At 38.4% G+C, this 69,574-nt stretch overlaps 1 protein-coding gene across 3 annotated transcripts; it reads right to left on the bottom strand.

Annotated features, from left to right (window-relative positions):
• Nucleotides 1-14,439: 14,439 nt before the first annotated feature.
• On the bottom strand, nt 14,440-65,959 carry DPY19L1 (dpy-19 like C-mannosyltransferase 1). 3 transcript variants are annotated; one of them, XM_075056994.1, is made up of 24 exons: nt 65,456-65,959; nt 64,414-64,482; nt 59,933-60,094; nt 59,262-59,286; nt 57,880-57,967; nt 57,102-57,239; nt 52,809-52,929; nt 51,057-51,150; nt 45,801-45,858; nt 42,116-42,207; nt 39,956-40,055; nt 38,605-38,682; nt 36,536-36,622; nt 34,938-34,997; nt 31,448-31,528; nt 30,573-30,674; nt 29,754-29,825; nt 28,245-28,294; nt 27,111-27,135; nt 25,920-26,039; nt 19,450-19,624; nt 18,534-18,633; nt 17,049-17,174; nt 14,440-16,021 (listed from the first exon to the last, which is right to left on the bottom strand). In XM_075056994.1, the coding sequence occupies exons 1-24, from the start codon at nt 65,748-65,750 to the stop codon at nt 15,865-15,867; spliced, it is 2,475 nt and encodes an 824-aa protein (XP_074913095.1). In that variant the 5' UTR covers nt 65,751-65,959; the 3' UTR covers nt 14,440-15,864. The 3 variants fall into 3 exon arrangements, with proteins under 3 accessions (XP_074913095.1, XP_074913075.1, XP_074913085.1); XM_075056974.1 differs by lacking the exon at nt 59,933-60,094; XM_075056984.1 differs by lacking the exons at nt 14,440-16,021; nt 59,933-60,094 and having other exon boundaries at nt 17,102-17,416.
• Nucleotides 65,960-69,574: the final 3,615 nt, after the last annotated feature.

Raw genomic sequence — 69,574 nt, 5'->3', positions numbered from 1 at the left:
TGTTTCCAAGAGGACAACGTTGCTTCTCACTGGCTGCATTTTTTGAAGTGAGGCAGACACTGCCCCTCCGTGCATCCAGTCAGTCTCCACCACCAACAGAGCTCTAATTCAGAGGGGTACTTCAAAATACAACTTTATCCCACCAGTTACCCTTTCTACAAAATCTCATGCTACCATCTCTCAAACCCCATCTTCCTGCATTCCCTGGGACATTTGCTTCAAGAGGATAAGGTTTAAGAGCAGGCATGCAGGGAAGCTACCTTAACATGGTGATACGCGATTAACTGAGCTGTCTATAACACCATCAATACCAAATCCATGTTTAAGTGGGTGACTATTTGAATGGAGACAGGCTGAGTGCTGAGATGCCAGTTCAGCCCATCAGTTCCAGGTACAGGATGCCAAGCCACCTGCGCCAGGGGAGGCTCTGCTTCTCCTGTGCCCGGCCAGCCCCACAGCCACCGCACACCCCGCGGCCACGGCAAAACAGCCCCCAGAAAGCGAGGGAAACCCTAACCTGAGACCATGAGCATAAAAGCAAGGGCAGGGAGACTCCAGGCACCTCACTAAGCGTCTCCATGCAGGGCTGAAGGAAAAGGGTGCCAACCAGATATCTACAGAAAATCCTGTCAACCATCTCTGCCAGCCACAGCAGGTTTTTTTTTGCTTTGCCACATAGACTGTGATTTACGCGGGATGCTCTAATTTTCCCCCTCACCTTTCCTTGGGGCAGTGATGGACTTTCCCTGGAGTTTGTTGAGCTCACTGAGTAGCTCACACAGTCACCTGCATTAATGAGAAGCATACAGAAAGGGCCATCATCCAGGTTGGGGCACCTTAACCCACAGAGAAAGAGGGTCAGTCCCACCATCCCGACCTCAGCTGGAAGTGAGTCCCAGGCAACATGAGCAGAAGCATGGCTATAAGAAATGGATTCCTTTACTCAACTTTAAATATCAGATACCTTTCCGAAGCAATTTATGACCTTCTAAAAATGTCATTTTTATTCATTCAAGCAATTTGCAATACTAAATTTTAAATATTATTCAGAGGAATCCTTTGTCCTTTTCAAAATGCTGTTACATTCATCCAGGCACACACATTTTTTATTTATATGCCTCTTTTTAATTCTCTTTTACTGTAGTACTGAAAGCAAAGTGCATAACCTTTGACTACACTGAATTCCTCTTTAGTTGCACCACATCAAGATTCCACACCACATTGAGCTTGCTGTGGGGCTCCCAGACTGTTTCTATACCTTCTTTGAAATATACTTGTCTGGAGGTAAGAGTCAGGGCTGTGCTTCCCAGCCCCCTCACAATTCAAATACAAGCCCCATGGCCCTGCAATGTCCCCAGCCTTTCTCTAGGCTGCAGAAAGTCACAGCACAGCTTGGTTGTGCCTGGGCATCTGTCTGCTCTCCAGTGCACTGACAGTGCAATATTAAGGATGCAAATATGCCTGTGCAGATGCACACAAGGTGTTTTTTTATCTGATCGGGTAAGATGCCAAGACCACCCCAAGTCGGAGGCATATCTGCCTAAAAATTCAGGACCAGCACTGCTGCAGCTACTTTGCTTTTGTCATCTGAGCTGTTGAGATAAAAGCTTTGCACCTTTGCTTTTACGCCAGCTACAATCTTTAAATCCCTGACTGCAGAGTCAATATGTTCTCAACCCTTTAACCACCCCATCCTCATTTGTACACAGGCAGCAACATCATGCCAAGGACCATCACAGTGCTGCAGGTTTCAGGATCACCCTTGAAACACCCCCTTGTCCCTAGCTGTAAGCCAGCACTTGAGAAAAGCGGGGGTTTAACATCGGCCTAAATCCAAAGAAAAACGAAGTAGACTATTTCCAGAATGGTAAAATTCCCTTATTTTTGCATTTCCATTTAAAGTGAGAATTCTCTTCTGGGTTATGTATTAGCATCTCATCTAGTTATGCAGCATACAATGGACAGTATGTTGACATAGGAACTTTTACACTGAGAAGAGCTTAGATTCTGTAGTTACCTGAGGAAAAAACATACAGAGAATATGAAAAGGCAAGAAAAGTTGAGGATAATTTTCTAAAGCTCCAGCATGCACAATTTACAGAGATAACAGCATATCAAACATTGAACTGAAAGGAAACCCCAGCCATTTAAGACCGTGACTGACTACCCTTTGACTGAAGCTGACAATGCGCATTCAGCCAGTTCAGCCAAATTCCTCATTGCACTGAGCTTAATTCCCAATTGAACAGCAGATACTACACGGTGCTGCCAGACAGCAAATTGATCTCAGTTAGCACCTACACACTCTTTCAGCCAGGCCACTATAATTCAGGATTTCTAGGTGCCAAGTGTCCCAGATGTGCAAGACTCCAGCAACTCCTTCAGGTCCCTGTGTGATCCTCCAGCAAAACAGGAGGGTACTGGATCTGGCCCAGTCAATATGGGCTGCTACTGGGTACTGAGTATGTCCAACGCGTCAGTCATTATTTTTTCAGCACTTCAATGCCTGGGGCAACAATTGTTAAAGCCTACAGCTCTGGGCCAGGGGAGGTTTAGATGGGGTATTAGAAAAAAATTTCTACACTGAAAGGGTTATCAAGCATTGGAACAGGCTGCCCAGGGAAGTGGTGGAGTCACCATCACTGGAGGTATTTAAAAGACATGTAGACATGCTTAGGGACATGGTTTAGGGGTGGACTTGGCAGTGTTAAGTTTATGGTTCGACTTGATGATCTTAAGAGTCTTTTCCAACCTAAATGATTCTATGATTCTAAAACACTTTTGTCCCAGGATAGATAGAGCTGGCCAGTGCCAGGGAGGACAGTCAGTATCCAATACCTGTCCTGGGTGATATGGGTGGCACCTACCTACAGCAGTGCAAAGCCTGCTTGCTTTGGTTGATCAATACAACAAAATATGAGAATCAAAAGACTTATTCTCATACTTCCTGGAAATTTTATCCTGAAGTCTCTCTAAATCTGTGGTTGTTCAAGCTGCAAAAGAGCAAGCTCTAGAAGAGAACTTTGCTCCTCTTGTATTTGGCACAGTTCAATCACTTTGCTTTTCTTCCTGGATTTTCAGAGCTATGTGGGTGTGTCCTGGTTTCAGCCAGCGTAGAGCTAATGTTCTTCCTAGTAGCTGGTGCAGTGCTGTGTTTTGGATTTAGAATGAGAATAATGTTGATAACACACTGATGTTTTAGTTGTTGCTGAGCAGTTTTTATATGAAGTCAAGGACTTTTCAGCTTCTGATACTGCCCTGCCAACGGAGGCTGGGGGTGCACAAGAAGCTGGGAGGGGACACAGCCAGGACAGCTGACCCAAACTGGCTGAAGGGGTATTCCATACCATATGACATCATGCCCAGTATATAAACTGGGGGGAGTTGGCCAGGGGACACTGCAGCTCAGGGATTGGCTGGGCATTGGTCAGCCAGTGGTGAGCAGCTGTATTGTGCATCACTTGTTTTGCATATTCTATTATTATTATTATTATTTTCCCTTCCTTTTCAGTCCTATTAAACTGTCTTTATCTCAACCCATGAGTTTTGGGGTGGTGGTGGTATTGTTTTGGTGTCACCCCCCCACCCAATTCTCTCCCCATCCCACTGTGGGGGAGGCAGTGCATGAGCAGCTGCGTGGTGCTTAATTGCCAGCTGGGGTTAAACCACAACACAGTGTTAACTGTTGGCAACACACGAGATGGGATGACTTTGTTCTCTCTCTTTTGAGCCATTTCTGCAGTCTGAGGTTTTCCTTCACTTATCACAGAATTGTTTTCTTCTTTTCATATCTGAGGAAGAATGTGGGGGGAGGCTAAATAAAAGTAACAAAACCTTTACCTTACACAGGGTACCTACCTCAGACACAGCTATAGTTTCACCCTACAATACAAGCTCATGTCATACACTTCCCTCCCCCTATGCGTGCACATGCAAAGCTGGTGACTGCTCAGGTGATGACCTATGTTTATCATGTACCTTATTTATCATGTTTATCATGCGCTTCCCCTTCCCCTCTTAATCAAAAAAAATCTGAATATAAGCTTGAACAGTTGCCATGAAACAGTCATCATTTTTTAAATGATGGAAAAAAAATTATGCGGCTTTAATATGGAATTTCTCTCTCTGCAACAGGAGACCCTCAAGTGCTGGACCGGGGGGAAGGTATTCAGCCACGGTCAGTTCTCTACCCAGGTCACATTCAGAACCTCGCACTGCTTAGTGCAAGATGCTCACCTTTGACATCAAAACCAGACCTCACTTTTCACAACAAACAAGTCTAACACTTGAGGCATTAGGGTGTGACTTTGTAATGTACAGCAAGTTTATTAGAGGGCTTGTTAAGGGTTTCCAGCATGCACATTTCCCTCACCTTCAGCTCTCAGCTGTTGGCTGCATGTGTCCACTCCCATGCTTATGTTGCACAAGCAGTTTAAGTTAGCTTTAATTTCAGCAACACAGTAAAGTATTATCTCGACCAGTTCCTACATCCAGTTCCCCATCTGGCTGCGCAAACACTCAGCTAACCAAAGGAGAGGGTGCTGGAGGGGGAGAGCCAGTAGACCACGCTTTCTGGCAGCAACAGCAGTTTGCGGAGCTGCTTGTGGACCCCTGATGTTGGCTTTGCACCCAGAAAGCAGGCAGCCTTTCAAATTGTCAAAGCTTTCCAAAATAATTGCCTGGTAAAATGCACTCTGAGGACAAAGCATGTGAGGCTACTGTGGATGGGAAATCTGAGCCAGCATTATGTCTAGCAGTGACCTGCTATGTGGATACACACGTGGCCTTCTGACTGCACAGCACACGAGTGCGGTTGTATGCGCATCCAGACACCAGAAAACCCACAAATGTGTAAAAGTTAATCCCTCCAAAACAAGCACAAGCCAAAATTAAAATTGTGTGTGACAGTTAAATTGCTCTTTCTTCCTGCATGTAGACACAACACGATATAGAACAGAATTACTACCACAAAGTCTATTTGTTTTACATAGTACACGGAATAGACTACCCTGATTAATTCTTTTTCATTAATTTACCTTATCCCAAGTGTTCAGTGTATGGCCACACACCACCTTACTGCAGGCTTTTCAGATGTGCTGCCTTAGATTTTTATTTCGTACCTGTCATTGCACATTTGCATTAGATGCATCAATGAAATTATCATCTCCCCAATGCCCTTGTGAGAAAGCCCATCCTTCCAGCCCTACAGGCACAGAAGAGGAGTTCCACATCATCTGGTCTAAAGTTTATTTTCAAATCAAACCTCTTAATGGCTTCATGGGCAGCTGCAAGTGCCCAGCACTCTTTACAGCAGATTCCACTTGCGTCGGTGAAGGGGCCCAAGACTGGAGAAGCCTTGTTCACCCCTTAGTTTAGTTGCACTTATTTAACCTATCAGCAGATAATAAAGGAGGTAAGATATGGTTCAACCACATCTTATGAAATAACCTGCTATGTTACAGAAGCACATGTCACTGTCTCCCCCAGAACTGTGGGACTCTCCAGGTCAAACAGACACACAAATGCAGACACATCCCCACCCTTCACATCCTCGCTGTCCCCAGCCCAGTCCCCTTGAACCTGTGCACTGCATGAGACCCACAGAAATCCCTTGGCTCCACGACTCGCCTTTCAATCCTGCATTGATGTCTGTGGCTTGGGACATGGCTGCAAATCCCACAGCCCCATAGCAGCCCCCTCCCAGTGTCTCCTACCCCCTTGCCCCTCACCCTCAGCCAGCACAGGGGAGGGCCACCCACTGCAGGACCTGGGGCTGGACCTACCTACAGTCCCCTCTGGCTTTCTGCTGTGCCTTTGGAGAGAGGACTGCAGTCCCCACACACCAGATGATGACTTACCAGCATTTCCACACCCTTTCAAGTAACATTCAAATAATATCACTGTCTCAGACCTTCCTGCAGCAGGTGCTTAGCCCACCTGTGCTGACTCAGCACTGCTCAACAGGGGATGGATGTGGTCTGCAAGGGCTTGGTGGGTGCCATGAAAGGGGCAGGGAGATGCATCCACTCCTTGAGCACAGCCTGTGGATGTAAGGCAGGTGAAGGGCTTTGTTCTGGAGGGGGTGGGTGGGGGTAATATCTCAAATTTAGGCTGATGCAACCATTATGCCTTATGGATATCTTGTAGGCATCTTGATACCTTCCAATGAAAGGTCTCTGTCTTCCTCCTATGTCCAGAGCTGTGGGAAAAAGCTCTGAAATATAAGCACTTGCCAGAGGAAAAAACCCAGTAGCCCTGTGAACAGTGAAGCCTGTTCTCCTTAGCTTCTTCTCCCCTTTCCTTTACCACAACCACCCCCTTTTCCCTATATCCTCACTACACCTGCACAGGTGAGACAATAGCATTTTGGTTGGGGCAGAGCTACTTGGGCATCTAGGTTCTGCTGGTTTTGCACTGGGGGAGGTAATGCTGATCTCTCTCGCCTTCCTCCTCCTGTCCACCAGTTTTCACTGATGCCTGGAAAAAGTTATTATTGAGAGCTCTACCTCCCCATCAAATTTCATTGAACTTAGGCAGAAGCGTAAAAGTTCTTCCGTAGAGACTGACAGAGAGGGGCCCTTCTGAAGGTCCAGCATCACTGACACCCAACCAGTCTAGGGTGACCCAGCCACTGAAAAAAGCTGGTGCTGACTGTCTGTGTCTTCCTCCACAATGCCTTTTCTCCTTGGTTGTTCCAAGGTTTCCTGTAGATGTATGAGGAATGAGATTATGTACTCAGCTGACATACACAACTTATTTTGCCAGGTGAGTTTCATCTGGACCAATTCCTGATCTGGTTTACTGCACTGACTGCATGAAAGTTCATGCTAGCATGCAAGCTGGCTGGGGGAGAATGACTTCTTCAGTGGCACTCTAGTTTACGCTGGTCTGATCTGCCACATACATGGAATTACAGCTTTAGCCAGACCAAATCCTTCCACCATTTTAAAATCACTGAGCTGGGAAAGCCTTTAGAAGAAGATTGTATTTAACATTCTCATACCTGTATTTTTCATTAGCCATTCTCTCGGAGTTAAATTAACTTTCTTTTTCTTCAAATGTTCACCATTCATTTTATTTTGAATTTGATTTCTTTTTTATACACTCATTGAAAAAGAATAATTTATTAATGTTTTTCTCTAAGTGAATGGGATCGCCACGTTGCCTCTCAGTCTTTCAATCTTTCTCAGTCAGAGAATAGTTCTAGGAGGTGGTATTACAGCTTGTCTGGATTGTGGGGTTTAGGCTTCAGTAATCCTGAGGAAGTAGAAAATCTCCCATCTCTGCCTCAGGCAAAGTTTTTTTTTATGCTCCTCTAAATTCTTCCAACATCAAACACACACGGCTAGTAAATGGACAACAAAGTTTCATCCAGTGATGAGACTGAATCCAACCGCTCACGAAACAAAGCCCGAGGAAAATGGGCTCCTGGGTGCTGGAAAAGTGGACTAAAGCCAAGGGCAACCTCCCCAAAGTCACTGGAATGGCACTCAAATCGCATCTTACCTGGCAGTGACACCTGCTATAGATGAAATCTGACCGAACGCTGGCATGTCAGCTATGCCCACAGCACAGTATGTGACCTTCCCAGCTTTGAGTGTGTGTTTTGGATAGACCTTACTGGTTGCTCGCTGCCACCCATCTTTTTCTCACAGCTGTCAATCAGTCACAATGAAGTTCATTTACAGGGTCTGCTTCCAAGAATATAGATAATGTTCAGAAAGATTTGCTGCACATCTGCCACTGACTGTGCAGAAATAAATAATAAATACAGAGAATTCAATATGCTGAGCCAGTAAGAGTTTGGCTCCTTTGCCTTTTACCTTAAAACAATCTCTCTGCTCACTTACTCTCTGCTATCAGCAAAGATGGCAATAGCGAAGAGCAGTCTGCAGTCATGCTGTACCATAAGGAAGAAAATATGAAAGGGTATCAGGAGACCAGACACTGATGAAAAGCGCCTGTACCGTTCACCCTCAGCTGTATTTCCAAGTTGTGTGCTTCCCTCATCTTTGGTGCTTAGCGAGCGTCATGTGACTCATCAAAAACAGAGCAGCATGATTCTGTAACACTGTCAGAAAACATCTCCTGGCTTTTTGGTCACTTTATCAGAGGAAATTGCTTTGATTTGTGAAGCTTTCAGTAAAACTTGCATGTATATTTTCTGTATTTTTTTGTCACAAATTTGCAGGAGCAAGTTCCAGAAGGAAATGTAGGCAGTTGCAGACTGGCAGCAGCATCCAAAAGTACATCACTGTTGTTATTTATTTGTGAAATGTAAATAGGGGAGCACAGAGCAGGTAACTTTCCATTGTAGTTGCTTGCTCTGCACAGATGGCATTTAAATCCCTTCAGTCACACAGAGCAGAGTGTTACCTATAACACAAAGGCATTGGACGGAGCATGATGGTAATAAGGGACTGAAAAAAGGGGGGAAATACAGTGAGGCAAGGGGGAACACCTATGCCTCACCACACTGACAGCAAAGACAACAGCACTCATGTGCTGCCTAGGAAGGTCTAAATGATGTGAAACAATTTAGAAAGCACACCAGTACAAAGATAAAAGAAACAGTTAAGCTGGCAAACAACAATGCCATGAAATAACATCTCCAACCACAAATAACTCAATTTTTGTGTTTTTAAACACCACAGACATGTCATCTTATGTTTCAAAAACTCTGAGAGCAGGAGGGGTGACTGCATAGGTAACGTGTTCATTAAGCACAGCTCTTCACAAAAGCTTTCCAACTGAACTACTTCCATAGCAGAACAACATCCTCCCTTTTCTTCTTCAGTGATTGTCTCAATGTGCTTTAACATCAGTGTTAGAAAGAGAAAAAAAAAAAAAAGGAGCCTCAGAGCAGAGGATTGTATAATTCTTCATGTGGCAGCAAAAAAACAATTAGCAAGCTCTAGTCCTACATTCAAAGCAGAAGAGCAGCTTGAAAAAGCGCTCACTGAGGATTAGACAATCTTTTTAAAACAAAAAATTTCTTTCTTGAAACAATTCTAAGACTTACTGTAACTACTGTTATACAGATAGCCTGGAGAGTAAGTTACTAGTAAGATATCAGTTTCTATCCATTTCTTTTAAACAAGATCTGGGGGTTAAAGTTTTGCTTTAAGTAGCCAATTCTGAGTGACCAAATCGACCAGTATTTCTTCCTGGAAGTTGGGCCACGACTGCACAGCCTAGAATGAAGGCACACAAAATCATTCACAACTTTTGAAAAGCCATTCCTTCGCCTTCACCTCTTTTGTACTAAAGTTTGTTCATTTTGTTCCCAGTGATTAACAATCCCAATAATCCCTCATTTTTCTGCTGCAACCTTGAGAAGCATCCTAATTCTAGATAGTTTTCTATAAAATTGGTAATAAATAAGAGTATATTCAATGCAGCAGCTATAGCAGGAAGTTCTTTGATGTCCAGTGTGCCTCCTCTGTGCTCTTCTACTTGGTTCCATATAGTAGACAGATTAAATTACACTCCTTTCGAAGGATTACACCATGACACAGTATATGACATATCTCCAAAGTGCTCTGAAGTTGCAGTCAGAGCACGGGAAACTTGGCCAAACCACCATGACCTAACACAGATGTTATTCTGATTCATAGCAGTTTGAATTAATTCTTCAGTAAAACACACTTCTAGATTTGCTGATTAGGTTAGTAGCAACACACTTACTCTTCATTAAAAATAAATCCAGCTCCTACTAGATCACTAGTTCTAGACCACACAGAAGATAACATGGTCTGATCACAGCTGCGATACATCCACTTCGGTTCCTATCGCTACAGCACCGCATGGCATGCCCTTGGTAGTACACTGCGGTGAGTACCTGTGTCACAGAAATGAGTTGCAATCTGCTACATATGGAATTTGTAGCCAAGAAAGTTATTTTCAGACCATATAAACAAACACAAATGACAAGTGTGGGTTTGGTTTTTTTTCCTCCAGCTGTGCTTGTTACCCTTTCTGTGAGGTCTGGATGACAATGTATACTCCAGGTTTAACCTTGTAATAAGCCCAGGCTCTTTTTAACTCATTAATAAATGAATTGCAGAGCAATGGAGAATGATGACAGACTACCCTAGCAGAGGAACACCAGCCAACACAGACAGCTTCCATCACCTAGTTTGTTGGCATAAGCCAAGCATTTTGACAAGGTTTAGAAAAAACAAGTCACATTTGGAAAATACAAACACCTTCCTAGTTTCAGCTATGCAATTTACCTTAATTCTATTCTGTTCAGTTTTATCCCATTTCCCAGCATCAAAGTGAAACAGAGTAAGATGAAATAGAACACAGGGGAAAAACAACCAAAAAAACCAACAAAAAACCCCAAACCAAAAAACCCAGAAAAAACATTGCAAATACAGTCTGTCTTTATGGAAACCATGTTTCTGTTCAGCAGTCCTGCTGCACCTTGACATTGCAAAATATTTATGCTTTTCAATTTATTTCAACTGGAACTTTATTGCTTCACTACTTCCTCATGTGCAAGGACAACCTTACAAAACAAACCATCAGTGCTGACAGGTTTCCTTCTAAATTCAATTATCAATTCAGTTGCCCATTGAGTGTTCAAAGGAAGGCAATACATGCCACAGGCTCCTAATTCAAAGGCATCTTTACAATCCCTTTTTATTTCAGGTAAAAACCCTAACAGATGAAACAAACCTGCAACTATTCAAGTAAATAGCCAAGACCTCATTAGTTTAAAAATTACTTACAGATTCTGACAGCACCACTTGCTGAGTAACACTTGATTGATTTTAAGCATTGAGGGTAGTAAACTCTAAGATTAAAGTGCTGAATGAAGTCATGGAATACAACTTACTTTTGATCATCTTGTTACCATTTCTTCCTTCTCAAAATATTTATTCCTTTAAAATTATGTAATAACACAAAAATGGCCAAAAAGTATCAAATCAAAGATGCTATGTGCAGCAGCCTGTAGCGTGATAATTGCAGCTAAATCCAGCAAGGACCTAGAGCAAAGAAAACTATGGTTAAGGAAAACATCTACGCCTAGCGCTGTTACATAATTTGTGCTTTGAGTTGAATGGCCTTTGAAATACTTCAGGAACATGAAAATTTCTACTCTACCCGGCTACTAAGCTTGATTCTAACTTCAGCCTATTTTTATGAGCAGTGGAAGGTAAACTTCTCCAAATACAGATGCGTTGTATTTTCATAATCAAAATCAAAGAAAAGCAAGGCAGCAATTCAAGCACCATCATAAAGCTAATTCAGGAAAAAAATAGGAGGCATCCTACTCTCGGGTATTTTCAGCCTTTGCTACCTCTCTTTAGTTAAGAAAAAAACCCGTTGGATTTTTAGAAATAGTTAAACTATAAAAGCCAGTACTTCCAAAGAGGCTAGCATATGTTGCAGAACTCGGGCAGATACCTACAGCAAAACACCAATGGCTTGCAAATAATGTTTGCTAACTGCATCCTAAGACACTCTAGGGACTTGTAGTCAGAGAAGCTGAGCATCCAGTTGCTCAGTAACATGAAGATGATAACTGCTCAGGGGTGTAAACATAGCAATTAGTAATGAAACTAAGAATTTGGTGCACTGGCTTTGAAAATAAGCGTGGTCAAGCCTGAAGAATGAACTCGAGTGACTTGTTTCCTTTCAGATGAACATCAGAGATTTTTCCTTTAGAAGTTGTCCTGTTGCAGGCTCAGGATTACCTTTAAATGAGATGCAGTAAGCTTTTTCATATTCTTCAGGCTAAAAGCTAGATCTTGTCCTTCCTGCCATACAGGCAAAACAAGTGCTGCTTGCACTCGAGATTCAATTTAGATATTGATAATCTTGACAGGGTGGAAGACTGGCCACAGAGATCCTGCCTGAGTCCTCAGCCAGATATGAAACCAGTATTATTCATTCACTCCGGGTGTTCTATCCGTATCTCATGATCTATTGGCAATAAATGTTCTATACATGCTGTAATAGGAAGTAATGAAGTTGTCAAACTACTACATGATGAACCCACTCAAGCAACTGACAATTTCAGACATTATATAAATTTAGTCAATAATAGACAATTACAGCACAAGATCAGAAACAAGCCAATTTGCTGAGGATAGAGATTCTGCCTAACCCTGTAAATCCTGCTACTCTTCTGCTCCAACCCAACAGATCAGCTTAAAGCTCTGCTACGGACAGTGTATCATAATGTTTGACTTTGACTTTGTACTGAAATAGAAGTGCTTATGTAATATAGATACAGCTGAGAATTTGTTTATCACAGTACTGATAAGTTCACTGCCCAAGCAATTCCTGCACAGCTGACCAGTGTTCAGATTTAGAAGTTCTGCATGCCATTAGGCCCCCAGTCTTAATTTCACAAAAAGTGTAACTATTCCTTAACATCTAAACTCTTATTAGTTTTCAAATAATAAAGTCTTCCTTTCACACCACATCTGCCATCCTACTCTTTCCTCTTAGTATAACAATAAAGCTTACATAGAAAAGCACTACTATCAGTTAGGATTTGGATTCCTTTGTCCAGCTGCTCAAACAACTCAGAAGCACCTTATTCTTTTGGGTTTAAAAATATGTTGTTTTACTGCAGTCCTTCACATTATGTAACCTAGGTGAAACAACAGCATTTATAGAAACTAGACAACAATGCAATTTGAAAACACAGGTCCCAAGCCCTCATTAGCATTTTATAACTGCTTTCAACAATGCCGATTTCCAACAACCCTGTGTTTGTATTCTTCCTTCCATACTTGCTTTTGCTGAAGGAATTTTCTTTACTTCACTTGGAGCGAGTCCTGTGTTGTGGAACTCAATGTCTTAATCATAAAAATCCAAGAAATACATACTGATTTAGTTTCACTGTTTAAGCTGAATTACAAAAAAGGCAAATGCAAAGGCATTTTTTTAAAATGGTAGATGAGAATGAAGAAGTGCAAGGCAGTAGTGAACAGGACTTAGTATCTTTGTTTCACAAAGGTGCCTCATTTGGTCTCCATGCTAAATATTACAGTTTGCACAACTACCAAAAGTTTGATACCAAATTGTAATTGTGCCCATTGTACTGAAGAAATTTACTGCACTCAAAGCCAGCAATATTTCAGATTCCAACAAACAAATCTATACAATCCAATATTACTAGAATGTAATAGAAACTGTTTTCAGATACTTAAGTATCCCAGTCCTGTGCCAAAATTACATCAAGGCCAGTGCATATTTAAAAATTAACTTACTTGAGTTACAGATTTATTGATTAGGATCTTGCAAAGGGAAAAACAACTTTAGTGAGAGCTAAGAAATCTCAAACTTCCATTTTCTGGTTCAAGTTGCAGTGACAAGCATAATGTTAACAAGGTGCTCCTATGTGTAAAATGTTGTATTATTTAAACTCAAATTTTTTCCTTTGAAATCGAAAGCAAATTACTGAGATGACAAGAAATTCCTAACATGATATACCCAATTCAAGAATTCCCACGTTTCTTCCCCACAATCATATATTGCATTTTTTTTTTACTTCATTTTTCCATTACTGGATTGTATCATCTCAACATTAGATGACAATTCGGGGGGTTTTAAGACCAGTTCAAAGAGAGGGACACTATAATATCACTCAACATAAGATGAAAATTTACAGTCTCTGGCCGTGTACTCAGCCACAACAGCCTCCTCATCAAATGAGGAACATTTTTAAAGTACATCTTTGAACCTTAAGTTTAAAATGTTTCTTCATTCTACCAGTATTTGGACTTCACTCTTGACTACCTGAGTTGAGAAACTCAGAACAGAAAGAGAGTAATTTTGAACTGCCTTCCAAGTTCACTTTGCTTGTAAATAGTTATTTGACCTTTTCTCACTGTCTTTTCACATATTCCTGCACTGATATTCCAAATAAAAAGAAGGCCGGAAAGAGGTGTGTGAGTTTGTTTTAATTACCTGAAGCACTTCCGTGCATTGTTTAGTTGAGGGTTCAGCTTCAATCATATCTGCTGTGGCAACTGTATTAAACTTCAGTTTAATAGACATTAGAGCAGAAATACAACATCCATCAGAAACATAAGCACAATTTCCATCTTTTTCTTTTTTATTTAACCACATAAGTACATGTCAACAGTTGGCATAAACTTCATAAAAATACAGTACCTTTTTGTGCTGTAACACTAGTCACAATGTTTATATAAAGATTTTTTTCCTGCTGCTTTGAATTCAATTAACATTTTAAAAAGTGACTTCCCAAAAGCCCTTTTTGTGATATCCGTATAGAAATTTTTCCAAAATCTATTCTGTAAAAGTTAAAAAGCTAATGCATTTTCAGCCATTCTCCCTCACCCTCTCAATAAAACAGATTTTAAAAAAAGAAGTCTTAGAATACTGATCAGTTGTTACACTACTACTTTATCATAGGTTTCCATTTATTTGATACTGTTATAGGTGTGATGGATGCTATTCCCACAGCACCTAATATTGCTAGATGCTATTAGGGCTAAAAAGACCAGTCATATCAATAGACTGATGGCTGAACAAAAAAAAAAAAACCAAACCCAAAACCAACCAAAACAAAACAAAAACCAACAACAACAAAAACCACACACAAAAAAAACAACAAGCCAAAACAAAACCAAAACATGAATGATACACAGATAAGCACTAGACTTTAGAAGTCTTATACTGTAGAATCACAACTGACTGTGATACTTCCCAATGGCAATAAACATATAAAAATTCTATCAAGTCAGTTAAACAACTAAAGGGTGTCCTCGGAAAGTGAATTCTCTAAATTCTTTATTACCTATATTGACGTGACACTAAGATGACAGAAAAACTACAGAACCAGTCTAATATTGTCAGAGCAATTATACCCAAACAATTGACTATACCCATATCACAATTATGGTTAAATCTCATTTTTCTTTAATGCTGCTGATAAAATCCAGGCAGGATCTAATACATGAGGAAAAAAAATAGGGCATAAATTTTGCAAGTAATTTCTTATCAAGTTAGGCGCTGAAGGTCTAGTTAAGGCAGTGAAGGATTTATTTACTATCTTTCTAAGGCTATGACAGATTTTTCCTGAATAAAGCATTTTCCCTTAAAAACTTCAAATATATTATGCCAGCTTATTCTGAATGCATAAGAATGCTAAAAATCCTTGGACATTGAGAAGCTAAACTATTGCTCACTGCAAATATTACCCTTATTAGTCTTTTTTAATATCAGTAAGATTCCAAGAACATGCACCTAAATAATGAAGTTTCAAGTCTGCCTACAAACTTTTCCATTTCAAGAGCAAGCTTAAAAGCATGTGTTAAAGTGATCCAAAATGACGAATGTTCTTAATCCTCTCAAAGAAAAAGAATTTATTTCTTTCAGACGACTAGTGAAACTACATGACTCTTAAGAGAATTTCTAGTATCACCTTGTCCAGAAGGAAGATGGGTAATGAAAGTGACATGAGAAATGTGACGCCAGATGCTATAGCACCATTCCTTTTGTTCCTAGCTGCTAGCACCAAAGCTTTAAACAAACTTGCTTTGCTAAGACATTCTGACAGTCCCATTTCACAATATTATTGGTTTTGAGAATGGAGTTACTTTCCATAGCTACTTTTAACTCTTTCTGATTCAGTGTTAAACAAAATGTGCAAACATATAATCATTTGCATAGCAAATCTCAAGGGACTGACCCCAAAATAGAAATCCAAACTGTTAGGTTTAAGATATTTCTATAATCAGAATTCACTTAAAATGGTAAAAAATAAAATACACATTTTTCCATCTTAAGTCTAGTAGAAAAGGTATTTCTGATTTAGAATTCTTCTAGTTACTAGTTTAAAAAGTTGAAAGACTGATGGTTCTTTGCACTGAGATGTTACTCCTTTACAACCTTCAAGACTCTGTAATTGCTATTTTCAAATACTGTGATGAAATATGGCCTGGAATCCTTGCTCATAAGGGTACATAATGGAATTTTGCCGCTATTAGCAGGATCTTCGACATCCCAAATTTCAGGCATACTGCAACCAGGCCTGGAAAACATATGAATATGAAAAGAGAAATGAAGAAATGCCATCAAAAAACATACAGCTTGCTGCTCACTTTTTTAACCCCCCACCATGAATACTTGATTGTGCTATCTATATTTTTTTTAAGTTTTTCTTCATACTAGAAATTCTTATTAGATTACAAAATCAATACATATAGTAGTAATTGGAGAATGTGTAAAATTTGTCTGCTTTTGTGGTTACATTATTAGAAAGAATTAATTTGGAGGAGGAGGCATATAAAACAACTCAAATTATACAATATACATTACCAGGGACCCTTAAAACTTCCTATAAAATGGAGGGTGATGTTCACACTCGTAACATTTTGAAAGAAAACTCAGGAAATAAAACACCTTTTAAGAAAAAAAAAGTAGTAACTCCTTGCTTTTTTACTAAAGGCACAGAACCAAGTTATCTTTTGAAGTTAGAATTACTGAGAATTTCCTAATTTTGTCAAAGATAAGAGCAAAGAAATAAAACAGATTCATTTCACTTTATTCTAAATGCAAAGAAAATAAACAATCCAAACTAATTGTGTTCTAAAGGCCAAAAATTGGAGAGACAGGAAAAAACAAAAAAAAACAAAACAAAAAAGCCACAGCTTAAATGCGACAAAATTTTCAGTGACCAGCAATGGACATAATATTTTGGTGTTCTACCTACCTTTTACTCTGCATTTTTTATTCATACTAGGCTTTCATTATACACACACATCTGTTCTTGCCATCACAGAATAATGACTTGTTTCCTTCGTGAATCAATTCTGTATTTTACAATGAAGTTTAAAAATACATACAACACAGCTTTTCATGTGCACACAAAGACCACAAGGCTGCTAATGTGGGTAAAGTTAACTATACTTATTAGTATCTGGAAACACTGGACAAAAATGTATTTTGGATACTTAATAAATCACAGATCAGCATTTCAAAACTAGTACTTGATATGAATCTTAGACTACATATTTGAGCAGCATATCATTCTTGTGAGAAAGAGAGAGATTACTCACTTTTTTCTGCTTACACACAATGACTCTTCCAGAATGTAGTAATTAACTCCTAGTTTTATCAATTCTCTTTTTACTTCTTTTGCAGGTTTTCGACTGTACATGGAATACACTACTTTAGTTCTGGCCCTTCAAAAACAGAAATGTAAGAGTTAGCTAGCAACATAGAATGAAAACGTAAGCTTTAACTTTATACTAGACAGGAAGGCTTTTTATTTCACAGGACAACTAGGCTAAACAAATTTTAAATTAATAGTGCCATTTGCTTTAATGTGATTATTTCTTCACAAATATAATGACTCCAAGAAAAATGCATACAGCCCTTTGATTTTCTGTAGCAGGAGACAACTTTGTCACAAGATCCATGGTCACTGTGAACAGAAAATGTAAAGATGTCAAAGCAATGTATTCACCATATAATAGTCAAGGCTAGAAACAACCTTGCTTGGACTGGAGGCAATCAGAAGAAATCATCTGCCAAGTCTTTCTGCAAAAGGTCATACTCATTGCCCTTGTTCAGACTTTTTAAAATGCAAAGTGCAAGACCTGATGGCTGCCTATCTTGAATCAAGCAAAATCATCCCCTGTAAACCATGATCCTGTTTATATTACCCAGTATTATCCTCCTTTGATTGTGCAAAGTATGATGTTGTTGATTCCCATTCATTTTCTGATACTGTATCACCTCTAGCTTATTTTCCCCAAACATGCCCTGTCCTATATTTTTGTAGTTCTATTAGAATAGAATATTTGAGTTGGAAGGGACCTATAGTGATCATCTAGTCCAACTGCCTGACCAATTCAGGGCTGACCACAACTTAAAGCCAGTTAATGCCAGACACAGAACTAAGCACATAAGGCATGTAAAATGAATCCCCTCTTTATCATCTTTATCCCTCTCTATCTTGTTGTTTTCTTGGTTTTTTTTTAACCAGTTTTACCAAATTACAAAAAAATTATGCTATGATATTAAAATCAAAAAAAGAAATTCATGACCTTTTCAGATAAATCAATTTCAATTTAGAAAAAATTCCTGATTTTGAAAATGACAAAGTACAAAACTCAGTAATTCCATTACAAAATAATTAGATATATTATCATGAAAAAAATGACAACCAATCACGGAAAGCTAATAGGAATAACTAAAGTGGCTATCTTGAGAAAAAAATCAAGTCTGTCTACAATGTCAGGAGTAACTAAAATGAAGAAAGGATATAATAGTACACATTAATTCGAATTCCATAGTTATACTCTGATTTTTTTTTAATGTAAGTTTGAAGCCATATCTATCCTACAGTACATCCTTTCTGAGGAATACAAATCCTAAAGAAATACTGCATGTGTTTTCAATGTGACTGAAGTAACAAATCAAGTTCTATGGGGTTTTAACAAAATTTACAATGTAACACGATGCCATTCCTATTTTGTATTACCAGCATTAAGAGAATCAGTAGCAAATAAAAATAAATCCTCAACTTCAAAATTTACCTTAATCCTGCATCTTCATAGTGAGGATGATTTACAATAGGACGAAGTGTAGACAATTTAACACTTGCCATTGTAGGCATCGCTCCTGCAAAAACTGCATCTGAAATACAGAACGAAAGGCATGTTTGAAATGAAGAATCAAGCAGTAAAAGCAAAGAAGCAATTGTCAAATATCTAAACAGTAATCCTGTAGAAAAACATAAAAAAGGGTAGGGTGCTCTTTTTGAAAAGGCCTTACATGGCACCAACAGGAGATGCGTTTATTTTTTTTTAAACCTTGAACTTAATAAAAGCCATTAGATAACTAAACATCTAAGAACAGAGATGGAATACATCTTATTTTTTCTTGAATGGGTAGAATAACATATTCATTATGACAAGTTTTTGTCACTTCTTACACCATTGTTAAATGGCCAATAAAATCTCAGTCCACTTCAGCTCGAAAGCATTTTCCTACTAAAAAGGTAACTACTTTCCAGCTAATTTTCCGGCACCCTTACTCTTTTCAGTAAAAGGACAAGTGCAACCACAACACACATACTTTGAATTCTTGTCTAGCAAAATGATGATCATGGACCCACATACAGGACCAGTGTCATTTAAGTAAAAACCTATTTAAATTGGACTTTGCAAAAACACTTTCATTGTAGAAATATTACACTAGGGGCTAGAACTTCCAGACTGGTAGCCTGGAGTCTAGCAAAGCAAGCTTTCGGTGGTTTTTTGTTGTTGTTTTTTTTTCATTTGAGATAACTTCTATACGGACAAGCATATGCGATTAAACCATGGCTTTAGGATAGTCCCAAGGCAAAGCCACAGATAGTTAAGTAGCAATCCCTCTGCACTCATTCATACCAAGTTCTATAGTTACATCTCACAGTAAATGGGGAATGTCATACATTATTGAACAGTTTACCTTGTCTGGTATTGACTTTTATCCACTCTAAGAGTTCCTCCTGTGGCAAATTGCTAAATTCTCCCATGATGTTCCACTGAGTTTGAAGGTTTGCTGAACCCTCTATTGCCATCAATGCTAAAATAGCAAAGACCAATGTTTTGGGCTGGATTTTACAGAAGAGCCATCCAAACAACTGAAATGCAAGAATAGATTAATTTCTAGACAACAATTCTATAAAGTTGTACGCAGCACAATTAATTTTTTATTTCTCTATAAGGAACCAAACATATATTACAATATGAAACATCTCTGCTATTGCTTCTCCACTAAACTTCAGTGAGACCTCATGAGAAGTATTCAAAATTGACATTAATGCAGCTTTTAAAGTTGTAGTTCAAATGTCAAATTCTGCAAGTAAAGATGATTCAATAATCCTAACTGCACTTTTACAGTATTTTATCTATTTATATCAAGAGTTTCTAGCTATAGTATATGGATTAGAGATTGTACTGCAAACTTCCAAAAACATATCAGAAAAGCAGACTTTGGGGATATAAGGTTAATGTTGCTTTATATCCTACTCTTCCCTTTCTTGAACTGAAAAAGATGGCCCTTAGCATTTTTGCCTAAAAATAGTTTGCTGGATGGTCTAAGCAAATACTCATCAATAAGTGAAATGGGTAGTTAAGAAAAAAGTAGTACCAAATTTGCTATGTTGAAGTTTAGTTTGAGCAAGAATACTTTATCTCATCCATATCTGACCTAAACCATAAATAAAACAAAGAATTACTTTTTTTTCCCCAAGCTTTTGTTAATTAGAAGGTTTCACATTTCAAAAATATCAAACCTGCACTAAATAATTAAAAAAATGGGTAAAGATACTCTGAATGAACTGTATTTAAAACATGAAACGATAAAGTTTCACAGTAAAACCTCCCACTAGGCTGACTACACCAATTAGATAGTGTATGTTATCTTTGTTATAAAATAACTGTTAACTACTTTAGATTATTAAACCCCTCAAGACACGTCTCCAAAAATACAGTGCACTCTACTCTCATCCTCAAAGACTTGCTAAACACTCTAGCAAGAACAGCAATACCATCCAGGGAAATTTAATATATGCCTGACCACTGTGAAGGTCTAGAAGGATAAAGGGAAACGAATTCATTTACTACTCTACATGAGCAAACCTCCTTTTTACCAATTGTTGCAAAAATCTCACTTCAAGAACATGTTAGAACTTTAGAATTCTTTATTGATTTCCATGGCTTTTCAAATCCAAGAAAATCACATTCCTATCATACTTTTATAAAACCTCATTAATGTTCAAAGTATCTAAATTTACCACTATTTTGTTTACATGAAGACCCTAGAATGGTTGAACATCTATGCAACGCAAAAGAAGCATTTCTTTTATGGGATGCTGTTCCTCATGTGGTTTTTATATTGATTTAAGGTTTTTTATTTGGTTTTGCCAAATTAATACATTAAGTCTTTCTCCAGCTATTTTTCTTTGCTTTCAAAATTTCCACTCAGGACAGTGTAATTCCTTTGAACAGAAAGAGGAAATAAATGTGTGGATGTAAATAGTTATCATTTTTATTGTCCATCAGGTGCCACAAGCTGCAACACTGAGGTAACAGAAAGTACACAGATTCATACAATGGGCTGAAAGAATACAACATACAAAATTGCTTTTCCATTTGCAGAATAATTCCAGTATGTCTTTTGCCTATTTTTTCATTTTTCGTTTGTGTTATAAATGTCCATCTCAGGCTGACTGTTCACTAATAAAGGGTATATTTTGAAAGGCAGCTGATTAACACATTATCTAGCTATAGCCTCAAAATAAATCAGTTATACTAAAAAAAACACTGCAGGTAAACTTCCATGGTCTGCTACAGGAAAGGATAGTGTTGACCTCAATTACAATAAGATAACTGCATATGTTAAATTTGCTTAAATTTTTCTGGCATCTGTAAAAACAAATTGTTGCTTATTAACTTACCCTTTATGCAAACACCTAAAACTTTACATAATGATAAAGGTACCGAGTGTTAATCAATTGTTTGGTCACAAGTCCCATTTCCCTTTCTCATCTCCCTCCATCGCAGCAATTCTTCTGAATCAGTATTGTATACACAGTCAGATTTTTCAACCTCAAAATACTAATTCTGCTCAGCAGCCAGTATGACAGAAGAAGCTCACTAAAAACCACTTGATATTTTCCTGACCCTACCAAAAAATAAGCAGTTTTCTTATCCCCTTGCTTGCTTAAGTCAGAGCAGTGTTAGAAGTGGTCTGATCCACAGCAGCTTAACAGCCTTATGAGCCAGTGTTCTTCTCTCATGCTGAAGCCAGTCATGTATTACCTGGAAGATTACGAGCTGCTCCCTACTAAAGAAAGAGTACATCAGTCAGACCAGAAAAAATTCTGCTTGTCTTTTACAGGTATCAATCAGCACCAACCTAGGGAACATGCTGAACAGGCAAAAGAACCTTCGCTGATAATGAGACAAGGGAATTAATTTTATTTTTACTTACATTGTTCACCTAAAGTTGGGTGCTCTTGAACACAGGTATGTACTTCTCTCTCCTAAGGCCCAAGCCAGGGCCAGGATAATCACAGGCCTTATTATATGGGGCAGCTGGTCATTTATCATCTTCTGCACAGAAGAACTGTCCAAACTGCAGGAATCTAAATCCTTACCTTCCCTAGCATTCAAGACCTACTTCTCTCAAGCCAGCTATGCCTCCATGAAGCTGCAAAGGAGGAAGAAAAGGTCACTGGACCCAAGCCATCTGGTCCAACTAGGGCAGCTTCCAGAAGAGGTTCTCATCTGCATTTGTAGCTTCTTGAGACGCCTACTCTCACTCTACAACCATAGGAAACAGCAGAACAACCAAAGGGCCAAAACGCAGTTGGATACAGAAGAAAATATTGATAAAATACTCTGAACCTGTCCTTCTTCCAATATTTACACAGTGATAACGTGTAGCACCCTCTAAGATCTAAACCACATTGATCACCAAAAGCACCAGTTTTCATTAACTGGCCTGATGACCTTAGTTGCAGTACTACAACAAAAAACCACAATGAGCCAGGATGACTTACTGTAGTGCCATTACTCAGGTGCTTTAAAAAAAGAAATAAAAAGATCACCAGCTGAAAGCTTTTACTGATTTGCCATGTAGAGGCTAACTTACTATACAGAAAAAAGTAGATGAGGCTATGTATTAATAGAAACCATTCCTAGCAGCTCATTTTTCAGTCATTACCAGTTGCAAGGTACTTTTTCTTATCTTTCAGAGATTATTTCTCTCCATACAGCAAAAAAAAAGCAGTTCAGATTTTTTTGGTTTTCAATTCTCAGAAGGCTGAGAAGCCTTTTCCTGTGGCACAAAATACAGAAATACTTTCAGTTCTAAACTTCACCCACTGAAAAATTCTATAAAAATTTTTCAATAACAGGGTAGAAAACCCCATCAATTTTCTTCTAGGAACACACAGTTAAAACAAGAACTAAGAACAAATTAACTTTGGACACAACTCCTTTATATTGTAATTGTTCTCTAGCAGTCGTGTGTCAGAAGGAAATAAGACTTTTTTTTTTTGCTTTTTGCTTTTCTGACTTGTGAAAAGCAATTTCATTTCAAATTACTCAGAAACACCTCGTTAAAGTTCATTTACAAAAATTTAACCGCAGTGTAACTGCTACTACTTAAACAGCCAGATCATCTAAGAGGACACCAATACCCCAACAACAACTAACTAAAAGCTGGGAAATATCATAACAGCTGTGAACCTTACAGAATAGCAAACGTGTACAGGAAATTCTTAAGTCCCAATACTCAGTTACAAGGTGGATAAATAAAGTTACTTTTTGAATAGTTTTTGACACTTTTTTAGCATTTTATATGTTCACTGTAGAGATTCATTTGATGTTGGCAAACACTCAGCACTTCTACCTATGCCAAGTAACAAATCAGCCATCAAGAAAGTGAAGAGCACAATATTTAAGCAGACTGATACTGTGTAGCCTGTCCAGCATTATAAAGAACTGTCCTTCCATGAAAGAACATCCAGGGAAGCAATCCTATTTTCTGGGAAACAATCATTTGTTCAGCTGCCTTAACAAGGAACAGCTTTCTCCTCTTTGCATAATTCTGTCTCACCTTCCAGTTGTATGACACAAGTGTTAGATGTTCCACAAACAGTAACTGCCTTCACCATACAACCCTAATTCACCTTTAGGACAGGCTTCAGCCACAGATATTGTGGGAAAAACAACATTTACTGGGCATTATAGCCTGTATCATACTGCATATGCTCAAGACAGCCAATGTTGTACACACACCATCAGTTCTGGCACTCCAGATTTTGAGTACTGAACTTTGTAATGTTACTCTTGTATTCTTTCTATCTTCAGCAAACCTAATGACTCAGGTTTCTTACTAAAATCCTAATTTTCTTTCCCAGCCATTGCTAGTTTCCCCACTCTGTCAAATATTTTTTTCTTTTCCTTCTTCTGTATTATGTCCGCAACAGTTCTTACTACTGGATTCTTTCTCCCACTCATCCTCATAGTGGTGTCCTCCATATAGACATTTTCATGAGTTCCCCATCTTATCTTCCCAAATTGTTTTCTTGTTAGTAAGTCCAGCTCACTATTAGTCATAATCTTTCACTCTTTCAATAGGGGATACTTACTTTATGTGATGCAAATAACACTTTCTACAAAATCACAGCATGGTTGAGGTTGGAAGGGACCTCTGAAGGTCATCTGGTCCAGCCCCCCTGCTCAAGCATGGCCACCTAGAGCCAGTTGCCCAGGACCATGTCCAGATGGCTTTTGAATATGTCCAAGAATGGAGGCTCCACAACCTCCCTGGGCAACCTGTGCCATGGTCTGGTCACTCTCACAGTGAAAAAGTGTTTCCTGATGCTCAGAGGGAACCTCCTGTGTTTCAGCATGTGCACACTGCCTCTGGTCCTGTCACTGGCCAACACTGAAAAGAGCCTAGCTCTGTCCTCTTTGCACCCTCCTTCAGGTATTTGCACACATTGATAAGATGCCCCTGAGCTTTCTCTTCTCCAGGCTGCACAGTCCCAGCTCTCTCAGCCTTTCCTCATAGGAGAGATGCTCTAGTCCTTTAATCACCCTCATGACCTTTTGCTGGACTCTCTCCAGTATGTCCGTGCCTCTAGTACTGGGGAGCCCAGAACCAGTCCCAGTGCTGCAGCTCTGGCCTCACCAGTGCTGAAGAGGGGAAGGATCACCTCCCTCAACCTGCTGGCAACACTCCTTGTAACGCAGCCCAGGATACCATTGGCCTTCTTCACAGCAAGGTTATGTTGCTGGCTCACGTTCAACTTGGTGTCCACCAGAACTCCAGGTCCTTTTCTGCAAAGCAGCTTTCCAGCTGGGCAGCCCCCACCATGTACTGGTGCCTGCAGCTGTTCCTCCCCAGGTGCTTCCCTTTGTTGAACTGCATGAGGTTCCTGTCAGCCCATTTCTCCAGCCTGTCGAGGACCCTCTGGATGGCAGCACACCCACCCATCTGGTGTACCAGCCACTCCTCCCAGTTTTGTACCATCAGCAAACTTGCTCAGGGTACAGTCCGCCCCATCATCCAGACCATTAACAAAGGACATTGAATGGGACTGGACCCAGTATTGACCCCTGGGGTACATCTCTAGTTACTGGCCTTCAATCAGACTTTGTATACCACTGATCACCCCTCTCTGGGCCCAGCCATTCAGCCAGTTTTCAATCTACCTTCCTGTCTGCTTCCCAGACAAAGGACTGCTTACCCTACTTTTGCTGCAACTACAAAGCTCCTAAAACAGCTACTTAGATACAGATTCAACCAAGTTCACTTATCAAAACCACAGCTACTGAAACATGGAAAGCAAATTCTAAGATCTTTTATATCTGGAGAAAATCTAGAAACAGTTTGTGTTATCAATGGTTTCAAGCTAGGAAAGTTAAATCTGAGTTAGGCATATGACTTGATTCTTGAGGCTGAAGTTTTCAACATGCAGGACTTCAAAACTATACTTCTGGAAAGAATTAATACACAAAAAATATGCAAGGCAATAAGCCCTAAAGAGCTGTGAAAACACAGTGTAGACAAAGTCAAACACTGTTTGGATAAAATTAATAGTCAATAAAAAACTTGCAATGGCACAGAAATGTGTAAATAACTAAAATCCAATGTATGCCTCCCTGTGCTCGAGCTCAATACACAGCATATTAACTCATATAATAATACAATTGGACAAGTTGCCTAAAACAAGATATTGGCTTTATTTGGGAAGAGGGGAGAATGGAACCATATTTTTTGACAGGCAATATAATCTGGTTTATTTTTAATGGTACACTCAGATTCAGCAATTATGCACAGAGAAATTTGCTTTAGGACAAATATCTGGGTAATACTGTAAGTACTGAGATAGCTACAGGATTAAAAAAACACCTTACCTGCTTTGAACACACCAAGGAAGCCATAACACATAGATGTGGTGTCAAAAACAGTTTTAGTCTCATGATTAAAATTGCTAGGACACTGTATGCCAACAGCTGCAATGCATGGTATACCAGCTGAAAAAACCAAACCAAAACAAACCATACAGAAGCATAATATTTGCATACTTTTCATTTATGTCTTAAACATACAACTTCATTTTCAGTATAGCTTAAGTGACAAACTTGTCTGAAAAAGAGTCCAAGTCAAAGTAAAGATCTTCACATTTCAGATAGTGATAAGGACTTTGTTAACTTTTTTCTAAAGTCTATGTAGTATGCTAAGGTATGGAACAACAGGGAGGATAAAGATTAACAATAAAACCAAAAGGAGCTGGAGAAATTGCTAGCTATGCAAAAGATCCTTGCTGTTTAATACCTAAATGCCTAAGTATGAAATGAAAGAAGCAAGTAAAATCATCCTTGATACTCACACAACCACAGGCAGCTTGCTTTAGTATTCTCAAAAAAGGTTAAAAAACAGAGATGTCACTCACCACTCCTAACACTGAATTTATGTTACTTGAAGTGCTGCGATAAATCAGAGGCATTTTTGCAGTCAGTGCTTTTATCTATATGATCGATTTTCATATTTTGAATGGCATGAGATTTCTCTCAGAGCACAAACCACAAATAAACTGCTGTTAAGAAACTTTTGCACTGTCCTTGCTGACTTAATTGCAAATAAAGAAACCACATAAGAAAGCTGCCATTCAATTATATTTGTTGAATCATTTTATTAAAAAAACCACATGTAGAATTATTTTAATTATGGCATATTTCAAATCAGAATTTTAACACTATCTGTCACATGAAACCCCAGTAAAGGAATCAATCTCCTTCTCAGTTTATATGGGGAAAATGGAAGGTCCAACCCAATTTCAGTGTCTTTCTACACTGCTGCAGGAAAAGCCCAAAAGACCCCTCTCTTGCACTGCCACCCCACCATTAGCTAGTGTATTTTTTTGTTCCAACATTCCAGAGTTATTCTGGTGATGTACTGGACCCAATTTAAGATGAGGAAATAAAACATGAAAATACTTACCTTCAAATAAACCACATATCAGGATCATACCGTTGCAACCTGTATTTCAATACTGAGTATTCACATTAACTTATGAATAAAATTGTGCAGGAAAAGAATCTTACCTCACCATGATTAAAATGTTCCTCTCTGAATAAAAAACAGAAAATCATGTTATTTGTTTATGTACTACAGAAGCACTGGTTTTACTCTGAACTCATCTAAAGTGGCTTTAGACAACTGAACTAATCCAGTAGGCATGAGTCAGCACCCACACAGATTTTTTTTTTCCCCTCTGTAACAAGCTTTGTAGTACATTGCAAATCAGTAACTATCCTCCTCAATCCCTACCATCTATTTTGAAATCTGAAAATTAGTTTTAGCAGTTTTTTAATTACTTCCATGAGTTATTTCATATACAGAACAGCTTATTTAGAGAATGAAACTTCAGCAACAAAAGAGAGGCAGAACACTGGTAACAAAAGAGAGTCCGTAATTTACTCAGGTATTACATAGATTGATTTTGGATTCTCACAAGGAAATACAAATGTGAAAAGAGTCAAAATTGTGTATACTTTTTCTCCAAAAACATCTGTGAAGACAGGATGCTGAATCCTGCTCACATCTGTTGAAATTTTGTTAATGGCCATTGGACTACGGAAAGTAGAGATCACTGAAATGATTAGTGATAAATTAAAAAAAAAAAAAGAAGCAAAAAAGATGTCAGGGAAATGACAACATTCAATTGGACAAATTGACTGCTCTTGAGCACAGCATCAACAAGTGATGCTAAATGGCTGTGACAGTTAAGAGCATGTATTACAGATATTTAGAAAATAAAAATCAATACAGTTGGGATCCCTTCCTAAAGATGAAACTTGGGTATCTTTATAACCTGGGGGGAAAAAAAAAAAAAAAACGGGGAGAAAAGAATTGCACTCACTATTTATAGGAGAAAAGCAAATAAGCACAAAAACAAATACTGGTTTAGGAACAGAGCAGAAAAATAAATTATTAAATAGAAAATTTGGGGGTAAGAGGGTTAAGATGTCTAAAACTAAGTTCAGCAGCTAAACTTAGTTTTAGACATCCTATAAAAATACCACATATAGCACAGCCAAGCCATTCAGTTACTGAACTATACATAATTAACCCTTCAAAAAGGGCCAACATAATGTAGAACTGATTTAACATATAGCAAATCGAATAAACTTCCAGCAGAAAATTCAGTTTTACATTAAAAAGAAGACAATGTTTACCTTTCATATTGGCCCGCCTGTGATAAGGCCCACATAAGATACTTAATTGTCTGAAGAAAACAAGAGCCAACAAAAAGTATGAACAAACTTTCAAAAGCATTCTAAAGCATTTTCAACATTTGCTAAATTAAATTACACCTGGGTAATCTCATTTTGAGATAATGCTAAGATAAACACCTGCAGTGTTTTAGCTAAAAATTCTTTTTGAGGATGTTTAATTAGCCAGGCAGTTAACAGTTATCCCATCTGTTCCTGTGTAAACTGTAAGTTGTTTTTACACAAATTATACATAATCAAATTTACAAAGAACAGTTACAAACTTCAGTTATAGTACTCATCAGCTAAGTGACAGAAATTTTTTTGGCACTTAACATCAAAGGAAGTTTTACCACTGACTCAGGACTAGACCTTTGCAAATATCTATGTAAAGAAAATACAGAATTTTAAACAAATATTTTTGAAAACATATATTTTATCTAATTGTATTAGGTTTACGTGGCAAGGTTTTGGTAGCACAGGGGCTGCCAGGGTGGCTTCTGTGAGAAGAGACCAGGGTCTGCCCCTATGTCAGACAGAGCCAGTTCCAGCCAGCTTCAAAATAGATCTACCACTGGCCAAAGCTGAGCCCATCAGTGACGCTGGTAGTGTGTCATAACATGTTTATAACATGTTTAAGTACACATAAAAAACACCGTGCAGCAGCTTTAAGAGAGAGCAGTGAGAAAAATGGGAGAGAAACAACCCTGCAGACACCCAGGTCAGTGAAGAAGGAAGGGGAGGAGGTGCTCCAGGCACCGGAGCAGAGATTCCCCTATAGCTTGTGGAGAACACCATGGTGATGTAGGTTTTCACCCTACAGCCCTTGGAGGACCACAGTGGAACAGATATGCACCCTGCAGCCTGTGGAGGACCCCACGCCAGAGCAAGCACACATGACCTGAAGGAAGCTGCAACCCATGGAGAGCCCACACAGAAGCAGGCTCCTGGCAGGAACTGCAGCTCATGGAGAGAGGAGCCCACACTGGAGCAGGTTTTCTGGCAGGATTTGTGACCCCATGGGGGACCCACACTGGAGCAGTCCATTCCTGAAGGACTGCAGCCCATGGAAAGGACCCATGCTGGAGCAGTTTGTGAAGAACTGCAGCTTGTAGGAGGGACCCACTGAGCCTGGAAAGAAGGGGGTGGGGATGAAGGGAAGGTGTCTGTAGTTTTGTTTATGTTTCTCACAGTCCTACTCTTATTTTTTAACTGACAATAAATTAATCTTCCCCAATTCAAGTCTGTTTTGCTCATGACAGTGAATCAGCGAGTGATCTCCCTGTCTTTATCTTGACCCATGAGATTTTCAACTCTTTTTCCCCCTGTCCTGCTGAGGGCAGTGAGCACCTGGCAGCCAGCCAAGGTTAACCCATCACACTAACCCCTTCCCATCTCAAAATAAATAGTGATCCCTTCCAAAAACCTTAAGTAAATTCATGGTAAAGGTGATTCACTACGTCAATCACTTACCCTTTTGATGATTACCCCCAAAACCACCAGAACAACTGGTAATAGCAGAGTCTTTGTGTATCTTACTGGAGTCTACAATGGAAATAAACTGCATTAATTGCTTTCCATTCACCTATAATTACTTCAGTGGTCATTTTAAAGAAAACAATATAAAGAGTTCTTCCCTGAGTAAAATGTAAATTTAAACATTCAGCAACAAAGCCAGCTTAAAGAAACTCAAACTTAAAACTCCACCCAGCAATCACACTAGAGGTCATAATACTAGGGTCATTAGTAAACTATTCCCAGTTGTTTGGCAGGCCACTCAAAGACTAAAAGTCGACTGTATCTCATCTGAATTTGAGTACTATGGGTTGAGTAACCTAAAAACGTTCTAAATTCGTATCTAGATACAGATGAACTAAAAAAGTCTACTAATGCCATATTAAGAAGCTCTGATGCTCTTCTGAATCTACCACACAACACCTTTGCAACTCTCAGTACTTTTTCCATATACTTAAAACCAGTTACTAACAGCCACATAAAATCTTAAGTTTGCAGAACTGTAACCTTCCATTTATCCCTGAGCAAGCATTTCTCTCCTTCAAGCAAGCACATTTCTTAGATCCAAAAATCAAAACACTGCTTTGGTTTTAGTTCATTTAAAAGCAATAAAACCAGCTAAATTTAGCTTCAGTTCATTAATGTCTTTAACTTCAGGAGTAAGCACTTGAACTTATGATGGCAGTAGGAGGTTATGACTCTCAGATGTTTTAAGTTATAAATTAAGATAAAACAGAAAGTTCCCTCTTCCATAATCATCTGTTTTGATCAAATTACCTCTTTTTCCATGAAGTCAAACTCTGCAGCACAGGTATACATTAATGTATCAAAATCCTTGTAGCCAATAAATTTAGACTTTAATATATTTCCTATATGGGCCTGGTAGGATATACAGGGGGGAAAAAAAAAAAGCTGTAGTAAGCAAAAAATTGCCCTGTTTTCCACAACAAAGTAGTTTAAATGTATATGAGATATTTTTAATTAGAACAGAAGTTTATACCATTTACAATATTGTTATAAGAGCACCAAAAATCTCTTTACAGTATATTAAATGACATCTTTCAGTGTAACACAGATTGGCCTGTGTTAAATAAAAAGCAGAAAGCAGCAGAAACAGTGTGTTACCATTGCAACTGCATTCAACAAGAGTATGGTTTTGCATAGTCATATTTTAATATACGAGCTTCCCATCTTTTGCCCCTTGATGCGCATCTACAGATACATTTTTAACAGTAGAATCTGACAACAAAGGGGCTGAAGTGAAGCGAGGAGTCCTAGTTACAAGCAGCATTTCAGAACTGTCTCAAAAATTAGCTTCAGAGGAAAGTGAACTAAGAAATTGAGTAAATAATGAAAAGATGTAGGTAGAAGATATCCAAAATTAAAAAAGCTCTATAAATCCACATTTTAAAACAAACACACAGGGAATTTACTAACTTAATAGTAAAAACATTTGTCTTTTCACAAACTTCCGTAGTAACACCTCAAAGTGATAACACATAACGACTGAGAAAGCAAACATGCAATCCCTCTCCCATTTCTGCAAAATAAATCTTGGAATTTCAGGAAAGTGTATCAGTAAGATGCCAAAAACAAAACATGAAGAATTTAAAATTTTTTGAAAGACCAGATATTCAGATAAGAGAACTTACATCATCAGCTATTCCAAATGCTAAAGAAGTTAGGTATTTCAAGGTGACTGTCCCAAATAACCAGGCACATCCTTCGATGACCTTAAAAAAAAATATATTCAGAATGAAATAAGCATGTGTCAACAAACTTTTAAAGAAATCTTTTCTTTTTTAAAAGGCTTATTAGATTTAGCTACTAGTTACAAACTCTCCTATGTTATCACCAGTAAGCACAGTAATTTCTAACCAATTACACTTCCCAAATTTCAGTACACTGGGGTGTTTTAAGTTTTTTTGTATTTTCTATTACAGTTGAAATAATTTTGTGCAACTGCTTTATATTACAGCCATACCACAGCACATGACATTGTAGCAGAGGAGGTACCAAAGTTAACTTTAAACAGGGGCAGCCTAGCTGTCAATTCCATCTGTTTTGCATACACCAGTGTGTTGTGGTTATTTCACACCAATAGCCTCTCCATATTATCAGGTTGTACCACTCTAGTAATTCAAATCTTTGGAGGAATTTGCTGATTTATAGTACCTTCTCACGATAATCTCAAGTTAGAACTTGAAGGAAATATAAAGACAGTATGTACAACTACTACTTTCAGTTACACATGTTTATCCCTGTACCAGAAAGATTAAACGCTTTGCAATCTAGCTTAATCTATCTAATTCTTTATAAAACTGCATCAACTGAATAGGACAACCTGGCTTGGTATCTTGTATCTGGGACCAGCAGCAGATGCTTTCAGAGAGAATATACCAACAACATACAAACTGATCTTTACCCTAATGTAACCACGGATTTTATGTGATGACAGGTTGCATTCAGTCACCCCATTTAATGACTGCAAATGAACCTAAATACCTAGGAGGTACCTAATCCTTTTCTGAATGCCTCTATCTTTTTTTTGCTTCCACAGTATCTTTCTTCTCTCTTATAAGCTTATTGCTGCTAGCATAAGGGGCACTATATAAACTATAATTACATCCTACTTTTATTCACTGGCTTTATCATATTTACCTTTATTTTACAAGATGTAGAATTCTAACCTATTTTATAATCTCAGCTATTTCGTGATTCTACATTAATAATTATCTTCATACTCTCGCTACTTAAATTTGATGGTAGTACATTTTAGGGGAAGGCTTTTTTTTTTTTTCGTTTTCTTTAAGAAAGACACATTGACTGAGACTGCATGCGATATTTAGGATACTAAGTATGCATTCACAAAATAAAAAAATATTTTCTGCTTTCTCTGCAGTTCCTTCTCCATGACTTCAATAATGTATTTTCCTTTCTGATGCCAGCTCAGTAATGAACTGATGTGTTCAGAGAATTTGTAAGAATACAAAGATCTCTGCTGAGTGGCAAGGACTTATTTAGGATCAATTACTTTATATACATACTTAGGGTGGTGGTGGTGATCTTTTGAAAACTTACCATTTAATACCACCCTTTGTTTCTTACCTTCTAATATGTGAGAGACTGAAAGAGTTAATGTCTCAAACATTGTGGTGGGGCAAGTTCTGCTTAAAGACAAACCCTGCACAGCAAGAAACCAAGCTGAAAAGCCGATCAGCTCAGACATCAGCAACAGGAGGGGGAGGGCACGCTGGAGGGTGCGCAGCTCCCTGTTCTGGTACAAAGATCAAACAATGGCAGTGTCTGCAGGGAAGGAGAAGTTACTCCACAAACGACCCCCAAGCCCAAAGTGCTCACAAACTGTTCATTAACCTGACTGAGTTCTGGTGCCCGCCCGAAGAAGGGGCAAGGATGATAAAAGGACACAAACTGAAGCCCCAGGTGCGCAAGCCCACCAGGACTGGACCCCTCGGCTGACTGGACACCTCGGCTGACTGAACCAATGCTGGACCCAGGACCGGTGAAATCTCTCTCTCTTCCTTTTTTTCTCTCTTCTTCTCTCTTTCCTTTTCCACAATCCCTACACCTCATCGTTTCAAGATATAAACCGCTGACCAAGTCTGAGACTAAGAGTAGATCCAGCCGCCCCTAGACCCTTCTCTGAGGAGGAGTCTGGAAAGCAAGGGGGTCTGCTCTGAACCTCGGGACTCAACGGGAGGGATCTCCTTATTCCCTGAATTGATGTATATGGTTACACAGTTTACAGAAGTCTTATGCCAATTCCTGTTGTGAGAAACCCGCCACCTACTACCACACCTTCCCAGTTCAGTTTGCTTCTGTCATGAATAAAATCTTTAACCGATCGTTTGGTGTCGTTTCACCTTGATTTAGCCCGAGGGAATTTTGAATTAAACACGACTCCCTGGGCTGTCCAGTCTGGGTTGTGACATAATATTCACACCTTATCCCATGGAGCTTATTTTTTCTTTTATAATTCCAGTTACATATCTTTCCCCAAAGGTTCCTGAAATTCAAGTGCATTACATTCACCCACACACCCTTATCTACATCCTTCAAAGAAGTCAAATACATTTGCGAGGCATGACTTCCTTTCACAGAGACTGTATCAGACCTATCTCATTAGACAGCACATACATAAAGCTTACAACTTCATCACTGTTCAAGTTTTTATTATTTGACAAAAGTTAGACTCCCTGGTCTGCAGTTCCACAGATGCCTTGGATTTCCTTTTTAAAAATTGACATGAGATTTGCCTACACCCCCATTTTCCCTGGTACCACAGCTAACTACATTAGCAGGTTATACATGCACTGCAGTTTGTTATAAATATTTTTTTAAATTCCTTTATATTCTAATTCCTTTGTAATAACTGTATAAATTCCATCCAGTTTTGCTAACAGGTTACCCTTCATCTAATAAGAATGCCTGTCTTAAGCCAGACATAGTGTTGGTAGGCTCCCATTTCAGGTGTTTTTACAAGTTAATGTTATGTCTTAAGCAGCAAGTTGCTTCTCATGGTTTTCTACAGTGTTATATTTTATTTGTCATAGTTTTGGCAGTGTCCTCCATGTTTGGACATGGCTTCTACTGCCCTCAAACCCCACCTACACATCCTACAGTGTTTTACTCCAACTTACTTCCTTTATTTATGTAATTATAAGTTGCTTGCTGTTGTTATAGAAAATATCCTAAAAAAAATTATATAGGACACATTTTAGTGAACATCTAATGCAGTATCTTAATCTCCATTTCTGCAAGTACTGTTAGCCTTTTACTTGCCTTTTCTAAATTGTCCTTTATTTTAAAGGGATTTTCATACAGATGTTAGGTTTTGTAAACATGTTTAAGTTGGTAATTTAAAATTAAATGTGTTGCCATTTGAAGGCTATTTCAATTTTCTGATATAAATGTATGTTTATGCCCCTTTTCTTCCTTCAGTAATTTAAGATTAATTTCTGGGAATATGGACAATTTATTAAAGAGAGTAGTGCAGCTATATTTCTTGATTTTCAACTCTTATAAACTAAACCAAAAGTTATTTCTGTATTTCATTAAAACAACAGCAAAAAAAAGAGTCATGGTTCTTTTCTGAAATTCAAAATATATGAAATTCCTTACCCATAGATAGACTTCTCTTCTGCTGCTTTTCAAGACTTTTGGACTCAATTCAAGAATTCCCTAATAATAAAATGAATGTACATTTTCAGGTAACATACAGTAACAAGAAGATATTCCAGTACCCTGGATGGGGGGGGGCGACGACACACAGTGTGGGGTGTGTGTTTCAGTGAGCACCTATTGTTCCACACAGCTATTTATTAAAAAACCCTCCATAATTAATACAACTGGAAATATGAATGAATATGTAATATTGTGATTTAACTCTGCTCTGGCAAAACATGCCAGCATAAAAAAAAATCTTACTGCAGTTTACATACAATTAAAGGAAGACTACTCTTTTCCTTAACAAGCAAGATTCTCTACTATCCAGTTCTAATCTTCTTTAAATGAAAGCCAATGGGAAACTGAATTATGTCTCCTCCCACAAATGACAAGAGACATGTGAAGCAATAAATAAATTACTAGCAGCATAATACAAACAATTTTCAAACAAGGCAACAGAATATGGGGGTAGGAGGAGTTACTGGTATTTTTCCATTTCACATTATGTTCCTCGTTTTATGACACAAGGACGGACTCACTTTAAGCTAATTTGATGAACAATGTAATTAAGAAAAACTGAGAATGAACTTAAAAGCTTTCAGAAACCCAGTCCATATGTGATGAGGCCATTATAAGCACCCAAATAACAGACAAACAATAAGTATATTTTCCAAATCAGAAAACAGGCAAGAAACTCAATGTACCTGTACTTACTATATAATTACAAAAGCTGCTACAAGAAACTAGAGTGGTTTTATAAACAAGCAAACTATACTACAGCAAATACCAGTAGCCAAGGCAGCTTATTGTTAGCATGAGAAATTACCACTCTCTTGCTGATAGATAAAAAAATAAACAAAAGAAAAAATAAAATCACTGAGCTCACCCCAAGCTTCTAGAAGAGGCAAAAAGAATCAGAAATGGAGATGATTTGTAGTATGCTAAACTAGATGTCTTCACAGAATCTTATCTCCTATTTCCTACGCACATAAATCCCTTAAGAGAAACTACACAAAACTGAAGGAGGCTGGAGGTTGTTTTTCCTATTTAAGAAAAATTAGGATAGCGAATGATGAGATGATGTGTCTTCAGTGAATAATTTCACTAACATGGCAGTATGACTCAGCAGTTTCAAATAGTCTTAAACCATTGTTATATATGTTTCAGTCATTTGTTCCGCATTTCAGTTTCACAATTAATAAAGCGGCATTTAAAACAAACTCCTCCTTGCTCATGTTCTTGTTTTACAATTACTGTGGTCAAAATTCATACATGGTAAATTTTATATTTTTATAAAAAGAGAGCTATAAAAACAGGAGAACTGAGCCTTAACTGACCCTCTTGTGAAGAGGTCTTAGAGTGAAAACATGATTTTTTAAATTAGCATTTACCCATTCTCCCTATAACTTTAAGGTCTAATTCTGTTTGTCATGTAAAAGATTTCTCAACTATCTGGTAATGCAGCAGTTTCACATTTTACATCAATACGTACATAACAGCACAGCATTACAGTCACCGCATGTCATGTGATTTTTTTGTCTTAAACAACTTACCCAGATAACTACTAAAGATGCAGCATAATATGATGTCAACAACATTGAATTACCAAACATCAGAATAAAACACACTACAAGAGATACCTGAAAGAAGAAAACAAAAACAATTAAATTTAAAATAGAAAAGAATTGCCCAAGTATAGAAATTACCCTGTGTGAACAGCTTTAAAGACACCTACTTCACAGCAAGTGCAGGCTTGATACCCAGCTTACAGAATTGTTCTGAAAATACTGATTATAAGAACTTAATGGCAACAGGTAGCCAAGTGTAGATTATTATGTTAATTTATACTTTTAAAGTACTTATAGACAAAAAGATTTGATCATAGGACTAACTCATCTTACATGATGTAACAGCTACATTTTTGAAGTTATTCTTAACATTCTGTTTTTTCCAAATTATTGTATTATTTCTCCATCCTGTTTGTTATTTTTCAGAATCCTGGACAAACACAGAAATATTGAATAAAATGTTTGATGTCTTCTTTCTACCAAACTGAAAAGCATATATTTAAAATATAATCACCAAAGTCAAGGAAGCAGAACTCTGATCATATGCACTTAACTATATGAAGTTGAAAGTCAAGGCTGAAATACAACTTTTATCTGCCATCCTGATCTCCTGGTGTGCTTTCTTTTTAATAGAAAGCAAGCTGAATTACATTTTCTAACTTGGAGAGCAAAATCAATGATCAAACTGTCGTCTTCTATACACGGGAATAAGGAAAAATGATGCAGTTATTTGTAAACTGTGCAGACTTTTGTACTCCCCTCCTCACATAGTTAGACTTTCATATTCCACAGAAAAGTGGGGGGGCGGGGAGCAAAAACTGAGAACACCACAAAACAAAGACTGGCAGTTTACCCAGCCTCATTAAGCCTTCTCTGTAATATAACATGATTGTTTATCTATCTGAAAATAGGCTTTTTATGACATTTTGGCACCAAAATTATGATATCGCTATTGACATAAACCAAAAGGCTTAAGTATTTCATCCTGCTGCTGTCAAAAAATTACTAAACCAAGATGCTAATTTGCAAATTTTCCTGGTAAATCTGACTGGGAAAAAGCCTTTGGTGTCCCGGGTTTCTATCAGAAATCAATTGCATAGAACCTACTACTGCCTTTAGTTTACCATTTACAGTATTTCAAAATACATTTGAAAACATATGAAATATAATTTAGCTCAAAGCTTCTTTCCTGTTGTAAACATTCTCTTTTTGCCCACTAAGTTTGCAAAGCACAATTTTAGAAAAAAAAAAATTTTTAAAGAAAACCATATTTCTTTAAAAAAGTAGTTTACATCTTCCTGTATATTTAAAACTGTAATCTCACTTCAAAGAGCAAAACTCCTGGTAGCAAAACTTGATCATTATCTCAACTTTAAAAATGAAAATCAGATATATTATGCAGAAACTTGCATGACTTCTACTTACGATCTCCTTCCTTTGTTGACCTTCTCACCCATTTTTGAAAAAATAGTTTTTCCTCAGACTAATAGTTTATTTTCTTTGTCCTCCTTTCTAAATATCTCCCCAAATAGTTCAACCACAACATATTTGCACGGTCAAGACTACAGCAGTCTTTGAAACCCAATTTCAACTGGGGTTCTTCTCCTTCAATGATAAAGAGTCTATTCTCTAATTTTGACTTACTAACATCTCTTTTTTTTTGTTTCTGGCATAAGATGAACACTACCTTTTCACCTTTTTATTGCTCATGCTCTGTTATCTGGTATGTTTTCTAGTCTGTTGTTTGAGACAGTATCTTCAAGTCCATGGAATGAAAAGCGACAGAAAGGAGAGGCAAATATTTCTACAAATCTTTTAGGTTGATAATTTTTCTGGAGTTCAAAAATTCCTGTGGGCCACAGGGATCCTAGTTTCTGACACTGTGATATAAATATACATAAGATCAAATATTCAAATCCAGGCCCCTTTATTCCTTATTATTGCATCTTTTCAACCATCTTGCAACTAAGGAAAACACTTCAGACAAATGGCCTCTTTTGATGCTCTGACCTGTTTGAGGGGATTTAAGTTTTTTTTAAAAAAAAAAGTATTACCATATGAGCAGAGAGTATCTTCTGTAATTTGCCGGAGTCAATATAACCCATAATACACACAGCAAATAATGAAGCTATCTAGAATCAAAAGTGAAAGATAATTTAAAATAATTTGCAGTAGTCTACTCTTTCTAACAGAATACACATTCATACAAAAAAAGTGATTATTCAAACAACCATTAACTTTCATTCCTACTTTTTTTGCTAAGTACTTAGGCATTTCATAATGGTTTCTTTCAGAAAACCTATTGTGGTGCTGTGAATAACAATTATCAAACATATTCAAATATTTAAGAAGTATTCAGCTTTATAAAAATACAAGTCATCAAATGCAGCACTAACACATCATCTTTTACCCTTAGATTTTAAAAAAACCTCCAAAACCGAAAAAAAATAAAAAAATCATTCATCAACATTATTTAACCTTAACGCTTCAGCAAAGTATGGGAACATCCATAATTTGCTGCTGAGGAAAATAAGATTCACTGACCAGGCAGCTTGCTAAAAGTCACATGGGAAATTAATGAAATTATGAATTGAACCTGCAATTTCAAATTTCAGGCACAGCATCTTAAACAGTGGTGAGTTTCTCACAATATTTCACAGAATTTAACGGCTTCCTCTTCTGCAGTTAGAAAACTTGCATACCACAGCATATATTGATTGTTCAAAACTATCAACTCAAACCAAGCAACGTCTGCTTCAAGTAGGATAGACAAGTGAAAAGGCATGGAGACATAGATGGATTTCAATCAACAGGCTACATTTCAATCAATTTAAACACTAAGAAAGTGTGCTGTATGACAGTATCCTACTACTGACATTATCATTTACTATTTTTAAACACTAGCTAAGATTACCTCAACTGTCTGAACTCTCAGAGAGTAAGATTATGCGACTACTCACAGGCTCATCAAAATTAAATAGGAAGTCATGCAAAATCATGCCAGATATTACATGCCATGCAAAACACTGCTCCATTTAAAAATTTAGAATAGCCTGAAGAGATGCAAGATCAATGCCTTTTTTATTTTTGTATTTCAATATGCAAAATTTTTTCTTGTTCTGCACTTGTTCTAATGTACTGATTTTAGGCTGGAGGCCGCTTTTAAGAGAAATGCAAATTTTTTAGTCCTGGAAACAGAAGACTGATGGGTGTAAATGGTCAACTTTTAAATTTAAGACTAGAAAAATATTGTGATAAATGGTGTGAGTCTTTCCTGAGACCAAGAGTGAAATCTAGCTAAAAGGAAAGCATTGGTACAGTTGCGAGTTCAATGGCTGTCTATACAAAGCAGTCAATTTGCCTAGATAAGACAAAGAGGCTATTTAGACATGAATATGGTCTTACCTGTGTTAGAAGAACAAACTGAGCAAACTGCCAGGGAAGCATGAAAAAGATATTAGAAACACACAGTGCAATCAAGCTTCCTGTATTAATATTCGGAATCCTTGGGAAAGAGAGACAGAATAGGCATCAGTAAGTAAAATTATACAGGTGTTTGTATATTATTGAAAAGTACAATAGAAAATGCAGTAAAAACAAAGTTACCTTGGAAGTTAGCTAGCAATACTGATCAACTACAAATAACACCGCTCACGTAAGTTTAATATCCATTTTCCATCAGTTTCCAAAAACAATAGTGCTGATGCTTAATGTTTCTTAACTATTTGATGAGTCACTTACTACCAAACAAGTCTTCTCCTGACAGCATGTAATATAGCAGCCCAACCTATATCACTTGCAGTGGTCCACCTTCTTGTAACAACTCTACAGTCAGGTCACAAACATTTCCATTTCAGCTAGGATCACAACTGTTCTCAGAACAGTTTGCATTTGAAAGTTATTTCACTCCTCTCTCTCACATTTCTTCCATATTTACTTTCTGTAACTTGCTGCTAGCAATCCTGAGTGAGGTTTCAGGGCAGGAGACAATGACAAATACATGAAACTCATCTTTAACTGAAAACAGCCTGTTCTCTATGTCCTGCTCTAAGTGTTACTTATTTAATCCTGTGTTAGCTTTGAGGCCACTTCAGAAACATCTCATGTTTCAGATTTCACTAAGTGGCCTCCAACAGATGAAGACACCATAAATATTCTGCTGTAAACCCCACACAACAGATTACAGCAGTCTCACCAAATTCTGTAAAACTTCCTTCAGCTTCTTTGAGAAAGCCTCAAGATTAACTTTTATTGGAAGTCATGCTGAGCCTGAGTCTAATGTATTAAATAATACATCATACAAATGTGACACAAATAATGGAGAATTTAAGTTCTAGTCTCTGTTTCAAAGATAGTTCCTATATTTCATTGGAATACTGCTATACATAAAGCAGAGCTGCTCTTGAAGCAGGAATTATAACTGAGAAGCAGAAAGTTAAAATGTTTTATTACTTTTTTTGAACCTTGCTCTGAAATGCTCAGATTAAATACCTACTTCTCATCAGTAAGCAAGCCCAAGTACTATTTTATGTACCAAGATTTGAAGAACAGGAGTGAATCTATCTGATCAAGAAGTGTCATAATTATAGGTAGAGAATATATGTGCTCTGATCACCCTAACTTAAAGTGTAATTTCCTCGGTTTTTGACCTCACAATTTAGCATTAAATGAACAGGTGTCTTTCTAGTACGAAATCTAGCAATCACTCTACAAACTATTCCTGAAAATATTTTTCTAGACAGCATGTATCTTTTCCTCACCTAAAAAACACAAGTTAGTGACAAGCACAAAATATTTTTGGTCTAATCATCAATAACTATAGATCAGTATGACCTAAAAAGGAAAATCTGGGTTACAAGAACAAAGTTCAGCTAAATCATAAACACACTGCAAATCTGATGCAATGGAGTTGGTGGAAAAGCCCTCAAGTATTAACAATCATGCTTATTTTTCAAAACAGAGGCAAGACAATAACACAATCATGTTGCAATCCAGAAACAACCACAGAAAAGCAGGGCTAACGAACTCAAGAGCATCCCTGCATTAATGTAATTAGATTGCTTTAAATCATTGAATTAGTTAGACTACTTAATTAGTCATAGAAAACTGCAAGAACATTACTAGCTTATGTGTGCCTATAGCATCCTCTGTTGCATAGCATAGGCTTATTCTAAGTGCAACCAACATACCACTCTCCAAGAGGGACAAAACCAATTGATGGAGTATCAGCTTGTTTCTCATGGGAAGGAAGTGACATCAACCAAAAATTCTGATTTTTAGTTTGATACGTATTTGCCAAGACAGTAATTCTGATTTTTATTTTAATCATGTCTTCGAGTTGCAAAGTTTTTCCTTTTAATAAGTGAGCAATATGACTGCAGTTCTACTGGTGCAGCGTCTGCAATGTAACAGCCACAGGAAAGTTTCTATGTTAACGATATCATTGCTACAGCACACAGAGAGAGGCACTTAAATAAATACTTAAATAAATGCATTTAAATAACTGTCCTGTGACATTCAACTTTTTAAATCATTGTAAAGAGCTAAGTATAAATTGAGAGGTACCTGAGAATATAGGTCAAAAGCAACATCTGAAGCACAAGGAATGGGTATGAGAAACTTTCACGAAGAGGTGGAGTCCACATGACACGAGTGCACTAAAAATAAGAACTGGGTTAGATGATAATGTTCGCTGCTACATTTCCATAAAACAATGCATTTCTATTTCAGAATAAGTGACCACAGATACTTCAGTAAAGCAAAAACCAAGCTACATGAGATTTTACTCACAAACTTTAAAAAAAGAAAAAGCCAGGAAGCAAAAAAATAGGAGGAAAAAGGAAGCAGCTTCCAGACTTGAGGTCTATGATGCACTGTTTAATTAAAATAGATTGCTGCTTTTCCAAAATTAAATGTGGCAGCTAGAGAACTTCTGAGAAAAAAGCCAGGACAGCAGCTGCTTGTCCTGCTTCTGCTGACACCAACTCCTCCTTCAGGTAACTAAAACCATTCTCAAATTCAGGCAATGACTTGCCACACTTAGACAGAGAAAGCTTGTGGGGAAAGGATCTGAAGGATAAACCAACATAATCTTTATTATGCTAGAGTTCTCTAGGTTATGAACATTTCAACAGCACAGAAAGTATAAAATCTGAAGCTGCCCTCCAAAACAGGCCAGTAAAATTGAACACATGAAATTAAGCTCTTACAGAGCTTATGCTAACTTATATATATCGCTCTTCAACCCTAATAAAGCAAAGCGTAATACAACGAAGTCAAACTGAATAGCTTTTTCATTAATTTATTGGGGTTCATGGCAAATGGCTCAGCTGTAACTGTCATCTCCAATGTTTACATTCAGCTCTTTATAAAGTACTTGCAGATGGCACTGACAATCAAAAAAATAATTACAACTTTACAGGACAACTTTGACATACAAACAAATGGGTTCAAAATGACTATCAATAGATTTGCACTAAAAATTAGAAGTAGGTTCTTTACAACTACAGAACAAAAAAGTAGTTTGTCTTAACATGTACCACAATGAATCTATGAAAGCTTATAGGAGGCTGATGCCAGGATGTTCCTTCTCCTTCACTTCCTATAATCCTAAAACCATTTTTTAAAATACTGTTTTACCAAAGAAGTCACTATGATCAACGCTATACAATTCCTTGCTTCTTGTCTTGCTATTTCATACATATGTTAAATTAGTAGTGTAAAATAAACGTGTAGAAATAGTGTCAAATAAATGGAAAGTACAGAAGCCCATAACATTAATCAAACACAGTCCTTGCTGTCTAAAAGCACTCTCTGTAAAAGCTGCACCCTGATTACCGTTAAAATAAACCTTTCATAAATATAAATAACTAATGTGTCTTCAGCTGACGGCACAGATGTGATTAGTTAAAATTATTTTTATTAGCAATAAATATGATTATTCTAAAGCAGTGTAGTCTTCTTGTTGATTATTTTTCAAGACTACAGCAACACTTCATTTACCAAATTTTTTGATACTGGAGGAGATAAAGACAGGAAGGAAATTATGAGCATATACAACCATAAAAAGGAAGCATTACCTTAAAAGTGGATTGACTAATGTAGCCCATGCTATTTTTCTATATTTGGAATGTAATACTAAACTCTGTGGATGGTTTATCAAGGCTGTAAACTAACTTTGCTGCAGGTATAAATACATCAGATCTGTCTAAGCTTGAAATCATTAAAGCAAAATCAAAAAATTAAAGCAAAACAAAAATCAAGACAGTAGCACAAGCACAGCACAAATAAAAACATACTGTCTTAGGATCATTAGCTCAATGCCAGAAGGCTAACCACTTCTACACAGCATTAGATCCAAGATACCAAGACTTGCAGATCAGGCTTACTCATGTAGCTCAGTCCTAACCTTCCAGAAAAGGAAAGCAAATTTTTAGCAACTGGTCTAGCTCCGCTGTATGTACTGTTGAACCACATGCAAGATGATTTCCACAGAATCAAAGGCATATCGAAGAGTTAAATAAAACAATTTTTTAAGCATACATGTGCACATGCACAACCCTTGCATGTGATTCTACAGTAAGCACAGTGAAGCTAGACCACCTACATACATGTAACTACACACATTACCGTAACTATATACACAACAAACAACGCCGAGTTATTTCATTAGGTACCATATGAACACAAAGAGCCAGCTGAGATCTAACACTGCACCTCTGCAAGTAAGTCCTATTGCTCTCCAGAAATCCATACAGCTGAGCCTGAATCAGGGTTACCCTACTTAAGCTCTACCTAAGCCCAGACTACATCTGTGTAGAGCTATACAGAACTAATTTCATGCCATTCTCCAAAATACACACGTTACCTGTGTTTTCCTCCCAAGTGAAGTCATCCATAGAGAGAGAGGAGCTCTCCTACAGAATCTCCTATGGATACGAGAACTGCCTGTGCCATAGTGAAATAAATGCTTCATTATTGCTACCACTATCTTTGAAATTTTCAACTTGTTCCTTTCTGAAGTTACACCTTCTCACCTTCACAGACTTGGCAAAACAGTGTGTAGTCTATCAGTATTTCCTAGCAAAGGATAGAACATTCACTCCACTTCAGAATGCCATTAAGAATAGAAACCCATACAAAACTTTATATTCACCCTCTTACAGCACCAGAAAAAGTTTAGAAACTTTGTAAGGTTTACCTGGTCTGGACCAGGCAGTTAACATCCATGGGTGAAAATTCTTCATGGAGGATATTTAGAGAAAAACATTTCAAATAAAACTTAAAAATAGAATAGCTATTTTGTCACAGAGATTTTTAAGAAAACTGTCAAAGTTCACTATGAATAGAAGCATCTTTGATTCTGTTATGTGCAACTACATATTCTTACTCCTCAGAGTTTTCTATCAAGTTCAGCTCAGTAAAATAAGAAAACAAAACATAACTTTAACCCTTAGCAAAATCATAAGGTAACTAGTTTCCATCTAGAAAATCTTTACAGTACAGCTGCATTTTAAGTAAAACAAATATTTCTACAACTATATATACATAAAATGAACATTAAAAAACCCAGAAACACTGCCCAAGGGTATCAGAATAAAAGCCATGAGTTTTCTTCCAGAATATGAAACAATGATATGAACAGCATTAGCTGGGGACACAAGGAGATGTTTTAAGTGACAGTTTTTGTTTGTTTGTTTTCTGTAATGCAGCTTAGTAAAGAAGTTTAGCATTGGAATTCTCTATATACATATATTTTCTAAATTCTGTGTATCGTGGCTATAGTATATCAGCACTACAGAGGTTTCTTTGCTTTTTTTGTGGGTGCATATGTATTCATGAGTCTCTGGTAAAATACATACCAATTTAAAGAAAACCTCCTCCGTTTCTGAACCTTGTTCATATGGTACATGTAGCCCAGTTATGTTTGGAATGGGTAAAAAAATAGAATATTTTGATGTTTTTAAACTTGAAGTCATTGTGCTACTAAGATTTCTATCTCAGGACCACTATACAATATACTTCCTTTCTGAATTTTTTTTTTTTAACATCGAAGGTGACACATTGGACTGTGCTATACATTTGAGTCATAACCTATTTTGCTTTCAGTAATGTCTTATTTCCTTTAAATTCATCCCCTAATAGATAAGCAACATCACTACCTTTAATGAAATGAGAATTAGCTTAAACTTAAAAAAAAAAAGGTGGGGGGGAGAAGGGAGGTTGGTGGTGGTTGGGGAGGAAGACTTACCTCTCCATGGTTGAAAAAGAAACACATCACGGTAACAAGGCCTCCGAGACGGCTCCCACTGTGGAGAGAACAGGAAAAATAGGTACAACAGAATCTCGTACTGGTCAATGCTGCTTAAAAAATGTGAAGTAGCACTTATGTACAGCTAAGTTCATTCAGGAGGGGGTGGGGAATGCTTTCAAGAATCAAGGGAAAGCAATCTACAGTGTACATACAATATTAAAATATTAGATAGTCAGCTAATGTTTATTTCAGAGCAGACCACTCCTCATATCTCAGCTCTTTTCTGCAGAACACCAATTTTAACGTAAATAACTTGGAAAATGGTTATTCTACTCCTCACAAACTTTGGTTTAGAACATTACACCTGGTGCTTCAACTGCTGAACCCAGAGCTTGGTCTTGAAAAGCACCAAACTTTTTTTTTTTTTTTTTTTTTTAAACACTAGGCAATATAAATGGAGTATTTCTACCCTAAGATTTTCAGCAGAAAACTTTACAATTTGCATGCTCAATCACCCAACAGGGAATTTTGGTCTGAATCTAAGACTATGTTAGGATAATCAAATCAAGCACCTTCAAAAAACATACTTAGAAACGAATTCATGACACGGTCAATGCAAGATACAATTTCATTCTTACATGAAATACTGTGATGTTAACATGAGAAAGTTTTTTAAGCCCTTGACTTAAGGATTTTTATATGTTCCTAAACCAAATTCACCTTTTGAACAATTAGCACCATGGAGTCAGCACTAAAACCAAAGATATTACTTAGATTTATCCCATCTCAAAACAGCAGTAGATAAGGTTGCTGTTTGACTAGATCTGGAATTACTCATGTCCTGTGATATAAAACAAAGAACATTTTTGTGCATACAAGTGCACTACTACTATGAATGACAGAATATACCATTTTTGCTACTAAACAAAAGTATCAGCCACCTGTTAAGATTCTTTAAAAAAAAAACAACACCAACAACAAACTTCAGATGATAGAATCATAGAATGGTTTGGGTTGGAAGGCACCTTAAAGATCATCTAGTTCCAACACCTTCCACTAGAGCAGGTTGCTCAAAACCCCATCCAACCTGGCCTTGAACAATTCCAGGGATGGGGCATCCACAACTTCTCTAGGCAACCTGTTCCAGTGCCTCACCACCCTCACAGTGAAGAACTTCCTCCTTACATCTAATCTAAATCAACCTTCTTTCAGTTTAAAGCCATTACCCCTTGTCCCATCACTACATGTCCTTGTCAAAAGTCCAGCTTTCCTGTAGGCCCCATTTAAGTACTGGAAGGCTGCTACAGGGTGTCCCCAGAGCCTTCTCTTCTCCAGGCTGAACAACCCCAACTCTCTCAGCCTTTCTTCATAGGAGAGGTGCTCCAGCCCTCTGATCATCTTCGTGGCCCTCCTCTGGACTCACTCCAACTGGTCCATGTCCTTCTTATGTTGGGGGCCCCAGAGCTGAATGCAGTACTCCATGTGGGGTCTCACGAGAGCAGAGTAGAGGGAGAGAATCATCTCCCTCGACCTGCTGGTCACGCTTCTTTTGATGCAGGCCACGACACGGTTGGCTTTCTGGGCTGCAAGCTCACATTGCTGGGTCATGTTGAGCTTCTTGTCAACCAACACCCCCAAGTCCTTCTCTGCAGGGCTGCTCTCAATCCACTCATTGCCCAGCCTATATTTGTGCTTGGGATTGCCCCGACCCATGTGCAGGACCTTGCACTTGGCCTTGTTGAACTTCATGAAGTTCACAGGGGCCCACCTCTCAAAGTCCCTCTGGATGGCACCCCTTCCCTCCAGTGTGTCAACCGCACCACACAGTTTGGTGTCATCAGCAAACTCACTGAGGGTACACTCAATCCCAGTGTCCATGTTGCCAACAAAGATGTTAAACATCCCAATACCAACCCCTGAGGAACGCCACTTGTCACTGGTCTCCACCTGGATGTTGAGCTGTTGAGTGCAACTCTTTGAGAATGACCATCCAGGCAATTCCTTATCCACCAAGTGGTCTATCCATCAAATCCATGTCTCTCCAATTTAGAGACAAGGATGTCGTGTGGGACAGTGTCCAAATGCCTTGCACAAGTCTAGGTAGATGACATCAGTTGAGATCCTCTCAGATCCTTCACCCATCATTAATATAAAAGTCAAACAGAATCAGCAAGTTCTGGGTACAAAATCTGAGGGTCAAAGATACCAACTGAGTGCTAAAACAATCTCCAGGAATTGTGCATTATTGCACATAAAACTCAGTATTTAATCCCACAAATTCTAAAAGCATCAACACTGAAACCCAAAATGACTACAAGAATGTGATTAATATTAAAAAATGTTAGTCCTGGAAACAAAGCAAACTAAAAATTTGCAAAATACCACACAAAACTAGAAACAAAATTCAAGGTCTGTGCTAAAGTTTAACATTGTGATAAAACCCTAAAGTCTAGAATACAAAGGTCTTAATTGTATTATGAATGCTTTAGAGCTATCAGCCTCTATAAGGGATCACTATTTTACCAGATGAGAAGAAGTCAGTAGATCTGTAGCACAGAATAGGGAAATGCACCTTGTTAGTACCTTTTCCAGAAAAGGAAGTGAACAGAGTCTATTTCACAGAGGGTTATGTACAGTGCTGAGTTACACTGGTTATCTTCTAACAGTCCAATGCTATCATGTAGGAGATACAGTAGTTAAGCCTTTCTATGCCAATATAAAAGACAAAGGATAACTCTTTCCACTGAAACTCCCATAACATACTACAATTGGTGACGTACATGCCTTTCAGTTGGAACCTACTTCCCCCATGTTTAATACAGAATAATCTAAAATTAGTAAATAATTAGTAATTTTTAAAGAACTGCAGACGACCTGAACAGTTACACTTTGTCTGGTAGAGTCAGCTCGGGAATAATGAAAGAACTCATCTTTTGATTCCCTGGCTACAATAAGCTGAAGCTTAAAGTCATCTGTAATTCATTGTTGACTAACATGCAAGAAACAAAATACTGAAAAAGTATTGTTGGAAGGAGATATGGGAAATTTACTGGTAGTTCCTCAAGATGCAGTATTTGACAATTGGCTTAAGTAGTCCGTCCCTTGACTACAAGAATAGAGATGCGGGGATGATCGGGGGAGGCAGAATCTTACAATTGCATAAAAGTACTTATCATTGAAATGCCATTCCTTCATCCATTAAAAAAAAACCTAAAAAAATGGCATGAGTTCTCACCATATTGCTTCAGTTATCCTAACAGAGAATGCTCCAGAGCTTGAGACTAACTTGCATCACATAAATAGATTCCAAAGTACATTTGCATAACCAGAGACCATAGGGCAGGGACATACTATGCCTGGCAATCTTCTGACCTTGCAAGGAAATTGGTTAAGGAAGCTAAACAACAAAACCTAGTCCTACAACAGAAAACTAGTCCTACAAAAGCAACTAGCTTTCTGCTACCTTAACTCTTTGAACAAGCTCATCATAAAGGACAGCAAGCACAGATGTGAGAACACGTTAGGTTGGAAAATAGCAATAAGAAAGTGGTCTTCCACTACCCTATCACCTTCCATCACTACTCAAAGTTGCAGAGACTAACAGCAAATAAAGGCTGAAATAAAAAGATGACACATTCTATGAATATATAAGGAGACAAAAAAACTAGAAAAAAAACATTATGTAAGCTTGAGATGATTATTGGTAAGAAATCCAGGAATGAAAAGATAGAGAAAACATTAGAGGATGGTTTCCCACCATCAAATTAGTCAGGCTATGAAAAAGTCTTTCAAAATGCAGGGCAGCAAGAAATCAGCTTTAATGAATGAGACTTATGCCAATTCATAAGATTACCTACTTCAGTGTAGTAGCATTACTCCAGATTCAGTTCTTTTATTTTTCATACCTTATGGAAAAGCCTAAATATTCCGGCTTGCTTTGACTAAGAGGAACCTTGGAACAGCCATAATGACTAAGTAGTCACCTAGATCTGGTATCCAACTATGAATATTCTTCAGAATAAATAAAGATCAAAATCCTACTTACAGGAAACTTCGTAGTCACTTGTTATTTTTCATAACCCTAGATAGCTAGTGGCTACACCTTGAAAGAACTGCATTTATATTCTAGTCATCTTGACTACCTACATTGCGGAAAATTTATATCAAAAACTGAATTACTATCAATACTTGATAGTTATTTACATTCAACACAGCCCAAGTCTAAGGAAAGTACAGAGAAATTAAGACCTTACTGATTTTTCAATGACGTTAATATATAAAATGTGGGTTTCCATACACCTCCCTTAAGAGAAAAATGACAAGTTAATGATACAAATATTCAAAGTTTATCTACTTCCTCAAAACATGAGACATTAATTTCCTAAGTTAAGGAATACAAACATACCCGCTTTACCCCCAAACACCTAATATTCACACTAGGCAACTTCCTCTATTTCACTGTCAGCTCCTGCCCTGTACTATTCTTTATTTGAACTATCAGCACATGCTTCAAAGAGAGCAGGAAAAAAACACAAGACAGTGAAGCCAGGGAATGAGGGGGGAAAAACAATCACATGTCTCAGAGGAAAATGTAGCAGGCCTTTTGCTTTTTTGCAAAACCAACAAATGAAAATAGAAGTAAACAGAAAAATATTTCTGCTTCTGTTTTTCTGCTGAATGTGGAGTCTATTTTTGTATGAAAGTGTATTACAGTTCTTGAAATTTAAGGACAGATACTGAAAACAGAAATTCATAGAAAAAGGGAAGTGTATACATATCTCCAAAGGAATGTATTATCTCAAAAAATATTTTGCCTTCTCAGTTAAGTTAAAAATGAAAGACATGCAGCATGACTTGAGGCAAAGCATTGGGAAAACTCCAATCTTTGTTAAAAGTATACTGTCATTCAAACTTTGTTTGAAAATGAGTTACACTGGTAGTTTTAAGAGCAGAAACCTGTCAAAAGCCATTTAAAACCTGTACAGCATTTAGCTTTATCCACGATCTGGTGGTATCAATGAGATACCACTTCACTGAAATTTTCCGCAACTTTTTCCAGCATCACCATTTACTTTAAGCAAAAAGCTCCTCTGTTCCAGTAATTTTTTAGTGACAATGTATATGTAATAAAAAGCACTACTACTGTACAAATAAGCAATATCCCATAAAAATATTTTAGTATTCACTTTTTCAAAACTCATATAAAATCTGACAGCTAGTACCAACTAAATAGCTCAGTCTCAACTGCCTTACCTGAGGTATGTACCGTATATGAAGAACAGTGACATCATCAATCCATTCAAAAGAAAAATCACAGCAACGTAAAAGGAAGCAGGGTCTCCCAAGCCTAACAAACAGTTAACACATGTTGTCAAATATAGAAGAAAGATCATATTGCTTATAAATGACCATACAATCAGTATAATACGCAGCATACTACCTTAATATATCTACGGAAAGAGACAATAAAAAAGTTAATATCACTAAGATTATTGTGGAGATTCAATCAGAAGACTGAAGACTACACTTCTGAAGAAAAAAAAAAAAAAAAAAAGACAAGGGGCATACACAGCATTGGGACAGTAAGCAAGAGAACAGGCCAAAAGAGAAGCATTAACTGTAAAGAAAAACCTGCAACATGTAAAAGGCATAAGCATCACTAAGAACATTTTCTACAGACTACGTTTTGACTTCATAGAGCTTTTTAGAATAGGTTCTATTCCCTGTACTTACTTCCCATTACTTGCAGGAGTAAATCCATCTTTAAAACATATCACGCACAATGCTCTTTACTTTCTTTGTTTCATCAGAAGCCAAGAGATTTTCCAATAATGCAAGTCTTTCAATTCATTCATTCACAAACACTTCTGTGTTCACACTTCTGTTGTTGCTCTCTTTCCCATTATTTCTTTAAACCCTCCTGGCTCTAATAATTTCAGCAGTACAGCATAAAAAGCCTCATTCGTTATAGAGAAGGTAGCAAAACTTCATAGTTTTGTATGCAGAAATGATTATTCACCATTGCTGAAAATACAGCAAGACAGTTCTCTAAAGCAAGATGATAATATGCTCACCAAATGTGGCAGTCTCAGTAGTTGTTTTTTTTGTTGGTTTGGCTTTGTTTTTTACATAAAACAGAAATGAATTTATTCACTGTTTATTGCTTTTGACAAAACTAGAGAAAGTGAATCATTCAAGCTCTGAAGAAAGTTCTTACAGCCTTTGTGCGAAGGAAAAATACGAACTTGTCACCACACAAAGACATTTTAAATTATAAAATGAAACAACTTCACAAGCTACCATCTATCATTCAGCTTTAACCAACTGTAGAACATCCCAAAATTGCTTCTCAAAGGTACTTTTATTGCATAATACTTACTTGACAAGCCAATACTTTAAATGTGGAAAAAAAAAAAGAAAAAAGTCACAGTGTCCAAGCTTTGGTATGAAAATCAAGGTATAAGATTGAAATTTTTATGCTGAACAGGTCACAAGAGGAAGAGGATTCCTTCCAGCAGAATCACTACACAAGATTTCTCCAAAAGGAAACCCTGTGGTTACCTTTTTCCCTTTCCTCCCCACTCCTCAAGTTGCAGCTATAGGAGGAAATACAGAAGGTAAGTTTTTTAAATATAGGAACTTGGAATGTATTGGGGATCCTACAGAAGCTACAAAAATTTAATACATGTACAGTGGCCTCCAGTTACATTTAGGACATCTTATTCTTTATAACAGTCCAATATTAAGAAGGCTCAGACTACAACTGTGAAGTTTTGAAGGTAGCAGGAGCCACCTAAAAAGCAAAGCCCACATTCTCACCCCTCATGTTCTTAAGAGTATCTTTCTTCCGTGCTTCTCACTTATGTCATGAACCTGCCAAAAACACAGGCTTAGCCAAATGAAAGCATGTCAGTGATAAAGACACAGGAGTATTTATTACTTCTGAAATATGTAACGCCACAATTACATGCTTCCAGGAAGAAACTAGAATAAAACACAACTCACCCTCACAGCTTTCAACAGGACTAAGCCCTTTTCCTCTGTTTACAGTCCAACACGTCTTTGTCGGTACACCAAGGAAATCCGTAATGGCAGTATATATGCGGTACCAGCTGGCAAGGACCACCTAGGTGGAAAACAGGATTTGAAGTTTCTGAAAAGGAACTTTCAGACTAGCTCAATGCCCAAGGTAACCTCTCATGACAACTGGCCCTCATCCAGGATTTTTTTTTAAACTCAGAATTTCTCAACTACTTAGCATTTTTGATGATAATTTCCTAAGGGCATCCAACATAAACCAAGTATTCATTAATAGACTAAAATTATGCCTGATTTAGAATAGAAATAATTTCATGCATCAAACTGCAATATTTGGGAAAATTATGTATTTCAGTATTGTCTTGAAGGTTCCCCATTTAACTATTTTTGTTTATCAGATATTAAAATCCAAGATTTTCTTGACAGAGGACAGCTAGCCAAATTAAACCCACTAAAACCAATTAATTTTTTTTCCACCTGGCAAGAATATTAATGGACCAAATCTTCCAGGTTTTTACTCTGATAAACTTTGACAGGTTAAATTTAAGCATACATTAGAAAGGGCTTCCAGATGCAATGTAAGACAGCATTTCCAATTTCTGTGCTAAGGTTGTAATGTTCTTGTAACAACCACCAAATTAAATCTCAACACCTGACACAGAAAACATCAGTATTTTACACACAGAAAAACTTTACAGCAAAGTCACTAGTTAACATTATGAAGCTATTCTGTCAGGATATAACTAACTTTATGGAGTTCATAAATGAGTAATGTGTCCATTCCAGTTTTGCTGCTTTGAAAGTTAAAACCCAGGGGTCCCCAGACTGAAAATATGTTTCACCACTGCAATATGAGCTGTCTCAACCCTGTGTCACAGAAAACATGTACAAGAAGGATAATTCCCTCTTTTCTTTCCCCATACAATTACTAAAACCCTTTATGTCACTTGTATCTTCAAGAAGGGCAAGAAAGAAACACAGGGAATTACACCTTGATGTCTGAGAACATGATGGAGTAAATCCTCCTGGAAACCACTCTGAAATGTACTAAGGACAAAAAAGTGACTGGAAGCAGTCAGCATGGATTTACAAAGGGGAAATCACACCTGCCCAACTTTATAACATTGAGATAACTGTCTTGGTAGATGAGGGGACAGCTGTGGATGTTTTTTTTATCTGGTGCCAATTCTGTTCTACGCCTTAAGACTAGATGATGACACAAGAGAACATCCTCAGCAAGTTTGCACACAATCCAACATTGGAAGGAGTGGTTGATGCTTGTGCTGCCATTCAGAAGGACCTCAACAAGGTAGAGAAATGGACCAAAAGGAATCTCAGGAAAGGGAAATGCAAAGTCCTGCGCCGGGAAGGAACAACATCATGCACCAGTACAGACTGGAGTTGACCAGCTAGAAAGGAGTTTTGCAGAAAAGTGAGCCGTGGTGGACAAGTTTTACTTGAGCCAGCGATAAGCCCATGTTGCAAAGAAAGCCAAACGTATCCTCGGCTGTATGTCACCAGGACAAGAGAGGCGATTCTTCCCCTCTACTCAGCACTGCTAAGACCGTATCTCCAGTGCTGAGTCCAGTTCCAGGCTGCCCAAGACAAGGACATAAAGATGACAGACAGACTCTTTTCAGTTGACAAGACAAGAGATGACGAGCACAAATTGAAATACAGGAAATTCCATCAGAAAATACATCGGAAAAAACTTCCTCACTTTGAGGGTGGTCAGACACTGGAACAGGTTACCCAGAGGTGGAGATACTCAAAATGAAACTGGAGACGGCCCTGAGCAACCTGCTCTACTTCACCCTGCTTTGAGCAGGGTATTGGACTTGGTGATCCTCAGACTCCCTTCCAACCTCAACTGTTCTGCAATTCTATAGTTCATTAATTTTTAATACCAGGGCTCCAATCATCATGGCTTACTTCACCTGTGGCCTTTACACTCCCACAATGTAAATCTTGAATATTTAAAATACAACTACATCTTTCTAGACCAAGACTCCCTGCCTCAATATTCTGTCCTGCAAAGTACACTATCCTAAATTCCTGGAGGCTTTCTGAACATCTGTGCCCTGGCACTTCTGACTGTGTATGTGTGCATACACAAACCAGACACTTGCCCCATCTCCAGATGGGTAACAACAGGACTGGGGAACCAAATACAAATCTTCCCTCTTACCACCTGAATGTGGTTTGTACACTGCCAACAGAATGCATCTGGCAACTTAGAGACATCTGTCTAGCATATTTGCATCACCAGCCCTGAAGCTGACATTACCCCAAGGACATAAAACATTCTTGCTGAACCAATGCTGCACCAAAAAATTTTATTGATTTATCAACTTAACCTTTTTACATCACAAGTGCTTGTGTCTGCTGCAGATGCTACCACACACGAATACTCCATAAAAAGGTACTGGTTAGGTACTTCATGCAAAACACAGAAATATTTTTTGCCAAAAGCTACTTTACATGAAACAGCTAACATGGGCATAAAAATGGAAGCAAATAAGTAGTGCAAAATTGCTAAGTCAATTAGAGCACAATGGCATTTTTGGAATTTCTACTGTCCCATATCAGATGAGGCAGTAAATGCAAAACTTGGAAAACAAAAGACTGGCTCTCAGACCCAGGAGACCTCTGTGGGCAGGCCAGTCCTTTGCTGTAAAAGAACATGTAGAAAAGTCAATCCATTTTACTAGCTGCCTTTGAGTAAGCACTTTAACACCGACTACACAACACTCATCACTCCAACTCAAATTTTCATCATCCCTGCCACATACAGAAGTATCAACTGTTATGTAACAATGAACAGCCAGAGAGTAAACTTAACACATTATCTCTCCGCCACAGAAATTAACACCTTATCTCTCTGCCACTTTGCATCATGGATCACAGATGAAAACAATACAACTACTGGAACAACCTGACTATGCAGCAAATAGCTGGGAAATCAAGACTTTATTGGGACTATAATATTGTACAACTACAAAGACTGACTTGTTGCTTTTGACAGATTTTTTTTACTGCTTATATTTGTAATTTACACAGACCATGTAGTGATTGCTATAGACTCATTTTTTTTTCCTTATTTTGAAGTGATTTTTGCAAGTCAGACTATAGCTGAAGTCAATAAATCTTTCACAGCTAAATAACTTCATAGTATTCAAATAAGGCACACGTTCCTAATGTTGCATTTCTAGAACTGAACTGCAATCCCTTAGGAGTTTTTTTTTTTTAAAAAAAAAAAGCAAAACCACCAAAAAACCTCCCAAACAAACCCCAAACCAGTGAGAGGGTAACAAAAAGCACTCATCTATATAGCATTTAGTTCTTTCAGAGCAAGGAATTAAGTAGCAAATGAAATCACTACATGCAAGTTGTATAAATACATGCATACCAAAAAATCTTACACATACAGTTCCCGAAAGCAGCTCTGCTCTGACAGAGCAGGAGAATGAGTATAAATGCTAGTACCCAATGATTACAGCCATTATGAGTCCTCGGTTCTCAAAAAAAATAAGCTGTTGCTGACACATGGAGTTACAGAAATGTACATTAACCAAAGGAGTTCTCCCTTTGCAAAATGTTTGACACACACTGGCAAAACCACAAGAGAGAGCAAAACAAACACTTCTGTACTTAAAAGATATGTTCTTTTCAGTGACAAAAAAGCAGAGTAGGAATGTTATCTAACCAGGTAACAAGTCTAACATCAAGCATGTACAAAACAACAGCAGTCAGTCTTCTACAGAGGAATTCCTTCTGCAACAGGTAAGTAAACTATTACCATTCATGGATTTTAGGGCCACAGTGAACTGTGATGATTGGTTAGTTCACTGTCCTACACAAAATGCAAGCCAAAATAACCTCTCAGTACCTGTATCACTGCAGACTTTATTGTCACATACTACTGATACTTCACATTGTATTTCCCGAAGTACACAATGTACAAAAGAACAAAAGACGACAAGTATAGAATTGGATTGCAACCTCAGGGCATGAAATACTAAGATGTAAAAAGTATTCACATTTGATTGAACGTACTTGAAGTCTGAGAATTCATTGTAATGTATGAAGTAACTTCCTCATTTTACATCTGGAACTAAAATATGGTATTTAAGCAACATTTCATTAGTCACTATATCTTTACAACCACGTTTTGCAGAGTAACATTTCTTACAAATTTGTAGTCAAATCTAAAGAAACCAAAGATTTATCAGAAGGTTTTATTTTTAAAACATAGCTCACCTCTGGGTAAAGATTGAACCTTTGTAAGGTGTTAATCACTAAAGGATATTCAGTTAGTCTGTCATTCATAATTGCCCATACTCCATTCCAAAATGATGGTGCCTCAATAATGATCTTGAAGTAGGAATAATAAAGACCCTACAGAAGAGCAGAATCATTATTTACAATTGAAGAGGTCACTTCTGCTTCACGAACTGCCATATACAAGCTTCATCTTAAAATCAAACTTTGTAATGTAACAAATAGGACAAAATGATTCAAAATTACTATCCAGTTTTCCAAATCTCTTCTCTTAGTGCAAGCTATTAGAAACAAGCAATGTGGGTTTCCTTCCACCAAGTTTCATAGCACTTCTGGAAATCTCTCATTTGGGCTGGTAACTATGCACTAGCATAGTATTTCACAGTTCTCAAAATAAAAGCAGCCAAAAAAGGTATATATATGCAAAAATTATTAATTTAAAAAATAATTAAAAAACCAGCTGCAAAACAAGACTATAATTGAGTACACTACAAGGTACTTGTAGTTTTGTATTTTAGGTCCTCTAGAATCACATTTTTTAATTATATTTTAGGTGAACTGGGAAGACATACATTCACAGTGATCAGCTGCAAGACACACAAATGCTCTGCATGTAACAGTGTAATGCATGTTAGTTGCAAGATATCAATATATTTGCTTATCCAGAAGGTACGAGGAAATTTTGGAAAGCCCACAATCACAAGATTACAGACAGAAGTTTTCCAATCACTGAATCTTTATTGAAACATAATCTAACCATTTCTGTGCGAAAAGCCATTTCTCTTTCTAGCGTGGAGAGGTGAGAAAAATGACGGTCATTTTCAAAAAGAGTTGTTATGTGACACCTGTTAAAAAATAATAATAATTAAAACTGATTAAAGAGTTTTAGAACCTGTACTAAGTCATATATACCAAGGAAGAACTGGCAAAATGTTCAATGAAACCCAAAGTTCACTTACAAACTGCTATTTTAATTTACTCATATATTATACCAACATTCTCCTCTATTCAGACTATTTTAAATGGAAAAAATATGAATCCATAGAGCATTTAGTAAATTCTATCATGGAATTAGTTATAATAATCAATACGTTTTAACTTAAGTGCAGACACTTAAGGATCAAAAGTTTAATGCTATTAAAACTATCAAATCTAGATATTAGGAAAGAAAATGCAAATATCTGACAAATGAAAAGAATCACAGAATAAAAGCTGATGAAAATAATGGTACACATACAAGTAGTGTATGTTTTTTCCACAAAAACCTTCCCTGACTTGTATTTTAATGCAGTTATCTGCCATTATATATAGATGCACTTACCATCAAAAGTATATTTAAATAAAGGTGCAACTATGGAGGGGGGGAGGGGGGGAAGCCAGGAAAAATGCAAATAATTTTGGAAGCAAAACTTGCTATTTCCAAGAGGAGCTTCATCTCCAGAAAGGATGGAAAAAGAAAAACAGAGCAGTGCACATGACTCTGCTTTTGAACAGGAATTTGCAAGAAACAAACTACTAAAAATCAGTAGTTCTCTTTGGGCTGGGAAACAAAAACAGAGTGCCAGACTCTATCACTTTTTATCTCTCCAAAAGTAGCTGCTGTAAGTCACTTTAGAAGCCATTTTATTTCAAGTCCATATTACAAAATGGAATGGCAAGGATTAGGATGGAACCTGAAACACGAGGATTACATTGACAAAAAGTAGTTGAAAGGCCATTCTTCCGCACATAAAGAAAACATTGGCGAGACTTCTCTGAAGAGCTTAGAGAAAACGTGATGTAAAACTAAGAAATTAAAGCAGAATCTAAACAAGCAGAACATAGGAGGAAGACTTACCTGGACTTTCAAAACCTACTGAGGGTAAAAATGTCTGTTAGTGCAAACGCATCCAAGTTTGTACAGCTAAGCAACAACTTTCTACCTGGAAAGCAGGCTTCACTCTTCACAGAACAGGCTTAAGAAACCTTTCACATCAGCCTCACAAGAACAGAATTATTCATCTTAGAGACAACAATTCAGTTTTGAGAGGAAAGATCTAAATATAAATTATCCTAATAGCTTGTCTAAATATAAGTCACAATAATATTTTTATTATTTTAAAATGTCATATTACTCTCAAGCAATAAATTTAACCTTACCAATGTAGGACTCCTGCAAAAGCAGCTGTAAAGGAAACAAAACAGTGTTAAGTTACTCAAATATTTAAAGCACTGAACTTGAAATCATGTTCTTTAAAGTAATTACAGTACTACTTCAGAGATGCACAGAAGGTACTCAGCCTCCAGACGAACAGAATAAGAACATCTGAATTAACTTTTATGGCCAGCTCTTTAAAAATCTGAAATTATGCTAATGGCATTCAGCAATAGGCAATGTTCCCACCTATATCCTGCATCACTCAAGTTGATCCATCAGAATCTAATGCACCCATTTGAGCTATCAATAACACAACTGAACTATAAGCTTTTATTTTTAATAAGCATAAATATTTTCAACATTTTTATGATACCTATTTGTAACTGTTCACTCAACTCCTGCTCAGATTTTGGCTAACACACAGCTCATACTAAGGCCCGATGTATGCTAGGACCATCACTGTTAGGTCAAAGCAAAGGCAACACACAGGCAGGACCCAGTAGCCAAAAAGGGTTAAAGGTCATTATGCAGCCATTATCACCTGCAGCTTGTTGTCTCCTGCAGCCATAATCCTCACATACTCATTGTCTGGCAGTTTCTTCAGAACCTGCCAACTCATGGGAATGGTATAGACCAAAATTCCAAGCTGGAAGGTATAAATACATCAGCTTACCCAAAAAGTTTTGGAAGCAGATCCAGCAGCAGCTGTGCTGGTGAGGCTTTTGTGCTTCCCAGTGTGATACAGGGGACACCTGCACCATGACGGAAGAGGAAGGATGAGCATTCCCACCATTGGCTAGGTAACCGTTTTGCTCATAGGTGCACAAGTTAGGAGCTACAAGTTGAGTTACAAATTAAAGAACTAGGGAGTTAGAAACCTCATGCCTTAAGTGATGAATTAGTGAATTCCTGTGCTAGCCTAGTCTGTACAAAGTGGACTGAGCACTTGTTTGTCATGTTTGTTTGGTTTTTTTCTCCTAATGAGCCCATAAAATAAAGTTTAATTTACAGAGAACATTGTCCTGTTAATTTGGGAGATCCAAACGGACCATGACAATCAACACAAATCTAAGTGAGACTATAACTGCTAAAAAAGGTAGACTCTGTATGTAATAACATGCCATTTGTCCATTCAGAGACTATCTGCACTGTTGTCACGTAGGCACAGAACAAGATAGGTAATTTGAGGGACAAAAGGAAAAGGCAAATAATCATAAAGTGGTGGATAAACAGTCTAGGTCTCTAACTTCTTGAGCATAACAAGACCCACAGAGAGCAACAGCCACTCCATTTTGCTTGGGCAGCATTCACAACATATCCAGAGCTCACCATGCAAGCAAAGCCAGCATGAGTGAGGGATAAAGGGTAGGCATTCAGCAGGACCACAGTATTACTCCTAGACCAAAGGTGTCTTGATTGCCCTCTAGCACACTGTGGCTCTCTGCCACAGAAAGGTCAGGTAGACTGGTTGCCTTCAATCCAAGAAAATCTTTATGGTTAATGAAGAGCCCTCTTATTCACATAGGCTATAAGGACCAGAGAGAAAGAGGACAAGCACCCTCCCTGCTTCCACCTAGCTGGAGCCAGAAAGGTGCTGAGCACTGTGTCCCTCTCCAGGGTGCTGATCTGCACACACCTCCCACAATTACAGGCATCCGGCACAGCCCTCGCTGCTGTGACAACATGGAACGGATGGGTCAAATTGCTTGCACATAGGTAAAACGTACATCAAATGCCTGCACACTGACGCAGAATATGGTTGGAGAGTTAGGGAATGCGCATGTGTTCAGACTGCACGTTACATGCGTATGGTGGTCTGCTTCTGGAAAGCAGCAGGGACAAGAGAAAGAAAAACACCTTTGCAAAACTGCTAGATTGATGTGGAAGAGCAGTGGGCTCAATCCCAAACCCCATGTTCCTGGGGGACACAGAGCCTGGAACTGCTGCTGCTGGCAGTATTTGTTATCATTGTCACCACAATGCTGCTACTGGCAGTACTTGTTATCATTGTTGCCACAGGTCATAATGCAACAAACCACATTTATGAACCTCAATTTTAATATTAAAGTTTTGTATACAAAGATGTGTGAGGTGAAACTGGGTAGGATAGAAAAAAAAAGAAAAAAAGAATTACCTAAGGGGAAAAAAAAATTCTAAACTACCTGCCTGTACAATTTAACATTTACCTCAAGTTACATACTTCACAAAGTAGTTGAAGTTGTACAATACCACATTCAAACTTCCTTAGGAGTTTTTCAGCTTCACTTCAGTCACTGAAGTAGTTTTCTCAAAGAGAAGCCTGGATTTCAGTTAGAAAATGAATAATACCACCAGCTTTCATTTAAAACTTTACATTTTTACATATACTTTCGAGAAAAAAAATTCACCAAAGGATTGCTTGGTATAGTTCACATTAAATGGAATTTAATGTCTTAGGAAAAGTTTCAGGAGCTACAGACTTTCTTTATACTAGGGACATTTACATTAGTTCTCATGAAAAGCTGCAAATTCCTTTTTCAGAAAAGCAGATATGGTTAAGAGATAGAATTCCAGATAAGCACATTAGCTCTATCAGCAACACAGCAAACAATATTCCATAAACAAACATGTTTTGCACCAACTGTACGGAAAGAAACAGAGCAGCCCATTAGTTATCACTTACTGAGTCTCACATCTGCACAAGGCATTATTTCATTTCTCAGCAACATTTCTAAGAATCCCAGTAAGATTAGATGCTATAATACGTTTACATATACACGCACCCCAACTATAAAAAAATACCAATTTTAAGACAGATCACACGTTAGGTAAGAACATACGGTGAAGTCAAAATAAATGCACATTAGCTACCAATACTGTTAATGATCTCAAATTCATGTGGTTCCAAATAAGCCAAATGGGCAGTATTTCATTGTTGCAAATAAATTATCTATTAATAGGGAAATTACATTTCAGATTCAAACATACCACTTATTTCATTGAGAAAACAATGTATTTAAATCTGATTCTTCCCTTCAGTAATTGTTTTATTGAAAGTCAATGCATTAAGTGTAAATACATTCACAGTTATTTTGGAGAATTTCATATACATTTTTAGAAAACTTCACAATATCACTCTATTATAAGTATAAAATGAAGACCTCTTATAATTGCACAGCACTTCATGTAATTACTCAGATTTCAAGAGACAATGTGCTTAATTATTCATAGACATCCACTATGAGTCCAAATCGGCATTTTTCAACAGACTGAATCCAGACTTACATTAAGCTAGTTTCTGACGGAAAACACGCAGATCACCTCTCTTAAGTTACCATCCTTTGATCCCATTAATGTCCTTACTGGGAAGGGAATGAAGGAGAGGACAGGAGAGATATACTAGAGTCCTAATGCTACAAAGATTTATATAGCTACTATTTACTTGAACTTGCAGATGCCATTTTCTCACCCAACGTAAGAATACCTAAAAGCAAACTCTATGGTCAGATTTTTGCAGGCTAGGACTATTATGTAAAATCTGATAGATTATTCTTCAGATTTCCTATTTTTGCCTGTGTTCTGTTCTAAAAAAAGCAATAGGAATGGCATGTAAAAAGCGTTCTAATTCTGGAAATTATGTACTGAAGAATAAAGCCATAATATACAGAACTCACTTACCAAAAGAACAACAAATGCTGAGATACTGTAATGCAACAGGATGTAAAACATACTAGAAACTGTTTAATACTTTGCAAATATCCCCAAAGCAATTAGGTAGGAATACAGCAGAACTGGGAACAATCAGGAACGTGCAAGCATTGCCTATGTCTGCAGCTTAGTCAAGACGTTTCATTGTGAGAATTTGTGCAATCTAGAAAGGATGTCTTCAAGAATAAGGCCTCAATTCACTGGTCATTTAAAAAAAAAAAACACAACATAATAGGGAAAAGTGTTGTTTAAGAATGCCCTTGAAAATCTGTCAACTTTATTGTTGCACATAAATTGGAGATAATTCTTAAGAGAAAAAAATCCACAACCCATAACAAAACTAGCTCCAGCTGTGGGAGCCTCTGTTTTTAAAATCTGGACCTTAAAGCTTAAGCAAAGCAACAACAAAAATTCAAACACCACTAAAACTAATCAAACCCCACTATTTCATATTTACTATATGTACATTCTTTGCTACTGCAAATACTGTATGCTATTACATACTTTGCTATAAGTGACAAGTCCTATTAAAAATATAAATAGCTCCCTGAAGTATTTAATGGGTTACCTGGGTTTCACAGCTGAATTCAAACTCCATAAATTATAAAGCGCTCTATCTAATCTGCTCTTGAATTTCAATCAAAGGAAAGCATTTTTCAATTTTGACCATCAGTTTAACATTTCTATGTCATTTAAGTCACTACTAGTCTAGGAAATGCTGAATAAACAGAGGTAAGCAAAGCAATTCAGGAATAGTTTATTCATCAATTAGTTTGTAAGCTAAGGGTTGTTTCCCTGCCACTACTTTGCAATGTAATTCATCAAACTGAAGAAACTCCCTTTGGCAACAAGCACCACTGGTGGTGTGATTAATAGTATCAGCATCTTTGGAATACCCTGACAGTCTTTTAATATAATACCTTTAAGAGTATATCTAATTGTGCATCTGACAAATATGCTATTATTTAACCTTTGTTAACTTTAGGAATGCATTTCTTATTTAATTTTGCAAATACTTCAGGTACTTCTTCCAAGACTTTGGCCATTAGCCGTTTTATTATTTACTCCAAAATATTCCCAAAGATAGCAACATTTGAATTTACATCCCCCTACAGTTGTATGTTCTTCCACCCGTAATCCTTCCAAACAAGGTGGTTTGATTACATTACTTAGTACAAGTTGCTTTTTTTTTTTCCCCTAGAAAGTAATGACTGTATAGGAGAGATCCATAAATACCTGGACAATTATCTTCCTACAAATGTTCTGATATCACATCAACTGCTACAATAACAGCTTTACAAAAGTTACCAGGTAGGAAGTTATTTCCTATCCCTTTTCAACATAAACTATGGGGTTTTGGCAAAAGTTATATTTCCAAACATATTTTGATACGGCTTACAATTCCAGAGAAAGAAAGGTAAAAAGAAGATTATCCCCCACCCTCCCCAACGTATTCCTTCTACTTACCCAGAAGGAAAGTGAGCCACATCTTGCTATCGGATTTTATGATAAAGGCCTTTCTGTCATCAACAAATACTGTCAAAAGAAAACAAATACCTTAAGCATGAACTCAGAACAGACTCTGTAAAAGGAAACCTGTTTGAACTCTGCAGCATTAGTTCCTGTAAAAATCTTGACTTCAAAAATGCTGAAAGAAATTTCATACAGCAAGTTAGCAACTACACATAAAAGCTTTAAACATTACAGATAGACTATTAAGGTGACTACACAATCATCAGGTTTTTAATTCCTGAAATAACTTTTGCAAAATAACTTGTCAAAAGAGGATTTCTACATAGATACATTATTGACGATTTCGCTCACACAGAAAGTCAGCCTTTCAAAGAGTAAGCAACCCTCCCTCTTTTCGGCAAAGCGTTGTCAAGAAATAAGCTGGCCATGCCAACACTGTAAGCTGAGCTAGTCAACACCATTAGAGAGATTGCTTTAACAAGAGTTAGTTACACAAACAGCACATTTTCCCATTTCTCCCCCACCGGATGCTAAGGCGGTAAAAAGCCCTTTTCCTTCCCCTCGCCCCCGATTCTCGACGGTACCAGTGTGGGTCTTGTAAGCTTTTTTTTTTTTTAACCTCCTCCGGTTGTAGCAGGCAGGAGGACGGGCACGGGGAGAGCGGGAAAGCGACCGGCCGCCTGCTGCTGCCTCAGGCAGCGCCAGGCACAACCACCCCGGGGGGGGAGCAGACGCCGTGAGGCTACCGGGTGCCCGCTGCCTGGCCAAGGCTCTCCGCTCCGCTCCCCGCCCCCGGACCGCCTTCCCGAAGAAGGACGTCCCGGCGCTCCCCTTCCCCCGGCGGTAGGGAAGAGCCGCGCCGTGCCGGGCAAGTCTACCGACACCCGGAAAGAGGGGAGGGAGGCGAGACCGAGCCCCATCCCACCTCCCCCGGAGCGGAAGGGCTGCCCCCCTCCCCCGGCCGAGCGGGGGCAGAGGGAGCGGGGACAGGATTTGGAGGAGGGGGCGGCTCGCTCCCCTCACCCCCCCACCTCACCTCGGAGCTGGTCTCTGCAGACGCGCAGGAGCCTCAGGGGGCCGCGGCCCAGCGCGTCGCGCTCCCCCTCAGCCGCGGGCCCCTCCCTGCAGGGTCTCTGGGGGTCGCTCCTGGCTCCCCGCCGGCCGCCGCCTCCCTTCCGCATGGCGCGGGCCCCGCCGGGGACCTGCCTGCCGGGCGAGTGCGGCGGGCGCCCGCGGCCGCTCCTGGGGCTGGCGCCCGGCGACTGGTGCTGCTGTTGCCCGGGCTTGAGCGGCGGCGACTCTTTGTTCCTGCCTCGGGTCGGGACGACCATCTCCGCATAGTCCCGGCCGGGGGTGCCGCGCCGGAGGGAAGGAGAGGGGAGGCGAGGGGGGGCGGTCCTCAGCGTGGAGGTTCCCCCACCCCCGGGCAGGGCCCGGAGGCCACGGGGCGGAGACGGAGGCGGTGGGCTGGTAGTAACGGGGTGAGGGGGGGCGGCCGGTCACTACTCCAGCGGGCTGCGCCGCCGCTGCCGCCTGCTCCGCCCGGTTGGCCACGTGGGGGCGGGGGCGGCGCTCTCCGGCGGGGCGGGTAACGGCTCCCCGCGCGCCCCCCCCCTCCCCCCGCTCCGCCCCGTCGCTCACGCACGCGCCGCCCCGGAGCCCGGCGGCCGCGCGGAGCCGTTGCTTCCTCCGCCCTCCCCCCGCCAGCGCGCCGCACGTGCTGCCTGGCCCGCGCGCAGGGCTCCGCGGCCTTCGGCAGGGCCCTCGCTCAGAGGAGGCGGGAGCGGGGCTCTTCCCGCTCACCTCCCACCTGAGGGGCGGCCGCCCTTTTTGTAAGCAGCGTCTCCGTTAAATCTAAGCCCACCCCAGAAAGGCAGGAGCTCTCTCTGGATTGTGGCTTCCCCCCTCCCCCCCGTCAAACTCCCCAAATTTTAACTGCCAGAAGGTGACTTGGCTGTGGTGTTGCCGTGTCCAAGGGGCCTCCCAGCCACAGACAACACCTCCTCTTTCTCTTTCTCCTCCTTGTTTTGGAGGTTAAAGGTGGGTTTGCCTTCTGGTGTGCCAGCCGCGTGGCAGCCCCCCTGTGGCCTCCGCCATAGACCAGAGCGCTCGGCAGGGCTGCCGGTAGCTCCCAGCTCGCAAGCAACGTGCAACTCCAGCCAAAACATTTCTCTAGGTTCAGAAGTTAAAAGGTCCCGTTATACAGAGGTCCTGTGTAACATGGACACTTGAGACCTGACACGTTGTTTCACGACTTTTCTAGAGCGGTTGTCTTCAGTACCTCACAGCAGCAATGACTGTAGCTCCTCCACTAACATCTGGAATTACGGTTCTTGTAAGCGTGGTGAACGTACCACTGTTGAACAAGACCCAGCTACAGCAAAACTATCTTTCCTTCTCCTTCCTGTGCTTTTCTGCTCAGCAACAGCAATGGTCAGACAGTGACTCATCTGATAGGGATATCTTAATTACCACTTTTTGATAATGTTGATTAAATATAGCAAAATATAACCTCTTCATTAATTGCAACCTCTCCAAACAGATCCATTTCACTCCTCCCTGACTTCTCGTTACTTTTTTCCCCTGGAAGTTCTTTCTTGACCTTACATATTCCTTGCCTCTCAGGTGCTCTTCATTGCTGCCTTCAGGATTTTCTTTGACCCTTCATTTCTCTATATGTTTCTGTTCCCACGCTTTCAATGTGTTTGAGTTTTCCTGGCATCATCTTTCCACTCTGCATATTTTTCCTGGCCTTTTCACACTTTTCCTCTGTGGTTCAAAGAAATTAACTCAATAGTTTGATTAACTATTAAGTAGGCATTCTTTATTGGCAGCGCTGGATGCACGGGGGATCATTCCACCTATCGTGCACACCGTCGGGTCTAATTGTGCAGGTTAAGTACATGTTCTACATACATATTCACTAGATTTCCAAGAAATGTTATACATATTCGTTAGTTTTCCAGGAAACTATTAGCATATGCAAATGTCCTTTACGCAGGCGCATTGAAGGTCTCTGGTGGTCTTCAGGAGTCCTCTGGTGGTCTTCCATAGTCTTCCTCACTTGTCCGCTATTTGACCCTCCTCAGGTGATTCTGCACAGTATGGTCTTTTACATGTTTTGATACATCAGTGCTAGTTAGTGCTCTTATTATCGAAGTTTTCATTAGTGGTGTAGAACTATATGGTTAGTTTAAGCTAAATTGTCTACAAGGACAAGAACAAAGGCAGGAGTTCTTATCTTTTCTGGCCCTATCTATTCAAGCAAGGCCTCTACTTGTGCCTTCTCAACAAGATCATAAATTCATCAAACATTAATTAAGTTTTGTGATTGTTCATGGTTCCTTCTTGCTCATCACTCCCAAGTACCAGTCTGTGACAGGCTTAATCCTTGACAAACACCAGTCTTTGGTATGTAAAGTTATAGAGAGACAATCATTAAGCAATTAGCAGTTCGTTCTCTGTATCATCTGACATAACAGATGTGGGGCTCTTTCTAAAATGTTTACAACTTCTGTTTTGGATTTTGAGCTCCTTTTCCTAACTATTTTTATGAATCCTGTCTTGTGAAATGCAAGGTTTGAGCCTTATGCAGCAAAAACTAAGATAGTATTTAAAAAATATGTTTAATAAATATATTGTTGGCATATTGTTAGCACGTGAAGGTATTTTTGGTCCAGATTCAGCTACCAAGGTAATGAACGTATGAGAACTGAACAGCCTTTGCTGTCTTTGTGGTAGTAGGAAAGTTGTTACCACAGTAAGGGTATAAAGATACAAGCTGGTACAGCTGGATAAAACAAACAAGTCTGTGGGACTGACAGAGGGCCTCTGTGTCTACATGTACGCTTGGCTCCACATTTCTTTGCTTGTTGAGGGAAAATCGTCTTTTTACCCCCAGCTCTTTTGGGGAGATAATTGCAAAGGGCATGTGTTACATTGATCTCAAAAAACAAGAAGGAAGAAATAGTATTTTTCATTTGACCAGCTTATATAGTTACATAAAACCACCACTCTCTGGAGCACGCAGGCTCCTCTTCCAATGTGAATTACCTGTAGCAGTTTTATATTTCAAGAAACATTTATCTGTGCATATTATATACTAAATATAAATTAAAGCGTAAAAGGAACCCCATTTGAATGTTTGAAGACTACATACTATTTTCCTACCTGCTTTCCAAGAGAAAAAGTTCCACAATCTGCTCTTTTTCATATTTGATTTTAATTGTGCAACCTTGTAATAAATTTAGTAACCAAAGGAGTCTATTGTTGCTGGCTGAGTGATTGAAATGTACAGGCTCCAGATAGTGAAGGAGTTCTGCATGTAAGTGGCATAGAAAAAGGGTAATATGATATGTTCTGCTGATTCTTAACTCCTGAAACCTATTTTCAATTTTTGCCAAAATCAGCAGAGTCATGGAACACTTACGAACTTGAAGAGTTGAGATTATTAAGGTTCAAATGGTTGCTGTGGGATGGCTCAACCATTGAGATTAACTGGGCCTGCTCCAGCCTGCAGCAAATCAATTACCCTCAGAGCAAATCAATTACCCTCAGGCTGGTTTTTTTATTAAAACTCTTAAGGCAATTTATTTCAAAAGGTACCACCCACAGAACCTGATGACAAAGGCACATATTACTAAACTAAACAACTCTAAAGATTTTAAAAGTTATTGTAAGAATGCAAAGACAGAACATCACATTCTTAAATGTAAAAGTGCCCATATTCAGCAACTATAAATTGCTAAAGAAAACCATCAATGTTACTTCAAGATCTGCAGTAGAGCAGTACACCTCTAAAAATAAAATGACACTTGCCTCAATCTGTACGAGACACAAGTAGTAAGAAATAAACCTTGGATTTATATCATCACAGGAGTTGCATATTTTTCCAGAAGTGCTATGTTTATTTGCAACATCATGTTTCATACAGGGTAGCTCATTACTGATCCTGCATATGACAGCAAAAGGAGTGATCCCAGTAAGCCAGCACATTCCTTGCTGTTTATAACAAAAAAAAAAAAAAAAAAGGCGGGGGGGTGGGTGGAAGACCTATGATAACTCTGAAAGAAAATTTGGTTTCTCTCAACTCTTGGGGGTGCTGAAGGATATATAATAGCCCATAGGAGAAACATAATCTTAATCATCTTTTGTC

This window comes from Buteo buteo, chromosome 2 (assembly GCF_964188355.1).
Source record: "Buteo buteo chromosome 2, bButBut1.hap1.1, whole genome shotgun sequence".
NCBI classification, from domain to species: Eukaryota; Metazoa; Chordata; class Aves; order Accipitriformes; family Accipitridae; genus Buteo; species Buteo buteo.
The sequence above is the reverse complement of the archived record's forward strand: the minus strand, read 5'-3'. Positions and strand labels throughout refer to the sequence as shown.

Coding starts and splice junctions, on each gene's coding strand:
- DPY19L1 (XM_075056994.1), bottom strand. CDS start 65,750: ATGGTCGTCCCGACCCGAGGCAGGAACAAAGAGTCGCCGCCGCTCAAG. Junction 52,930..57,101: donor GGTTCAATCTTTACCCAGAG/GTGAGCTATGTT, acceptor TTTTCCACCTAG/GTGGTCCTTGCCAGCTGGTA. Junction 27,136..28,244: donor CAGGCGGGCCAATATGAAAG/GTAAACATTGTC, acceptor TTTTTTATTCAG/AGAGGAACATTTTAATCATG.